The sequence below is a fragment of the Schistocerca americana genome, chromosome 2 (assembly GCF_021461395.2).
Source record: "Schistocerca americana isolate TAMUIC-IGC-003095 chromosome 2, iqSchAmer2.1, whole genome shotgun sequence".
In the NCBI taxonomy this organism is placed as follows: domain Eukaryota; kingdom Metazoa; phylum Arthropoda; class Insecta; order Orthoptera; family Acrididae; genus Schistocerca; species Schistocerca americana.
In genome coordinates, this window is record NC_060120.1 from 59,989,907 (window position 1) to 60,061,995 (window position 72,089).

At 41.6% G+C, this 72,089-nt stretch overlaps 1 protein-coding gene across 1 annotated transcript; it reads right to left on the reverse strand.

Moving 5' to 3' along the window:
• Positions 1 to 10,582: 10,582 nt before the first annotated feature.
• On the reverse strand, positions 10,583 to 58,957 carry LOC124595927. Its single transcript, XM_047134843.1, has 6 exons — positions 58,929 to 58,957; positions 45,971 to 46,119; positions 40,957 to 41,134; positions 36,011 to 36,205; positions 19,434 to 19,545; positions 10,583 to 10,852 (listed from the first exon to the last, which is right to left on the reverse strand). Exons 2-6 carry the CDS (start codon positions 46,107 to 46,109, stop codon positions 10,646 to 10,648), a joined length of 831 nt encoding a protein of 276 aa, XP_046990799.1. The 5' UTR covers positions 46,110 to 46,119; positions 58,929 to 58,957; the 3' UTR covers positions 10,583 to 10,645.
• Between the last annotated feature and the right edge of the window lie 13,132 nt (positions 58,958 to 72,089).

Here is a 72,089-nt window from a genome sequence, read left to right on the forward strand (position 1 = left end):
GCTATTGTAGTGTTGGGCAGCTGGATGTGAACAGCACGTAGCGTTGTGCAGTTGGAGGTGAGCCGCCAGCAGTGGTGGATATGGAGAGAGAGATGCCAGAGTTTTTAGCGTTGTGCAGTTGGAGGTGAGCCGCCAGCAGTGGTGGATGTGGAGAGAGAGATGCCAGAGTTTTGAGAGGTTACTATAAGCGGACGATCTGGACGTGTGTCCGCCAGAAACACAAGATGGTTGTCATGAATTGATAGATATGTATGATGACTTTTGAACATTGATAAGGTAAATACATTGTTTGTTCTCTATCAAAATCTTTCCTTTGCTAACTAGTTCTTGTCAGTCTTTCCCTAATGCTCTGGTTCTTTCAGATTATCCAAGTCCCATCACCTCAAATTCCCGCGTTTTTGCAGTTTCTTCAGTTTTAATCTACAGTTCATAACCAATAGCTTGTGGTCAGAGTCCACATCTGCCCCTGGAAATGTCTTATAATTTAAAACCTGGTTTCTAAATCTGTGTCTTTATCTGAAACCTTCCAGTGTCTCCAGGCCTCTTCCACGCATACAACTGTATTTCATGATTCTTGAACCAAGTGTTAGCTACGATTATGTGCTCTGTGCAAAATTCTACCTCTTTCATTCTTTACCCTCATTCCACTTCACATCATATTTCCGCAAAATACGACATATCTTGTTCATAATGTTCCCTACGTAAACCAAAAAGGCCGTAGACTCTGATGCCACGACAGTCACAAGGTGCGACATGGTCGCGAATTGTACAGTGACCTGAATATATAATAAATTTCCTTTAGTTCATGTCTAAGGTCACACAGATTTTTTGTCATCAGGCTATCTATTTCGGTCTATAACGACCATCGTCAGATCTATTTTATGAAAACGTGTCCTGGTATACTGTAGCCGTAGTGGCATCATCAAATGCTTAACACGAAATCAGCGCCAGCATCGTCAAATATACAAATTTCTTAGCAAATGCCTTTCCGAGATTGACCTCTGAAATACTCCTCTGTGATACAGACAAGAGAGAGATTGAGTCAATAATTAAATCACTGAAGCCTAAGGACTCTCATGGTTATGATGGAGTGTCTAGCAGAATATTAAAGTACTGTGCTGCACATGTTAGCCCTGTATTTAGCCGTATATGTAATTTTTTCCTTTAGGAATGGTCAGTTTCCTGACCGATTAAAGTACTCAGCAGTAAAAGCCGCTTTATAAAAAGGGAGAAAGGGATAATGTAGATGATTTTAGACCTATTTCTATCCCATCAGTGTTTGCAAAAGTTATGGAAAAGGCTGTGAATGTAAGGTTAATTGATCGTTTTATATCAGACGATTTGCTATCAAATGTACAGTTCGGCTTTAGAAATCGTTTGACAATTGAAAATGCTATATTCTCTTTTCTCTGTGAGGTACTGGATGGGCTAAACAAAAAGTTTCGAACGCTTGGCGTATTTTTTGATTTAACTAAGACATTTGACTGTGTTGATCGCACAATATTGCTCCAGAAGTTGGATCATTATGGAATAAGGGGAGTAGCTCACAATTGGTACGCCTCTTACTTTCGCAACAGGCAGCAAAACGTCATTATTCACAATGTTGATAACGGCTGTGATGTGGGATCTGAGTGGGGTACTGTCAAGTGGGGGGTGCCCCAGGGATCAGTATGGGGCCACTCCTATTCCTTATTTATATAAATGATATGCCCTATAGTATTATGGGTAACTCTAAAATATTTTTGTTTGCTGATGACACTATCTTGGTAGTAAAGGATGTTGTGTGCAACATTGACTCGGTTTCAAGTAGTGCAGTACATGACCGCAGTTCATGGCTTGTAGAAAATAAACTAACGTTAAATCACAGTAAGACTCAGTTTTTACAGTTTCTAATATACAATTCAACTAAACCTGACGTTTTAATCTCACAGAACAAGCATATGATTAGTGAAACGGAACAGTACAAATTTCTAGGTGGTCAGATAGATATTAAACTGTCGTGGAAAGCCCACGGTCAGAATCTTGTTGAAAGACTTAATACTGCCATTTTCACTATTCGAACAGTATCAAAAGTAAGTGATACTTCGACACGTAAATTAGTCTATTTTGCTTATTTTCATTCACTTATGTCGTATGGTATTATATTTTGGGGTAACTCTTCCCATTCCAGAAGGATATTTTTGGCTCAGAAACAGGCGGTTCGGGCAATGAGTGGTGTGAGTTCACGAACCTCTTGTCGATCTCTGTTCACGAGTCTGTGTATTTTGACATTGTCCTCTCAATATGTATATTTCTTACTGTCGTTTCTGGTTACCAATATTATTTTATTACCAAGAATAAGCAGCTTTCACTCGGTTAATACTCGGCAGAAATCAAACCTCCATTTGGATCGGACTTCCTTAACTCTTGTACAAAAAGGTGTGCAGTATACTGCTGCATCCATTTCCAATAAGCTGCCACTCGAATTCAAAAACCTTAGCAGTAATCCACGCGCTTTCAAATCGAAACTGATGAGTTTCCTCATTGGTCACTCCTTCTATTCTGTTGAGGAGTTCCTTGAAAAATTAAGCTGATTCTTATTGTATTGCTGATAGCGTTTATTTAAACTGATGGACTGACTTTTTTTCAGGTTCATGAACATTTACTTTTATCTGTTATTACTTTTATGTTGTAATTTTGTAACGCCGGAAATGCATATCCTCCTATTTCCATCTATTGCACTGCAAATATTTTTCCTTATTTTGTTACCTGAAGATATAACATTTCTGTGTCTTTGTATATTGTAATTGTTTTACTATTTGTATATATATGCATTTATGTCGATGTATAATTGGTTTGTTTTGTGATTATTATTTGTATTTATACGATGGGTCTGGCCTAGGGAAAACTATGCTATCGAACGAATACATCGATATGTCGTGTGGAGAACCAAAGTGTTTAGGATCTTTGGTAGTGTTAACTCTGTCGCGTGTAGCACGGGCAGAGGAGAGTCTGGTTGGGGTAGTGCAGTGGAGCAGGTGTGTTGTGTGACGCTTCCGCGAATTGCCGCACTTTCGGGGTTTGGCAGCATGTAATTGCGCTCGACTTGCTATGATAGTTTCTGACACGGTGTCGCGGACGGGAAGCATTAGCTGGCGCACATCAAGAGCCCGTTTCGCCTGGTGACCGTGCCGAGAAGGAGGCGCGCCAACATCCAGCTTCTGCAACAGCGACGGCCGACAATGAGTGACTGTTGCCACCTCCTCGATCGACTGCTTCAAACCTTCAATCAACCAACAAGGAAGACTGGAAGCACATAAAGTTATAGAACTGTATGGCAGACCTCAGCTTTTCAAACTGTTCCGTTTTCATAACTAAAATTACAGCAACTTAGCATGAACATTTGTTGCTCATTGTCCCAATTGCATTACCAAGCAAGGTCCCTTCCTTTTCCGGAATGAACCCGAGTGTCGTTGAAATTCAAACGCCAGCATTAAAGTAATATTATTCCATTTCACTGCTTTAATTTCAAAGTTCAGTTAAAGTATTCATAGCTGGCTACAATATTTAGATTACACAAGCACACATTATGAGTGCGAGTTTTGTTACCATATTTTAGCTTACCTGCGACTGCAGCTCAGCTTGGTACGTACTAAATTTTACTATTGTTAATTGTTCAGAATCATTTAATTCAAGTTCAAAGTTAAATCTCTTATTTCTAAATTGCGTAGATTCAAGTAGCTTTTGAAATGATTGTTGAGGTAGTCCAAGACTAACCGTATTTAAATGAATTTCGATGTGCTTCAGAAACAAAGCTCACTATTAATTTCAGTCACTAACTTAACTTTCAACTTTCCGGTTTTATTAATTCTTTTGCTAAATTAAGTCAGAGTGTAGCGAAATTTATTAATTCTGACAAACTTTCAGTTTTCACACTACACGTGTCAACCTTCAGTTGCCACACTTCTAGTGCTAATTATATGTGTAATAACCTTTCTTTTTCAGTTACTATAGTAATTGTCCATTGCTTTCCCAAATTTCCATTAGGTACACGCCGTTCAATTTTTCACTGTCATTAAGGTCGATAAGTGAGGGGGAGGTTACACGTGGCGACCTGGTGACAGGACAATCTTCAGATCTGAGGTTGTTCTGGGCACGAATTTTGTATGGTGCAAATCTCGTAACAAAGTATTGGTTACGAACAGGTCGTTACGTCAGCGAGATTAAGTAGTGGGAGGAATCCTAATTAGATTTGAGATTTGTCATTTATATTGAAAATTATTAAAATGAATGAAGGCAACAATTACCAAAATTTGGTAGACTTGGATACGGAACAATCGGTCGAACAGTGGGAAACGCGCACCGCGGTACCCATTGTTCAGGGGCAGGCGGCTAGCATGAAAGACGCGACCGCCGAAACGCAACGAAGAGCAGAAATGGAATTCCAAACTTTAGAAAATGTTTCGGAATCGGAAGTGAAAATCAAATCTGAACCCCTTGATGGCGAATACGGGGGGACAATTAAAGAGGAAGCCGCTACGGAAGTAAAACCGGTAGTTTCCGGGAATTTAACTGATTTATTGAATGTTTTGATTAACGTAATCAAGAGTCAATCGGCAGAAATTAAAGCTCAGGCTGCCAAGCAAGAAGCTCAGTCTGCCAAGGAAGAAGCTCAGTCTGAAAAAATTAAACGGAAGATAGACAATCAGAACAAAGCTATTAATGTTGTTAACAACAATGTGGGAGTTGTTAACACAAAAGTTGATAAAATCAAAGAAGGTATTGTTGTAATTAATACCGAAATCGGTAATCTTAAACAGGAAATGATAGGCGTTCAGGCGGAAATTACGAGCAAAAATACTCGTTTTAATTCCGAAATTAGCAGAATCGAGAAAAGTGTAGGAGAAGCAGTTGCTCCGATCATCGAGAATAAGGTGACGGAACAAATTCAGTTAGTGAAAAAAGAGGATCAACAGAAGGTGGAAACTTTAAAGGCTTTAGTGCCCGAAGTAGATATTAAAGTGAGGAAGCAGGCTAATACCTGCGAAGAGAAAAAGATGGAAGTGGAAACGCTTGCGACAACCACTTGCCAAGTAATTACGAGAGTGTCGGAATTAGAAAAGAATCTTGACGAAAAACAGAGCTATGTGCCAATCTGTGCACACAGTTCGGAATTGTTGACGAAAGAGGAGCGGTTCGACCCCTTGAAAAATGGCAGTATACACGCGACAGATTTCATTAAAAATTGTGAAAGAGTTTTACCCAGATCATGGACTAATGAGAGAAAAATTAATGCGGTTATTGATGTGTTGGCTGGTCATGCCAAGCGTTGGGGCTTAAACCTCAACCTTACGAACCTGACTTTTGACGAGTTTAAAAATTTGTTTCTGGCTGAATACTGGTCAGAGCAAAAACAACAAAGTGTCTGGCGCGAATTTGTCGTATCGAGGCCTTTCGATGCGAATTCGCGCGGCTCGATGAGGAAGTTTTGTGAGGGCTGGATCCGTAAGTTGGAATATTTGCGTGATAGCCGCACGGAATTCGAAATAGTCTGGGAACTCTACAAGAAGCTTCCAGATGATACAAAAAGCTGCGTAGGAAGCAATTACAGGACAATCAATGATTTCCTGGAAAGAGTTGAGCACGAGGACGGTTTGCGCAATAATCGCGACAGTGGTAGAGCCTGTGGTAACAACAACGGGTACCACAGCAACCACAACAATGATAGCTTTGGGAATAATGCATACTGCAATCTTGGCAGCAATAACAATAGTGGTTCGGGCCGTAATGACAATCGGTACAATGCAAATAATAACAGGAATGACGGAAACCAGTATCATACCAGCGTGATAAGGGCTTCGCAGAATAGTAATAACGCCGGAGGGTGTGATTAGCCGCCTCAGCAGCATCCGGGGAGCGTATTTGCAGGGACGAGACAGGGAAACCATTAGCCGCGCCGGTGAGGGGCCGACCGGGCATGGAGAAATTTTGGCGGCCCAGTAGCAGTAGAAAACCCAGGTGTCGTCGTTATGAAAATTCCGTGTGGAATAATCAACGGCGGGAGAGTGTGCCAGTGTTAGGAGAAAGGAGTGCGCCCACGAGTAGTACATCGGCTGTAGACACGGCAGCAGAAAATACATTCACTGCCAGTGAGAACAATTTAAGCAGTGTTCCGCAAATCGATTATAAAGTGGCAGCTGTAACATCCACAGCGGAACTGGAGATTGAGTTTAAGAATGATTCGCAAGTGTTGAGAGAAGATCAGATGTCGGATAAAACGTCCGTCATCGAGCGAGGGGATGCAGAGAGGGATGAGGTCTGGTTAAGGCAGTTCGGTCGCTTATACGACGAACTAAGAGATTATAGGGGCCTGTATGAGAGAAGTGTTTATGGGGAGCGCGTGCAGGATTTTCCGCGTCTCGTCCCGCAGGAAGATAGCGTTTGTGAAATGATAGAAAGTTCTGGCCCTAACCGACAGACTTTACCAGAAATAGTTGATGTTAATGGGGAGCACGAGCAAGATTCGTCGTGTTTCGTCCCGCAGTTCTGGCGCTAACCGGCAGACCTTACCGAAAGTTATAGTGGTAGAAGTAGCCGACCCATTCGACGCAGACCTCCAGTTTAAACATTGCGAGAGTGTTAAGGAGAAGGATTGCGAAAATTTTAGTGATAGCCGGACACGATTGGTAGAAAAGCACGTAGGTTACAGCGTGTATGAGGTTAGAGCTGACGTTATACGGTCAGACGGTAGCAGTGTGGGTTGCGCAGATCCAAAGGAAGTAATTTCAGATACTACTGGGCACATTCCTCCAGGTAGATTGGCAGACGATATCAGTCTGGCCAAAGAGGAATCAACGAAGGTGACAATTAGTAGCTTTTGAAATGATTGTTGAGGTAGCCCAAGACTAACCGTATTTTACTGAATTTCGATGTGCTTCAGAAACAAAGCTCACTATTAATTTCAGTCACTAACTTAACTTTCAATTTTCTGGTTTTATTAATTCTTTTGCTAAATTAAGTCAGAGTGTAGCGAAATTTATTAATTCTGACAAACTTTCAGTTTTCACACTACACGTGTCAACCTTCAGTTGCCACGCTTCTAGTGCTAATTATATGTGTAATAACCTTTCTTTTTCAGTTACTATAGTAATTGTCCTTAGGACTGGCGACCGTGGTTTCCCCCAAATCTCAAATATCTAATTACCGCTAGTTAATTGTTAACGTAACGACCGCACATTTACTTTCTTTATTAACTTTACCCCTTTTCAAAATTAATTTCCACCAGTTTCATTTGCATTTTTCCTTTCATTTAGATGTAACCCTTTCCTCCCTCTTTACCGACAGATTAACTTCGGTGACGATTGCTTTTCCCAAATTTCCATTAGGTACACGCGGTTTAATTTTTCACTGTCATTAAGGTCGATAAGTGAGGGCGGGGGGGGGGGGGGGGGGTTTACAAGTTCATGTACTGATGCGTTCCATGACCTTGGAGATTTGGTCCTCAATCTGGTCGTACGGAACTTGACGCGTAAATAAATAAATAAAAAATATATATAAATAAAAGTACGTACAAGAGTCATCTTTTCAGCAGCTCTGTTGTTCAGAACAACAGTGAACAGAAGTGCTGCTGCGAGATGACCCTTGTATATACTAGAGATTGAAAACTCCGCTGTAGTTGTAAGGTTCTTTTATTTAACACACGACAGGCTTCGGGCTCTTAAACGCTCGACTACAGGTGTCGTACTGAAAATAGCAAGAAGTGGGAGATGATTTTTACATGCTGTAATGCACATAGAAAAGAAAAACCCCTATAAGAATTAAAAAAAAGCATTGAAAAACTGCCGGCCGGTCTAGGTGTTGTGAAACCTAATCACCAATTCAAACTGTGAACGACCGGACTAGTGGCCTTGCGTTCTTCTTCCAGTCAGCAGATGGCAGCACCTTTGAGACCGTGGTTTACCAGCTTGCTTCCTCCTTCCCGTCCGATGCTCCACGCTCTGCGCTCCTTGGTAGCACACCGCGTCTTCCAATCGTCCACCACGGCGCTCAGGGTCACAGCACCAAGTGTAAGTGATAAGTGTCCTGGTACTCTTTGCACATTTCTTTGCCCGGCAGTCGTCGTTAGTACTGTCTGGTGTCACTTTGACCCTGACTTAGGTTTCACAGCACCTAGCCCTACCGGCAGTTTTTAAACGTTTCTAAATCTTTGGAAACGTCCCCTTAGAAAACTTTATGAATGACTGAGCTGATAAACCTCTTACATTAATTGATTTTCACACAGCTGAGCAGAACTGAACGTACTCAGACATTTCGCTCTTTACCTATTCTGATCAACACTAAACTGACACACAATATTTTTAGCACAACGCAATCCGACTTTCAATATCTCTACAAAAGAATGGCCCTGACTAACATTAAACTATACCTTTCACAAATCACTTACCTCACAAAAATCTTCGTTACTCAAACTACTGCAAAACAGCGAGCGCCAACACTGCCAGCTAAATAAAAGATTCTAACTACTGAAGGGACTAACTACTGATAGGCATAGTTAGCAAATGAAAGATTTTGATAAAGAACAAACAATGTATTTACCTTAATAGTGTTCAAAAGTCATTATATATATATATCAGTTCATGACACACAGTCTTACAAATTTACTGTCTCTGATGGACACACGTCCAGATCATCCGCTCTCAAAACTCCGCCATTTCTCTCCCCATATCCACCATTGCTGGCAGCTCACCTCCAACTGCGCAACGCTACGCGCTGTTCACATTTAACTGCCCACTACAATAGAGAATTTTTCAACAATGCAAACCAGACACAGACTGCACACAGCACAGCCAGTGATTTTCATACAGAGCGCTACTTGGCGTCACCAATATAAAAACCTAAACAGCCTACTTACACTTTTTATGGATTTTTGTTTTTATGAGCCGGCCGCGGTGGTCGTGCGGTTCTAGGCGCTGCAGTCCGGGACCGCGATGCTGCTACGGTCGCAGGTTCGAATCCTGCCTCCGGCATGGATGTGTGTGATGTCCTTAGGTTAGTTAGGTTTCAGTAGTTCTAAGTTCTAGGGGACTGATGACCTAAGATGTTAAGTCCCATAGTGCTCAGAGCCATTTGAACCATTTTGTTTTTATGTGTAGTGCAGCGTGTAAGATTTATCTCCCGTTTCTTGCTGTTTTCAGCACGAGACCTGGAGATGAGCGAATAAGAGCCCGAAACCGGTCGTGTGTTAAATAAACGAAGCTTACAACTGTAGCGGTATTTTCAATCTCTGCTATAATGCTCAGTTGCGGATGTTCCTACGACAAGATTGCTTGTGTATACTATTGTTTATATTTATTTTACGATACTGGCGCTGATTTTGTGTTTAGCATTTGACGATGTCACTATGGCTCCAGTATATTAGGACATTTTTTTTAAAAAAAGATTTTAAGATTGTTATTATAAACCGAAACACGCATTATCATCACCCACCTGTGTACATCTGGTCGACAGTGCGATGTACGTCTGATCTTCTTTCACTATAACCATTCTGACGACAGGTGAATCTGAGACGGGGTAACCCACCTGGAAAACTCTTAGGGTCCGAGATGACACGTAGAGCCGGATTGTGACAACTATCAGGTATACGTCAGTGTGAGTAGGCTCCCTATTAACGGCAGGTTCCAATGTACCACCAACCTTCCTCCTGACCAACGCATCAAGAAAGGGAAGGCAACAATCCTTTTCCATCCCCATCGTGAAACAAATGTTTCGATGAATTGAATTCAGGTATTCTAAAAAGTCGCTCAAATTCTCACTGTAATGGGGCCAAATAACAAAAGTATCATCTACATATCTGAAGAAATACGCACTACGACTTAATAACAGTTGGAGGGGCCTGCTTTTCTGAGATTTCTCACTTGGACCCTTAACTATAAGGGAGAACGTTTTAATGTTTTACCAGAGTGTCTGGCTCAACTTATTTTGCTGTAACTGATCAGCCAGCCTTACTTTCCTGCGATGTTTTCTAGCCTTTATTCTATTTCTGAGTTATAATTTTAATTCCGCGTTTACATACTGCAGGCTTTGTGGGTGGGTGGACCTGAATAGGTGAAAGCGAAAATGGTAGAGAGTGTGATTTTAAGTGAAAGTTTATTTTGTACACTTTTAGTTATAGCTTCTTCAGCCTCATTCCTCTCGAAGTTTTAGCAAGAGCGCTAATAACACAGCTTTCGAGAGCCCTAACTGCACACACACACACACACACACACACATACACGCGCGCGCGCGCGCGCACACACACACACACACAAGCACGCACGCGCGCATGTGAGCGCGCTCATAATGACCTGCTGTGCCACTGGATACTCCCTTTGTTGACTAAATTATATAACGTTATTTGAACACAGTCTGGCCGTCTCTTCAGTGGGGTTATTCCCGAAGTTACGAGCAGAGCAGTGATTAAGATGATCACCTTCACTGGTTAGCTGCACCAGAAAGAGAACTCATAAATCAAACGATGCACGGTAAGTCGCCCCAGGCCATCATGTCTAATGAGCACGGATGACGATAAAGTTTTAAGGTCTGTCGAGAAATAAGTTTGACACGATTGTAATAAAAAGTAATTATTTTATTTATAACAATGCTTTTGGAGTGGTCTGGAGATGGGTCTTTAGCAGAAGACTCCCACCACTATGCAGATGATGTCGTTCAAGGTATAGGCGGAAATTGCCTCATTAGCTGCGTCAACAATGACGGGCACGATGGCACCCAGGAGATTGTCCTTCTGGTTGTCGAGGATCTGCGGCACCAGGTCGCTGATGATCTCATTCGTCACGTCGCTCAGGTCTCCTCCACCTAGCAGACCCGTGAAGTTCGTCTGGAACAAGCGTATAAGGAAAGTCGTACTATTAGTCGTCACAAAGTGGTTCAAATGGCACTGAGCACTATGGGACTTAACATCTGAGGTCATCAGTCCCCTAGAACTTAGAACTACTTAAACCTAACTAATCTAAGGACATCACACACATCCATGCGCACGGCAGGATTCGAACCTGCGACCGTAGCGGTCGCGCGGTTCCAGACTGAAGCGCCTAGAACCTCTCGGCCACATCGGCCGGATTAGTCGACACAAGAAACTAACACACGTACATCACTTGCTTCCAAAATTTGTGTCGGACATTTTGCGTCCCTTAAAATCTAATTTACACCCTAATCCGCGTCGCTTGACGTGAACTTTACGTTTATCGTCAGCATCTACTTTATCCTCATGTTCGCGTGTCTGTAGGTCTAGCTAACTCAGATATGTGTTCCACACAGATTCCTTCCTTTCTGCTTTATACATAAGTAGGTTTGTTAGCAGTAATAATCCCACGTCTCTCTTCGTTTAGCAAAGTGTTTCTCATTAACTTCTTGCCTATTTCACCCCCACTTCGCTTGGTAACTATCAAATACGGAGTACAGTTCAAAATGTTCAAATGTGTGTGAAATTTTATGGGACTTAACTGCAAAGGTCATCAGTCCCCAAGCTTACACACTACTTAATCTAAATTATCCTAAGGACAAACACACACACCCATGCCCGAGGGAGGATTCGAACCTCCGCCGGGACCAACCGCACAGTCCAGGATGCAGCGCCTCAGACCGCTCGGCTAATCCCGCCCGGCACGGAGTACAGTGTTTGCAGGGAAGTGATGTGAATTCTCGAAAAGTCTTAAAATAACCAAGTATGTCAAACTATTTTAGCATTCTCTGTTGCTCTTTTTTGACAGGTCACATCAATTTTGCACAAAATACTGTACTGTAACTACCGAAGACGAATTGAATCGGACACTCCCAGTCTGTTTTGCAGATACGACGTCAAACCCTCCCTTTATCGCATGTTTCTGAGTTTATATTTCTTAATGCTTGATTCATGTTCGTGTTGTCTTCACTACTTCTATAATTCCTCACCGCGTCATTAACTGAGTTTTGTGCTCAATAGAATGGTCAAACAATTTCATAATTTCTAAATGTTACTTACCGTTTTATACCAACGTCACATTGCTGTAGAAAAATTTGGGAGTGGTGCAGCTCTCGCATTGAAAGGATATAGTTCATGACAGTCGCTCTTAACAGTAACACTTTCAAATTTTCGCACAAATACAACTGCAGGATATTCCTGAGCGACACAATTATAAGCAGGCATAACAGATTTGTGTACCTGGGGCTATTATTTATTTAGTAATTTTTTTCAGGCGGTAATAGTCATTTGTCTTATTGACGAAATGGTCCGGAAGTTTCATGGAGTAAGTTAAGAGTTTGTTCTTTACAACTTACACTCATAGATACTGCTTATTTTTAATGGATTAAATGATCTTTGGTACCCGAGACACACCAACGCCACAAAGAATATTGTATTCACTTTTCACGATGCTCCATCACAAAGTAATCCAAATGTGATGAAGATAATGATGATGGCCCAATACACACAATAAACTCTCGGGTGGGGTTGATATTAATCGATAATGGTCCAGGACATAGTAACCAATATGAGGCCATCGTAGCGACGGGGAATACACTATTAATAATATTACCTGTTTTACCGAGCCCATTATCCTATTCCTTCTTCTAATAAGTGTTTTCTTGGTATTCCTGTCCTCGCCGGTGCTGTAATAAAGGGCCTCTTCACTCCAAAGCTTATGAGTACACCTAATTTTCAACATCCTTCTACAACACATATGAAACGTTCGAGTTCTACTACTCTTTTCTGGTTTTCTTAGCGACCATAGTTTACATCTATACAATTATGTGCTGAAGTTATGCTCAGATTTTCCTTTGTCAAATGAAGACATAGTTATGGCACTACTACACTTCTTTTGTCAAAAAAGAGGTGTACGTATGGTTTTGCTAGATATTGCAGTGGTCGACTGACGGTTAGCTCAGCACCTGGATGTTTCAGTGAATTTGATCACAGCCATATCACCTCAGCCCTGATCATGCCACTTCTGTTGTTTTAATAGCTGACAAGCTAGTGACAATGCAACAGATAGTGACAACTCTGCTGGACAACTTCTAGAACCATCCCGTGCAAAATTAATTCTCTTCGCGCAAGACGTAGGGGGCAATAAAAACGCCAACGCAATGTTGAAGCACGAAGACTTGCACAGAATGGTGAATGGTAGATCACGTTTGCTCGTGCGGATTGCAGACGAGTCAGTGACAGTTCGATAGAGCTCATCCTGAAACACGTAATGTTTATACGACCTAAATTAGAGCTTCGATATGGCAGCAATGTTTTCCCATAATCTGAACTCGCATAAATCTGTAAATTATCACCTAGACACGTCAGTTATGTTCTGCAGCTCACTGGGGACTTGTAAGTGGTATCGTGCATCCCAGTGCTGGGAACAAGACACGAACCTGATCGCTTCTCCCTTTTATCGAAGAGTTTCTATGAACACTGTTAGGATATAATAATACAGGGCTATTACAAATGATTGAAGCGATTTCATAAATTCACTGTACCTCCATTCATTGACATATGGTCACGACACACTACAGATACGTAGAAAAACTCATATTTTGTTCGGCTGAAGCCGCACTTCAGGTTTCTGCCGCCAGAGCGCTCGACAGCGCAGTGAGACAAAATGGCCGAGAAAGCGTATGTCGCGCTTGAAATGCACTCACATCAGTCAGTCATAACAGTGCAACGACACTTCAGGACGAAGTTCAACAAAGATCCACCGACTGATAACTCCATTCGGCGATGGTATGCGCAGTTTAAAGCTTCTGGATGCCTCTGTAAGGGGAAATCAACGGGTCGGCCTGCAGTGAGCGAAGAAACGGTTGAACGCGTGCGGGCAAGTTTCACGCGTAGCCCGCGGAAGTCGACGAATAAAGCAAGCAGGGAGCTAAACGTACCACAGCCGACGGTTTGGAAAATCTTACGGAAAAGGCTAAAGCAGAAGCCTTACCGTTTACAATTGCTACAAGCCCTGACACCCGATGAAAAAGTCAAACGCTTTGAATTTTCGGCGCCATTGCAACAGCTCATGGAAGAGGATGCGTTCAGTGCGAAACTTGTTTTCAGTGATGAAGCAACATTTTTTCTTAATGGTGAAGTGAACAGACACAATGTGCGAATCTGGGTGGTAGAGAATCCTCACGCATTCGTGCAGCAAATTCGCAATTCACCAAAAGTTAATGTGTTTTGTACAATCTGACGGTTTAAAGTTTACGGCCCCTTTTTCTTCTGCGAAAAAAACGTTACAGGACACGTGTATCTGGACATGCTGGAAAATTGGCTCATGCCAACTGACAGCGCCGACTTCATCTTTCAACAGGATGGTGCTCCACCGCACTTCCATCACGATGTTCGGCATTTCTCAAACAGGAGATTGGAAAACCGATGGATCGGTCGTGGTGGAGATCATGATCAGCAATTCATGTCATGGCCTCCACGCTCTCTCGACTTAACCCCATGTGTTTTCTTTCTGTGGGGTTATGTGAAAGATTCAGCGTTTAAACCTCCTCTACCAAGAAACGTGCCAGAACTGCGAGCTCGCATCAACGATGCTTTCGAACTCATTGATGGGGACGTGCTGCGCCGAGTGTGGGAGAAACTTGATTATTGGCTTGATGTCTGCCGAATCACTAAAGGGGCACATATCGAACATTTGTGAATGCCTAAAAAAACTTTTTGAGTTTTTGTATGTGTGTGCAAAGCATTGTGAAAATATCTCAAATAATAAAGTTATTGTAGAGCTGTGAAATCGCTTCAATCATTTGTAATAACCCTGTATTAAACATTAAATTCTCCGCCGGTAAGCTGAATGAAATAATTCAGAACTAAGGCTTCCAAGGTTTATCACCGTTAGTACAAAAAAATTCCGACTGCCAGTTTCAGTCCAGCTCCTGTATCCCCGTTGTTATTTGCTAGAGACCTCAATGTTCGCTATGGCTGACTGAAGACGTTCTCTAAAAAAGCCGCGACTGCACTCATCTCAGGCTGGGTAGTCACAGTGAGGCAGGAACGAGGCCTCGACCTGAATCATTTTAGGCTTAAACTACTATTAGTGTGTGGCGTGTGCCAAGAGACTAACATCAAACTATGAAACGATCTTTTATGTCCATCGGTAGACAGAGTCACGCAAGAGCCGTCTTCTTAAACAGCAGTGCTTTTGTGATTCAGGAGTGGTCCTTACTTTTTGTGACTTGCAGCATATAATTTGAATCACATACGCTGCAGACTGCTGGGTCTAATTTCAAGTTCAACTCCACACTTGCTTGAAACCAGACTGACCTTGCTGGAGATTGCCTCAATGGGCGATAAATATTCCAACGGTCTCTTATTTTCATTCTACGATGGTTTCAATCAGCGTTTTCCACACGTGACGTGAATCTTTTCTACAAACCATAAAACCATTTTTCTGGGGATTCTAAATACCATATTTTAGTTCGTCCTGCTGTTTTAGTTTGTCTGACGTAAATATTGTTATTGCCCGATAAAACTGGTGGGGGTGGGGCGCAGGAGCGGCGCAGGAGGGGGCGTTCCGTTATTTAATTAAATCCTGTGAACTGATAAAAACGGAAATATCAGAGAAATTGTAATTTATATGGTGGGTTATTCCACGCTCCATTCGATAATGGAACAGAAAAGGAACCAAAATGGTAGTGGTAGCAGAAGTGCCCTCAGGTAGATGAAAATTATCCATTGAAATAATGTTATCCATAGCCCACAGTTACGAACTGAAGTATTCACCATAGGTGAACTACAATAACCAACCACTGCATTAATGAATATTTTTTGCTTTAGTACAGCACACAACGCACTTCAGACCATGTCGTGTGCAAGAGGAAGGTAAATGATGTAAGGATCAAAATGGACGTGACTGTGGGTTTAAGCAGGGGTGAGCCACTGGTGACTGGTGTTGGTCGGGCGTGTGGAAGAAATTTCTGGAAGAGCGAGCAAGGTACTCGCACTGTACTACGCCCGGGACCCATTTTCGGATATTTCCGCCACCGCTCGGCTCGCTATAGTAGAAATGTCTTACATAAGGGACTCTCGCCCGTTCAGTATGATTGTTGTTACGTCACTATAATGACCACCTGATGGCGAGTATTGTCGTACTGCCAACACAAGGAATACAGACGAACAATACTGGTGCCTATGAAAACATTATCAGCATGGCCAATACATTCTGAGTGTGTGAAGGCGAGTATCATCAGTTTGAGAATTGTCCAATCGGTTGTTGGCATTTTTCCAGTTTGGATTCTTTACTATATACGGCCGGTGTATGCTATCGTTCGGGCGCCTTAGAGTTTTAAACTTTTTAAAACGAAGACAGAAATAGTGGCTTAATTTATTTTCTGTGCAGAAACAACCCATGGCTATGCTGTCAGTCATCAAAAGTATTTTTTGGACAAATAATTAAATACGTTTGCTAATAGTGTTTGTGGTTACTAACACTCTAAATTTCAAACAGTTTGCCGAGCGGAGTGGCCGTGCGGTTAGAGGCGCCATGTCACGGATTGCGCGGACACTCCCGCCGGAGGTTCGAGTCCTCCCTCAGACATGGGTGTGTGTGTTGTTCTTAACGTAAGCTAGTTTAAGTAGTGTGTAAGTCTAGGGGCCGATGGCCTCAGCAGTTTGGCCCCTTAGGAATTTACACACACTTGAACATTTGGACAAACAGTTTTCTTCCTCGTAAAACATTAGTAAATAATTGTTGTCCGTTGTGGAAGCATTATAACACACAAACTGTTGAAGGTAAGTTCTAATGAATTAGCTGCAGCCAGTTGCCTTTACTGGCGTTTTTTATTCCATGATGAAATTTCAAGATACCTGAAATCCCATCTTCAGATGTGTACATTTATTTTCGGGGCGTGAACATTATTTCCTTGCCAACGGCGTTGCAAAATTTTACAATGAAAGTTTTTAAGATTGATATTGTAAAATGTTGTAAATATAGAAACAATGTTCACGACGCGTAAATAACCGGAAACTTCTGAAGATGGGGTGAACATAAAAAGAATGTATTCCTAAGAATGCACGTTTTGAGGCATAATTTGTTGGAGTGGTGTATCGGGAGAGGGGTGTCATTCCCATCGGTGCTTTACTCCATAGAGAGTAACATCACAGACGCTATAGATTTGACTTTATGCGCTAGGAGCGATGCTGTCGCATCGGACGACAAGACGGCCCGTGAGCTTAAGTAAGTACGTGAATCAGGTTCATGTGTGAAACTTATAGTCGATATCGACTATAACTATGTCATTTACCTTCTTTGCCTTCTTATTCTTAGTGTGATATCTGTATCATTATGTTCTATGGTTCAACCTCTACTTAAATGTTTGTTCATATTTTCTGCAAACTTATGTCACAAGAATTAATGTAAGCATGTAACTTTAAAAACTATGTTTTGTTAAAATTCTACTGTGTTAAAATAGTATTTGTTCATTTATTCGTTGGTTCGCGCGTAACGTACGTCGGTCTGTACTTACGTAAAACCTGGAGGGAAGTATGCACTACGAAACACGAAAGAAAGTGTAGAAGTGGTGACTGGCGGTAGAATGGTAAGGAATCTTTGTAGCACAAGAAAATCGGTGGCTAGCATTCAGACTGTTCGTATCTTGTACGCAGAAGGAGGCAAGGAAAGCAGAAAGATTAAATAATAAGGCCTCAGACGTGGAAATTTACTAGGTAGTAGTTCATGATATTTATTTGTTGCCTCTGAATCATAATAATCCGGTGCGAAGAAAATAACTTTCGGAGAAATTACGTTGTAAGAGCCGTGATTACGTTGGCCGCCTTTGTTTCAGCCACAGAAGATCGCCACAGCAATCACCTTTAGCTCAAGTAAAAGTTTAGTACTGTGTTTGTTTGCAAGGACCAGTAATTTGCTTAAGATGCAAATATTTAGCACCTTACTTTCAACTTTGTCTCAAGAACCTTGGATCACTCCTTAGTCATTTTACACAGACAGGATCCTTTTCCTAGTGCTTTAATACAGCCGACTGTCGTATTTTATTGAACTGCAGTGTAGTTATTGTTTTAATAGCACTATTAACTTTTGTGGAATAATATATTTCCTAAGTGTTCAGTTAGTTTTGTCTCTGAAATACACAGCGTGAGTTGCGTAGGTGGATAGTTAAAGTCTGGTAAAAGTGTGAATGCAAAGAAAATGATTAAATTACTTTGCTTAAGCTTCATGCTTGCTAAAATCTTAGTTTAATGTTAAATGTAACTGAATGAGATGGTGATAATTAAAAGTGATTATTGGACATTACAGTTTAATACGTGCTTCAAAGGCATGTAAAAGTGTCGTTTTATTAGTGTATTTATGTTTATATATGTGTCTTTATTATGATTTGCCAGAATCACTTGTTCTCACCCCAGACAAAAGTTTCTATGTCTCCCATGTTAAATGTTGAGCCAATAGAACCCTCATTATTACACTGAAAGTGTTTATGAAGTGCAGTAATAATTTTAAAAGATTTTGTGTTGTTGAAAGATTAACTGGCTGCAACTTGCTCAGACCCTAATAGATTGAAGACTCCCTTGTTTCACTTATGCTCTGCTTCATGCAAAGAAATATGGGCTCCCTTTGAATACATATAGTAATCGTATCAGTCAGTACAACAATTTAAAGATAAGTTTTTCAATAGCAAAGTGGTAAAATCTCCTCATGTTCAAATTAGTTGTGCTTCTCCCTTATTAGCTGATTTCGTGTAGTGAACGTAAGTTTTCTTGCTTTGAATACAGACGGTGTATGTTAGTGAGATGCAATTTGTTGCCAGAACAATCTGAGCTTTTATTTGTATTTCATGTTATTAGCTAATTTACCTAGACTTGCTAGACTGTGTTACTGTTTCCTGTCCTACTTGCAAAAATAGATTTTAGTTCCAAGTAAAGTCATACACAGTAGTTAATTTTCTTAATGGACCGTATAATCTCTTGGTACCACCTTCTGTAATTAGAATGGCGACCGTTTTTCTTTCCTCTAACTACAATTTACTTTATAACTATCGTAAGCTTTGCTTGAGTCCCATCAGCCCCGCTACTCATCTCTACCAAAAGTAATCGTTCAGGTAATGAAACTATGTCCGATGCCTTAACCATTAGCACACATTTTAAGTTACTTCCAAAGGATTAAAATTAACGGGACCCTCTCTTGTAGTGTTAGAGGGAATTGTTTTACTTGTCTTCGCGCGTAACGGGACTATCAGTGGCCAGTAGTGTTACATGCGCTTCACAAAAGGTTGTCTGTGACTGGTCTACAGGGACAGAAATGTATTTTTTAGTATAATAAAGTACAAGTATTTCTGATTGAAGCTGCTGGTTATTACAATTCCCATGTAAAGCTACACTGTCATTAACGAAATGAAACTAGAAATGTGGAGCTGCAGACAACACCTAGAAACTAGTAAGAAAAACAAGTAGATTTAACAGTGATGCAATTCACTGCATGTCAGCTTACCTGAACAATAGGAATGTCATAGTCGATGATGAGCTGGTCGATGTATGGAACGTTCTCTGAAGTCGACTTCAGAGCAATGTCGATGCTGAACGTAGAATTCTGCACAGATATGCTGCAAAAAATAAATGAGATACCATACATTTACTTGTATTTATAGGGTTGCTTTAGAGAAAGGTAGAAAAATTGTCCATTAATAGTACAAGATGATGCATAAAAAATTCTTCATAAGAAAGATCGAACTCGACAACGGGATTAGAATGGAATATGTTCCTCTGGTGCAAGGTTAATTAGCCGAAGACTTGATTCATGAATCGTGAGATACTGGATAAACTGTCAGAGCGCTCTTACTTATGATTTCTACATTTCGGATGCGACTCCTGTTCCCCAGTGACATTCTAATTGCACGCATGTGCTCTACGCGTTAGTGCCCAAATTTTATAATTCTGGATGTACTTCTTTCTCATATATTAGCACAGTGTACGAAAATCTGATTTTTTTTCAAATTAAACGCCTCCAACATTTTTCGTAACTGTTTAAGAGACGCTCTTGAAACCCAGTTGACTTGCCGCGTGAAATTTAGGATAAAACACGTCGAATCCGTTAGGTAGAAAATCCTATGTTCGGCTCGGGCGTGTCCATCTCGTGATGGTCGGACACGACGAATGGAGCTGTAGTGTCACAACGTTCATAGCTTCTCTTTACAACGAGACAGCCAAGGTAGCACTACGACTATATTTAGTCAAGTCATAGGCTGTTTCATCACTTCGACAGAAAAAGTTGTTTGTTCTGGTGCAACATTCTCCTGTAATCGCATCTAATAAGGAATGTTGGCTGTTAAACACTGACTTAGCAAATCTCACGGGATAGAGGGGCGCAGGTGGCACAGGTGTGTTGCATGCGCACTACATTTTCCCTGCGGCAGCTGCCGTTTTATAGGAAGCCTTCTCAGTAGTGGTTGTGCAAGTGATGTGTGTAACATGCCACGTCGTCGTGAGCCGACGCCGTTCGAATGGGGTATGCTGGTCGGTGACCGACAGCTGGGAAGTTCGATTTTGGTAGGGGTGCAGGAATTCGGGTTCACACGTTCAACCGTGTCAAGGATTTATCGTGAATGGTTGACGGAAGGTGTCACAGTCCGCAACAGACTTACAACCGGCCGTCCAGCCAACTTCGTGACAGGTGACATTTGAGACGGATTGTCAACAGTGGTAGAAGGACAACAGTGCAACAAATCAACAAATAAGGGATCATTTCAACACAGGGCGTGCTAGACACGTCTCCCAATGGACAATCCGCAGGAGCATGGGTTTCAACCTCATCAGGAACAACGGCTTGCATTTTGTAGCCAATCACAGGAATGGACAATGGGACAATGGCATAACGTGGTATGATCGGACTAATCACGATTAAACAGTACCATGCCAATGGAAGGCACCATATGTCGCACGTACCACATGAATCGATAGATCCCGTCTGCCAAGAAGGTGGTGTTCAAGGCGGTGGTGGAACGGGTTCCCTAGCTATTCTTGAAGAAACGTTAAATGGCCTGCAGTATGTTGAGCTGCTCAGGTACCATTTCCACCCATTCGTGGCCTTCCAAAACCCTGTCAGTAGTGCGGTGTTTCATGATGATAACGCGCTGCCACATCCTCCCACATGGCCTGGGAATGGTTCCAGGAACATGAGGAGAAAGCCCAAACAGTGAGCTGGCCTCGCTGGAGCTTAGATTTGAACCCCCCTGAGCGTATCTGGAATGACACAGAACACAGGCTCTGTGACTTGGATTCTGCATCCGCTAACAGACCAGAATTGGCTGCCTCTCTGCAAACGATTTGGAGTCAGCTGCTTCCAGAGAAGTACCATCGATTTGTAGACTCATTTCCATGGCGTCTCACTGCGGTCCGCAGGGCCAGAGGAGGCTCCACGTAATATTGAATGCCTATCCCATGACACGCCTAGACACCCGTGGTGTAAGGCGCCGGTACAGCGGCTCAGCGTGTTCGGTCAGAGAGCTAGTTGGCCTCTGTAATAAAAAACTGAGTGGAAGGATCAACAAACGAACTTGAACGGATGTTGAAGTGTTGACAGAAGAGCCAACACCGTGTTGCTAGAGGAGGCCGAAATGCACGCTTTTAAGCACACGCAGATTGGCGTGAGGTCTGGAACAAGGTAAAGTACGAGGCCTGTTCAGAAAGTAAGCTCCGATTGATTGCCAAATTGAAACCACAGTGAACATCAGAAATGTTTTACTTGTAACAATTAGCTACACCTTTCAGCTACTTCTCTACGTAGTCGCCGTTCTGACTTAGACTTTTGTCACAGCGTTGTACCAACTTTTCAATAGCCTCATCATAGAAGGCAGCCGCCAGTGCTTTCCGCCAATTCTCCACGCTGGCCTACACCTCGTTGTCTGTGTCAAAATGTTGTCTTCAAAGACAGCGGTTCATGTGACCAGAGATGAAACTCAGGGGGAGACAATTGCGGACTGTATTGTGGGTAATTTCACATTTCCATTTGAAAACGATGCAGGAGCATCTTCATTGCCCCTGCAGAATGCGGCTGAGAATTGTCTTGAAGAAGAAACAGCACGACAGTTATGTAATGTTAGCTGCATAGCTTCAGGCGAAATTTCTCACCAGGCCCTCGTACTTGGCGGCAGACACTATTTTCTAGACATCTTTATGCACTCACTGCGAGCTCAGAAATGAGAAGAGCGACGTGATGCTAACTGGGGTTATACTAGAATCACTACCCAACACATCTGTGCAAAGCTTTATCGGATTTTCATAGTCGTTTCCATTTCGCGACCGATCGGAGCTTACTTTCTGAACGCCCCTCGTAATTATCCTATAAAGAAAAGAACGTAGTTCTTGGAATACTTAACTTTAATCCACAGTTGGAGAACATCGCTCTTGTTTAGACATTAATATAATCTCAATACAACTGGTAATGGCGCCTTGCTAGGTCGTAGCAAATGACGTAGCTGAAGGCTATGCTAACTATCGTCTCGGCAAATGATAGCGTATTTGTCAGTGAACCTTTCCTAGCAAAGTCGGCTGTACAACTGGGGCGAGTGCTAGGACGTCTCTCTAGACCTGCCGTGTGGCGGCGCTCGGTCTGCAATCACTGACAGTGGCGACAGGCGGGTCCGACGTATACTAATGGACCGCGGCCGGTTTAAAGGCTACCACCTAGCAAGTGTGGTGTCTGGTGGTGACACCACAGATGTCATGTGACGTCCGCAACAACCAAACACAACGATTAAAAAAAAAAAGAAAGGGGCAGCGACTTTCAGACTTTCATTCGTAATAAAAAGTCCTCCGCCACCGCTTAAATTTTGATTAATAAACAGCAATGGCGGCAACAATCTTCCACCGTAAGAAGTCACACTCATTTAGCCAAGGGCCTTATCAAAGAGGACAGAGGAGCAGACAGAGGTTCAGGGCACTGTCCTGTCCTTGGGGTGGGAAACTGCCCCAAAAGGCGGAAGAATCAGCAGTGATCAACGGCATGAGGATGCAGAAAGCAATAAAAACCACTACATTAAAGACACATGACGTGTATCCACAGGAAATGTGGCCAGTAATTGGAGAAGTGTCATGATGATCTCTTCATTGGCAAAATATTCCAGAATAGTCCCCCATTCGGATCTCTGAGAGGGAACCGTGAAGGGGAAGGTGACGATGAGAAAAAGATTGAATAACCTACGAAAGGACAACGTTCTACGAGTCGGGGTCTGGAATACCAGAAGCTTGTATGTGTTAGGGAAGCTAGAAAATCTGAAAAGGGAAATGCAAAGAGTAAATCTAGATATAGTGGGGCTCATTGAAGATAAATGGAAAGAAGACAAGGATTTCTGATCAGTTAAGGATAGGGTAAAATCAACAGCAGCGGAAAATGGCAGAAAGGGAGTAAGAATCGTTATAAATAGGAAGGTAGGGCAGAGAGTGTGCTACAGTGAACAGTTCAGTGATAGGGTTATTCTTATCAGAATCGTCAGCAAACCGACAACGGTTAGTTCAGGTATAAATGCCGACATCGCAGGCTGTAAGATGAAGAGACAGAGAAAGTATATGAGGATATTGAGAGAGTAATACAATACGCAAAGGGAGATGAAAATCTAATAGTCATGGAGGACTGGAATGCAGTTGTGGGCGAAGGAGTAGAAGAAAAGTTTGCAGGAGAATATGGGCATGGGTCAAGGAAGGAGAAAGACTTATTGAGTTCTGTAATAAATTTCAGCTGGTAATAGCGAATATTCTGTTTAAGAATCACAAGAGGAGGAGGTATATTTGGAAAAGGTCGGGCTATACGGGAAGATATCATTCACATTACATCATGGTCAGACAGAGACTCAGAAATCAGATACTAGACTGTTAGGCGCACCCAGGAGCAGATGTAGCCTCAGATCACAAAGTAGTAGTGATGAAGAGTAGTCTGAAGTTGATGAGATTAGTATGGAAGAATGAATACGCGAAGATGTGAGATACAGAAGTACTATGGAATGACGATATGTGCTTGGAGTTCTCTAAGGCTGTAGATACAGCAATGAAGAACAGTCCCGTAAGCACTACAGTTCAAGAGGAATGGACATCTCTAAAATGGGCGACCACAGAAGCAGGAAAGAAAAACATAGGAACAAAGAAAGTAAGTGTAAAGAAACCATGGGTAACAGAAGAAATACTTCAGCTGATCGATGAAAGAAGGAAGTACAAAAATGTTCAGGGAAATAGAAGTCGCTGACGAATGCAACAAGTGGGAAGTGCAGAGAATCTAGGGCTAAATGTGAAGAACTCGAAAACGAATTGTTTGTCGGAAGGACTGACTCAGCGCGGTAGAAACAACGTTCGGGAGATTACAAGCGAGGGTGGTAACATTATAAGAATGCAACCGAAATTGCATTGTTAAATGCAGAGGGGAGAACGGATAGGTGGAAACAGTACATTGAAGGCCTCTATGCGGGGAAAGATCTGATGTGCTAGAAGAAGAAATAGGAGTCGATTTAGAAGAGATAGGGGACTCAGTATTAGAATTTAAGACAGCTTTTGAGGACGTAAGATCAAATAAGGCAGAGGGGGCTCGATAACATTCCATCATAATTGCTAAAATAGGGAAAGTGGCAACAAAATAACTATTCACGTTGGTGTGTAGAACGTATGAGTCTGGCCACATACCGTTTGAATTTTGGATAAATATAATCCACATCATTCCCAAGATTGCACGAGTTGAAAAGTGCGAGAATTATTTCACAATCACCAAGTTGATGAGAAAAATAATATAAGAAGAATGGCAAAGAAAATTGAGGATATGTTAGATGACGATCAGTTCGGATTTAGGAAAAGTAAAGGCACCAGAGAGGCAATTCTGACTTTACGGTTGATAATGGAAGCAAGACTAAAGAAAAATAAAGACATGATGATAGGATTTGTCGACCTAGAAAAATGGTTCAACAGTGTAAAAGTGGTGCAAGATGTTCAAAATTCTGGGAAAAATAGGGGTAAGCTATACGAGGAGATGGGTAATACCCAATATGTACAAGAGCGAAGAGGGAATAATAAGAGTGGACGACCAAGAATTGTAAAAGTAAAATCAAAGACCTCAACATTAGTATTAATAAGGGAGTTCCATTGTTAACCGCACAAGACAGGGCGGACAGATGGGAAAAGTGCATTTACTGGACTCTACGAGGAGTCTGCTGATACAATAGAACAAGAATACATTATTACAGTTATAGTTTCACAGAGTTTTGGAAGATTTGCGAAGAAACAAATCAGAACGTAAAGTTGAACCCCTAGAGAATTAATAAAATTGTTGATACAAAAAGCCAACAAAACTATTATTCAAGTAAGTGTGTAGAATCAGATTGGACTCATATCGCCGGACTTTCTGAAAACATCTTTCACAGAATCTTGAAGACAGTCGGCATAGTAGCTCATGTAAACAGTTTCCTAAGACGAATAACACATAGAGAACGTGAAAGAAAATTAGGCATCAGTCAGTTCGACTTTAGAACAAATAAGGACATCAGAAAGGCAGTTCCTTCATTGACCTTAACAATGGAGGCAAGAATTACGAAATGTCATGACAGTTTTATATCATTTTTCGACACAGAAAAAGCGTTTGACAATTGAAAATGATGCAGGACGTTCGTAATTCTCAGCGAAACTGATGTAAGGTTTAGGAGATGACGGGTAACATGCAGTTTGTTCAAATGGCTCTAAGCGCTATGGGACCTAACATCTGAGGTCATCAGTCCCCTAGACTTAGAACTACTTAAACCGAACTAACCTAAGGATGTCACACACAGCCATGCCAGAGGCAGGATTCGAACCTGCCACCGTAGCAGCAGCGCGGTTTCGGACTGAAGCGGCTAGAACCACTCGTCCACAGCGGCCGGCTGCAATATGGGCAAGAACCAACAGAGATGAACGTGAATGGAAGACCAAGAACGAATTTGCCAAAGCCATCAACATTGTGGGGTTATGTTCATCGAGGACTGCACCATTCGTCTAAGGCCTGATGTTTGTCGGGAAAACATGTTGAGACAGACAGCTAACAATATACGTCTCAGGCGTGCTGTCTCGCGGATTCGGTGAAGGAAATGGATCAGTCATATTTTGAGCCAGTATCATGTGTCTGGGAAACGCTACCTGCCATCATGTCTTGTGGCAATAGTGCAATGGTGTTGCGGCAGATTTTTTTTGTTCTTGGCTAGTGTGTAATCCCCTTATCGTGCTATACGGCAGAAGGATGTGAACACATTTTACAGAGAAGTAGATCGTGTGGTTCCGTAATTTCGGGGTGGACACAGTCCTCCCAGTTGGCCCAAAAAAGGCAGCGTTCATTTGTTTCGCATTCTGCTCTGGGTACCTATGAGCCATGGTGTGTAGGTATTGTCATATACAAACAGTAGGGAAAGACCGACGGCAATGTGTCGCAGGCCGGAGACGGACAAGGGACACCTAGAATTTTCTGCACTTTTTGTTGTTATTTTTAAAACCAGTTACATAACCTGTAAGCCATGCTTCATCTTGTACCGCGAAATACGTCTTCCACCATGGACCACGTGATATTTGTAGATGAACTGAGTTTCTTTGATATCTTAATAATCTCCCTTGTCTTCAAAATGGAAATTTGTGCTAGCTGGTAACAGCTTCTATTTTAAGATTTTTTAACTTGTAATTGGTTTTTGACAATACTTCCCCTTACTTTGATTTCACTTACTGATTATGGAGTATAGCAGGGTAACCTTCTAATCATAGACTGTTACACACGACAGCAACGAGAATTTATGGGCTGCAACACTTTTAAATTTGAAAAGAATATCTGTTCCTAGGCATACATTGTAGCTTCGAACCTACATTAACAGTTGGGAAAGCCTTAATTTTCCGGAGTGAATTTTGTAATTTAAGTAAAAGATTGCAGCACGCATAAACTGAATGCTATTATTTCGAAAAAGAATCAGGAAATATGTTATATTTCTGTTACACGGCTGGCTAGAGGCGAACGGTGAACAGTGGTCCACACAAGCCACATTGTCACGTTCAGCAGCGATAACTAAGCGCTGAGAGAATGCAGTTTTCTATTGTCTCCATTACGCAGATGGCTGTACATAACGATATCCTGTCAACAAAACTGAACTGAAAAAGATATTTATCAGTTAATGCAACCGAACGCATGAACTCTGTGACCAATGGAGTTGGTGCAAAACTTCTTTGAGCAGTTTCTATTTTTCGACTTCGCATCCGCAGAAGTGGTTCACTTCGTGTTTACACCCAGTGCAGTGATATGTACGAGAGGTTTACAGAAAGTAAGTTCCAATCGGTCGTGAAATGGAAACCTCAATGAAAATCCGAAGAAGCTTTGCACAGATATATTCGGTAGTGTCTTAAGTAGGGCTGTCGATCTTATCACGTTGGACTCTGAAGTTCTGAGCGGGCAGTGAGCACATGAAGATGCCTAGAACACGGTATCTATCGCCAAGGATGGGTGCCTGCCCAGAGATTTAGCCCGATTTCTTGCAACCCCACATATCGTAACTGTAGTATCAACGCTCGATACCACACTTGTTAGGAGTTGCAGATATCGACCGCGGTCCGTAATAGATATCGCTGGACCAGCAAGTCGCGACTAGCGCCGCTCTGCGGCTTGTGACAGGTATCTAGCGAGCTCTCGTCCACTCTTGTTCGGGACGTCAACTGGGAATGTAGGATAGCCTTCAGCTGATAGGAGGCAACCTCTAATAAGGTGCTTAGTCAAGTATGGCATAAGTAATGCCTCTCTAGATATGCTTGTAATTATATGTATGCAGCATTTGAAGAAGCCTGTAACACAAGTTAAGTACAAAATATATTATTTTTTACCAACGACTACTAATTATTTCAGTCTTTGCAGATACAGACTATGCAGCCAGCTCCTTACGGATTTCACTGCCAAACCTGCAATATATGTTCCTGTTTAGCATTGGCCACCTGTTATCATAACAACCGATGACGAGATTCATAACAGTAACTGCCATGTAATTCCTTCTTCATGACAATGCTCGTTTGCACTCTGCGGGGGCAATGAAGACGTCGCAGCGTTTTGGATGGGAAGTGTGTGATTGCCTACCAAGCCGGCCGAAGTGGCCGTGCGGTTAAAGGCGCTGCAGTCTGGAAACGCAAGACCGCTACGGCCGCAGGTTCGAATCCTGCCTCGAGCGTGGATGTTTGTGATGTCCTTAGGTTAGTTAGGTTTAACTAGTTCTAAGTTCTAGGGGACTAATGACTTCAGCAGTTGAGTCCCATAGTGCTCAGAGCCATTTTTGAATTGCCTACCAAACAAACCGGACATGTCTGCCTCTGATTTTCATATCTGGTCATATGAACCGCTGCCTATAAAGACAACATTTTGGCATAGATAACAAGCTGCAGACCAGTGTAGAGAATTGGCGGACAGGACATGCAACTGCTGTTACAACGCTACGACAGATGTCTAAGTCGGAGCTTCGAGTGTTTAGAGAAGTACTTGGAAGGTGTAGCTAACTTTGAAAACAAGGAATTTCTGTTTTTCACAGTGTTTTCCGTTTCGCTACCAATTGTAAATTGCTTCATCGGTTCACGGGCATTGCGTCGGATAATGTTGTGGAAGCAGCACAGTATTTCGACGAGACAGCTGCTCATCATCTTCAGGTGCTTACTGATGTGTTGCTGTTTTTTTTCCTTTATTGTAATTACATTGCCCTGACCAATACAACAGGGGAGGGCTGGCAGCGGCACAGTCCACTGCTCTTCAGCCAAAAGGCTTTAACAAAGATACAAGGGGAACTCTTACATAAAAAAATGGGAGTAAAAAGGGGGACATAAAAATACAGTAAATGGAGACGATGGGAGTTAAAATATACACTAATACGGGGACATTGGGAGACAATTAAATAGTGTCACAAAGTTAAAAGAACACAGCTGGCAATTCGTTGTGTACTTAAAACCACTGGAGTCAAACAAGTTAAAAGTTGACCACAGTATAAAAGTCACACAGAGCGAGACACTTAAAAAACATAACCATCAGAATAGGAAGAAATTACATGTGGTGTCCCACAAGGATCCATCTTATGGCCATTGCTTTTTCTTGTGTACATTAATGATCTCTCATCAGTTACACTGCCAGAAGCAGAGTTCGTTTTGTTTGCAGACGAGACAAGTATTGCAATAAATAGTATGTCGAGTGTAGTTCTAGAAAGATCTGGTAATGATATTTCCATGGATATTAATACATGGTTTAAAGCCAACTCACTTACATTAAACTTCGAAAAGACTCACTATATGCAATTCATAACCTGTAAGAGGTTTCCACCCAGCATATGCATAAAGTATGAAGAAGAGCAGATAGAAGAGGCTGACAGTCTTAAATTCCTGGGATTACAACTTGATAATAAATTCAGTTGGGAGGAGCTCACGACAGAACTGCAGAAGCGCCTTAACAAATCTGTATTTGCAATTCGAATGTTAGCAGACATAGGCGACATAAAAATGAAAAATCTTGCATACTTTGCCTACTTTCATTCCATAATGTCATATGGTATAATATTTTGGGGTAACTCTTCAAGTCAAATAAAAGTTTTCGGAGTCCAAAAGCGTGTAATACGTATTATTTATGGAGTAAATTCACGGACGTCCTGTAGAAACCTCTTCAAAGAACTGGGTATACTAACTACTGCCTCTCAGTATATTTACTCCTTAATGAAATTTGTCCTAAATAATATATCTCTTTTCCAACAAACAGCTCAGTTCATACATACAATACCAGGAACAAAAATGATCTGCACTAGGACTTACATGCACTTACTTTAGTTCAAAAAGGGGTCCACTATTCAGGAACACTCATCTTCGATAATTTGCCAGCAAACATAAAAAATTTAGTTACAAATAAAGATCAGTTTAAAAGGAGCCTGAAAGACTTACTAGTGGCCAACTCCTTCTACTCCATTGACGAATTGATTAATAGAAACAAATGATGTATTGTATATATTCATACTACTAGTATTGTCATTTCAGCTTAAGAAAATAAAATAAAATAAAATAAAGCTGACATGTTCCACATCCACGAGGATCTCCTCAGCATGGATCTATGGAACGAATAACTAATCTAATCTGGAAACGACGGAACACTCACAAAGAATAAAAACCGCTGGCAGGGACCTGTTGAAGGACTGTAGGTCCAAGAGGAGGAAACAAGGGGGGAGGGGGATGGGGGGGAGGGAGGAAGAGGAAAAGAGGGGAACAGGGGACACATCAAGAGGCTGGAGACGGGCAGGGTGGGGGATGCAGAGGGAAGACAAGGCAGGAGGGAGTGCAGAGACACTGAAGGGAGAACAGGAAAGACAGGGGGAGTAGGAGGGGAAAGCCACTCAGGAGAAGGGAGGGGGAGGAGAGGAAGCCCTGAGGAGGAGGAAGGAGGAAGGTGGGGTTAGAGTTGGTAGGAAGGGTAGACGTCAGGGCGAAGCTCGTCATCCGGGAGGGGTAGACGTTGGAAGTTGTGTTGGGAAAAGAGGTGACGTGTTGCTGCAATGGCTCGCCAATGTATTCGCTGACTTGCTAGAAAAGCGCAGGCGTCAAGGGTTGAGGCTGTAAAGTCATCGTAGACGAATCGTAGAGCACGACGACATCCAGTGCCCCCTGCCAAGCGAACGGGCAGCGGGCTTTTCATTCGCGACGCAGGATAAGCGCAGCAGCAAATAGCGTCCCAGCGCACCCGTGGGCAGTATTGGCGCCCAGTTTAAGCGTGCCGACGTTGATAAGCCTTCTGTGCTGACTCTGATTCGTTCGTTTGCGGCCGGCGATGTCTTAGTACAGCCACTGCTGAATCCCATGCTTAGCTGAGTTGAAATCCAGTGACTGCATTGGTCAGGTCGCTACTTACACGAGTTACGACAGCTTCTTTAATGAGTCCCAGTATGAGGAAGCGGCCGAAAAGATGTTTGGCTCTCCGTAGCTCATGCTGTGTCTCGTATCAAGACAGTGTTCGGCCAAAGCATATTTTTCTAGCTGACCCAGTCTAGTCTGACGTCTACACTAGTGGCCATCAAAATTGCTACACCAAGAAGAAATGCAGATGATAAACGGGTATTCATTGGACAAATATATTATACTAGAACAGACATGTGATTACATTTTCACGCAATTTGGGTGCATAGATCCAGATAAATCAGCACCCAGAACAACCACCTCTGGCCGTAATAACGGCCTTGATACGCGTGGGCATTGAGTCAAACACAGCTTGGATGGCGTGTACAGGTACAGCTGCCCATGCACCTTCAACGCGATACCACAGTTTATCAAGAGTAGTGACTGGCGTATTGTGACGAACGAGTTGCTCGGCCACCATTGACAAGACGTTTTCAGTTGGTGAGAGATCTGGAGTGCTGGCCAGGGCAGCAGTCGAACATTTTCTGTATCCAGAAAGGCACGTACAGGACTTGCAAAATGCGGTCATGCATTATCCTGCTGAAATAGGGTTTCGCAGGGATCGAATGAAGGGTAGAGCCATGGGTCGTAACACATCTGAAATGTAACGCCCATTGTTCAAAGTGTCGTCAATGCGAACAATAGGTGACCGAGACGTGTAACCAATAGCATCCCATACCATCACGCCGGGTGATACGCCAGTATAGCGACGACGGATACACGCTTCCAATGTGCGTTCACCGCGATGTTGTCAAACACGGATGCGACCATCATGATGCTGTAAACAGAACCTGGATTCATCCGAAAAAATGACGTTTTGCCATTCGCACACCCAGGTTCGTCGTTGAGTACACCATCGCAGGCGCTCCTGTCTGTGATGCAGCGTCAAGGGTAACCGCAGCCATGGTCTCCGAGCTGATAGTCCATGCTGCTGCAAACGTCGTCGAAGTGGTCGTGCAGATGGTTGTTGTCTTGCAAATGTCCGCATTTGTTGACTCAGGGATCGAGACGTGGGTGCACGATGCGTTACAGCCGTGCGGATAAGAGGCCTGTCATCTCGACTGCTAGTGATACGAGGCCGTTGGGATCAAGCACGGCGTTCCGTATTACCTTCCTGAACCCACCGATTCCATACTCTGCTAACAGTCATTGAATCTCGACCAACGTGAGCAGCAATGTCGAGATACGATAAACAGCAATCGCGATACAATCCGACCTTTTGCAAAGTCGGAAACGTGATGGTACGCATTTCTCCTCCTTAGACGAGCCATCACAATAACGTTTCACCAGGCAACGCCGGTCAACTGTATATGAGAAATCGGTTTGTAACTTTCCTTATGTCAGCACATTGTAGGTATTGACACCGGCGCCAACCTTGTGTGAATGTTCTGAAAAGCTGATCATTTGCATATCACAACATATTCTTCCTGTCGGTTAAATTTCGCGTCTGTAGCACGTCATCTTAGTGGTGTAGCAATTTAAATGGACAGTAGTGTATGTTCAGCACATTTATGCTTAACAGTGCGACACGTCTGGTCAATGCATGATTTCACACATTGGCACGGCATTTTATATCTCCCTGGCCTCCTTAGACCTAGGTTGTCATTAACAGAACCCAGCATAGTTTGCACTCGCGCTGGAGGGCGGAAGACACATTTTATTTGATGTTTTCTGAACAGCCCTCCAATCTTAAAGGACACGACACCAACATACTGTAGAATAACCATCCTCGGGGAGATCTCTGTTTCTTCTGGCAGTTCTTGAGCTTCAGTGCGTGCAGGTTTAAATGCGTTACGGATCTGTTTATCAGAGTACCCGTTTAGTACAAGCACAGAGCGAAGATGGCTAAGCTCTGCTGATAAGCTCCCTGTATCTCAGATACTTCTAGCCCTATGAGCGAGAGTCCGCAACACGCCACTGCGTTGAAATGGGCAATGTCAGCTCTTAGTTATAGGTCAGTGTGAGTCAGTTTGCGAAACTCACGGTGATCCAAGGAACCATCTTCTTTTCTGTGGACCAAGACATCAAGAAACGGGAAGTCTCCATTTTTCTTCACTTCCATAGTGTAGCAAATGCTGGGATGGAGGAAGTTAAGGTATTCCAGTAATGCAGGCAGAGTTGCTGATCCGTGTGGCCAAACTATGAAAGTGTCGTCCACATATCTCCAGAAACATTTAGGTTGCAACACCGCTGGCTGAAGCGCTTTTTCCTCGAAGTCTTCCATAAAAAGGTTAGCTAGTGGGGGATACAAAGGGCTACCGATAGCAACACCGTCAGTCTGCCCAAAATACTGTTCTTCAAATAAAAAGTAAGTCGAGTTAGGCATATGTTTGAATGGATGTAAGATGTCCTCTTCCAACTTAGCTCCTGCAAGTTGTAATGAATCAACCAAAGGTGCTCGTGTGAACAAAGAGACCACAATGAAACTCACTAATATGTCAGCTGGTTCCAGACGCAAAGTCTTCAGTCGTTGTATAAAATCTTCTTAGTTTCGAACGTGATGTTCACATTTTCTTAACAGTGGCCTTAGAAGAGAAGCCAGATGTTTAGCAGGTGATAAGTTGGGGTTCCTGTATTGCTCACGATGGGACGAAGAGGAATCCCTTCCTTATGAATCTTAGGCAGCCCATGAAGACGTGGTGGAACTGGCGCTTGTACTCTTAAGCTCTTTTCAAAATATTCAGGAAACTGGCTGGATTTGAGAAGCGTCAATTGGGTCGTTCTGGAGACGGCGATAAGCTGAGTCCTGCAGTGCGTCATCTTGCCGAAATAAGATGTTGCAGGCAAAAGAACAGTAGCGTTTCCCTTGTCAGCAGGTGAAGTGACTATTTCTGTGTGTCCTCTTAAGGAACGGAGACCTTTCCTTTCTTCAGTGTTGATGTTATGCTTCGGTACAGGCGTCATAGTTATGGCCACGCAAGCCTCTCGCTTTCAGCAGTCTCACTCGGAAGTTTCTCTAGCAAGTCAGCGTATAGGGCAGGGTGGTCCATTGAGAGTGACCGGGCCAAATATCTCACGAAATAAGCATCACACGAAAAAAACTACAACGAAGGAAACTCGACTAGCTTGAAGGGGGAAACCAGATGGCGCTATGGCTGGCCCGCTAGATGGCGCTACCAATAGGTGAAACGGATATCAACTGCGTTTTTTAAAATAGGAACCCCCATTTTTTATTACATATTCGTGTAGTACGTAAAGAAATATGAATGTTTTAGTTGGACAACTCTTTTCGCTTTGTGATAGATGGCGCTGTAATAGTCACAAACTTATAAGTACGTGGTATCACTTAACATTCCGCCAGAGCGGACGGTATTTGCTTCGTGATACATTACCCGTGTTAAAATGGACCGTTCACCAATTGCGGAAAAGGTCGATATCGTGTTGATGTATGGCTATTGTGATCAGAATGCCCAACGGGCATGTGCTATGTATGCTGCTCGGTATCCTGGACGACATCATCCAAGTGTCTGGACCGTTCGCCGGATAGTTACGTTATTTGAGGAAGCAGGAAGTGTTCAGTTACATGTGAAACGTCAACCACGAACTGCAACAAATGATGATGCCCAAGTAGGTGTTTTAGCTGCTGTTGCGGCTAATCCGCACATCAGTAGCAGATAAACTGCGCGAGAATCGGGAATTTCAAAAACGTCGGTGTTGAGAATGCTACATCAACATCGATTGCACCCGTATCATATTTCTTTGCACCAGGAATTGTATGGCGGCGACTTTGAACATCGTGTACAGTCCTGCCACTGGGCACAAGGGAAATCACGGGACGATGACAGATTTTTTGCACGCGTTCTATTTAGCGACGAAGGGTCATTCACCAACAACGGTAACGTAAACCGGCATAATATGCACTACTGGGCAACGGAAAATCCACGATGGCTGCGACAAGTGGAACATCAGCGACCTTGGCGGGTGAATGTATGGTGCTGCATTATGGGACGAAGGAAAATTGGCCCCCATTTTATCCTTGGCAATCTAAATGGTGCAATGTACGCTGATTTCCGACGTAATGTTCTACCGATGTTACTACAAGATGTTTCACTGCATGACAGAATGGCGATGTACTTTCAACGTAATGGATATCCGGCACATAGCTCGCGTGCGGTTGAAGCGGTTTTGAATAGCGTATTTCATGACAGGTGGATTGGTCGTCGAAGCACCATATCATGGCCCGCACGTTCACCGGGTCTGACGTAACCGGATTTCTTTCTGTGGGAGAATTCGAAGGATATTTGCTATCGTGATCCACCGACAACCCCTGACAACATGCGTCAGCGCACTGTCAATGCATGTGCAAACATTACGGAAGGCGAACTACTCGCTGTTGAGAGGAATGTCGTTACACGTATTGCCAAATGCACTGAGGCTGACGGACAATTTTTTGAGCATTTACTGCATTAATCTGGTATTTACAGGTAATCACGCTGTAACAGCATGCGTTCTCACAAATGATAAGTTTACGAAGGTACATGTATCACATTGGAACAACCGAAATAAAATGTTCAAACGTACCTGCGTTCTGTATTTTAATTTTAAAAACCTACCTGTTACCAACTGTTCGTCAAAAATTGTGAGCCATTTGTTTGTGACTACTACAGCGCTATCTATCACAAAGTGAAATAAGTGTTCCAACTAAAACATTCTTATTTCTTTACGTACTACACGAACATGTAATAAAAATGGGGGTTTCTATTTAAATAAATGCAGTTGATATCTCTTTGACCTATGGCAGCACCATCCAGCGGGCCATCCATAGCGCCATCTGGTTTCCCCCTTCAAGCTAGACAAGTTTCGTTCTTTGTAGTTTTTTCGTTTGGCGGTTATTTCGTGAGATATTTGGCCCGGTCTGGATCAGTGAACCACCCTGTATATTGGCGAGCCATTGCAACACCTCAGTAAGCACCTGAAGATGACGAGCAGCTGTCTCGTCGAAATACTGTGCAGGTTTCACAACATTTTCCGACGAGACGCCCCTTAAGCGATGAAGTATTTACTGCGTCGTGGAAGTCTTAAACAGCACAATTGGGACTTACTTTCTGGACAAACCTTGTAATTCCGGGTACAGGTAGAGGGGTAATAGGAGCGCCCAGCTGCCCGTGTTACAGACTGAGGGACTGTACGACTCACGTGAAGGGTCCCTGTCCGTAGACGAGCAGCAGACCGGACAGTAAGGCACCGTCCAGGTTGTACTCGCCGGACGCGAAGATCTCCTCGAAGTGGACTACGACGGACAGCTTGAAGCCGACGATGCTGAACGAGCCGCTGATAGTTTCGAAGGTGGACAGTTTGTCCACTCTGATGTTGGAGACGTTACCAGCCAGCCTGCACAAAAAGAGGTCATGACGTCATTAAAGAGGGTCGGGGCCTAGTGCGATTCTCTTAAGATTAATGTAGTTATGCTTGCGATGGAACGTTGTTCCGTTTACTATACAAGCTATTGGAAAATAAGAGTCACGCAAGTTTTTACGAGAGTTAGTCAATAAATAAATCGCAAACGCCAGAATACCATATATCGTTTTAAATTTGGCAGTTATACATATCTAGAAGGTAGTGGCATGTGTCACGTGAAAGGTAGCCTATACACAGTTCATGATTTGCGGTCAAACCAAGATGACAGGTGTGTTATGAATGTGTACCTGACTAGACTAATTCCCTCAGTATCAACCGACTTAATTCGACTAATGGAATGTAGTCGAAATAAGTCGGGTGATGCTGAGGGAATTAGATTAGGAAATGAGACACTTAAAGTAGTAAAGGAGTTCTGCTATTTGGGGAGCAAAATAACTGATCATGGTCGAAGTAGAGAGGATATAAAATGTAGACTGGCAATGGGAAGGAAAGCGTTTCTGAAGAAGAGAAATTTGTTAACATCAAGTGTAGATTTAAGTGTCAGGAAGTCGTTTCTGAAAGTATTTGTATGGAGTGTAGCCATGTATGGAAGTGAAACATGGACGATAAATAGTTTAGACAAGAAGAGAATAAAAGCTTTCGAAATGTGGTGCTACAGAAGAATGCTGAAGATTAGATGGGTAGATCACATAACTAATGAGGAGGTGTTGAATAGAATTGGGGAGAAGAGGAGTATGTGGCACAACTTGACAAAAAGAAGCGACCGGTTGGTAGGACATGTTCTGAGGCATCAAGGGATGACCCATTTAGTATTGGAGGGCAGCGTGGAGGGTAAAAATCGTAGAGGGAGACAAAGAGATGAATACACCAAGCAGATTCAGAAGGATGTAGGTTGCAGTAGGTACTGGGAGATGAAGAAGCTTGCACAGGATAGAGTAGCATGGAGAGCTGCATCAAACCAGTCTCAGGACTGAAGACCACAACAACAACAACAACCTGACTAGAACAACACTACGTTAGTCAGCCGAGGGACTGACTGTCCATGGAGAACGTTGTAATGGTTCTCTATTTACGTGACCATTACGGCACTCCAACTCCAGTTCTCGAAACCAGTAATATCGTACTACTTTTCTGCGAAGTAACAGACATATTTTCGTGACAATATTCACATTTGGTTTTATTAATGTATAGGTACTCCGATGTATCGATATATTACAGTGATATGGTTCATGTGTGTATTCATTTCTGTGAGACTGTCATAATCTTTGTCTTAATTGTAACCGCTTAGGCGCGAATGCGCACAGAACAGTCTTTGTTTCACTTTGGCAGAGGTTGTTATTTCGCTTAGTAAAAGAACAGTCAAGTCTTGTGTTTGGTTAAAATGGAAATTAAATATATGAAGATTGATACAGAACTGTTTTCTTGATGATGTGACAATTAAGAAAAAGTATATGTGAATGTACATGAAGTTTAATAAAAATGTGGATCGTCAGCTCCAAGTCAAAATTACTTCTACCATACCATTGTTCTGATCTGGGATTGTTTGGTCATTAAGAATTTCCTGAAAAACGCACTTGTTGGGTCTTCAAATATTGCTAAAATGCGGATCTGGACCTTCTAGCAGTCAAAGTGGAATCACCCCGAATCAACAAGATGAGGCATAACGATTTCGACGAAATCTACGTGGGAATCCATTCAAGATAAGTGCCAAATTAATGACTTTTTTACAGTGACCTCATTATTTCCAGTCTGACGATACCATCCACAGTCAATAACTTTGTTGTTGCCCGATAAAGCGAACATATGCTGCGTGCGCTACATTATTAATCTGATTTCTAACCTACCTTGCAAGTGGTGGTATTGTTAGAACGTCCATAGCAAAATTTGTCCCGCATACGGTTAGAACTGTATTTGATCGAAATCTGTGTTCAATCGCATACAGAAATTCAGCAAATGACGAAAAAAGACACCAAACACTATCGTGCTGGCCTTATCCAGCGTCCGCAGCTCGTGGTCGTGCGGTAGCGTTCTCGCTTCCCGCGCCCGGGTTCGATTCCCGGCGGGGTCAGGGATTTTCTCTGCTTCGTGATGACTGGGTGTTGTGTGACGTCCTTAGGTTAGTTAGGTTTAAGTAGTTCTAAGTTCTAGGGGACTAATGACCATAGATGTTAAGTCCCATAGTGCTCAGAGCCATTTGAACCATTTGAACCTTATCCAATTATGGCACATTGTTTCCGCGTCTAGGGGTATTTCGCTACCCGCAGGATACATCGCTCTTGTGGGTTGCAACAAGGTAAGGAACCAAATACTCTTGATGTATGCCAGAGGTCACTCGTTAGATGCGAACGCTGCCACAAGCAGTCTATGGTGCAAGCTTTTAACGCGTTGTCCAGCGAGGAGATAAGAGTTTAAGATTGCAAGGGGAATATTTTGAAAAGGAAAATAAATTTCAGGTTCGTACAACACGCGGCTCTGGACAGAGATCCCAGTTTGCGACTAATTTATTGACTCACATGGTTCAAATGGTTCAAATGGCTCTATGCACTATGGGACTTAACACCTGAGATCATCAGTCCCCTATACTTAGAACTACTTAAACCTAACTAACCTAAGAACATCACACACATCCATGCCCGAGGCAGGATTCGAACCTGCGACCGTAGCAGCATCGCGGTTCCAGACTGAAGCGCCTAGAACCACTCGACCACAGCGGCCGGCCATACTTATACCTTGTGTGGTGTAATTCCACGTGATTTGTTGTTGTCTTCCTCTGAATCGTGGTGGTAGAGATGTTTGGCTGCATCGTGTGGATAAATGTAATGAGTGTCTTGCAAATTAATGGCATATTTGAGTAGTAATGAAGACTGAAATAAAAGGAAGTTGTAAGAATAGAAAGAGCGCTGTCACACAGCGCTTTTCACTCACGACAACACGAAAAGGGCTGATGATATTAATGTACAATCCGACGGAGAAACAATTTCTAAGTGTTACATGCCCTCAGTCCAAGACATATCAGCTTAAATGCTAAGATTTTTTCAGAGACTAGGGATCGCAGGCCGCCACTTCTTCTCTTACAGCAAGACAGTTACCGTGATGAAAACTGTTTCCAAGGTTTAGACTAGAGTCAACTGAGTCACGCTCTATAGCATCGCTGCAGTTTAATATTTCAGCTACGAAAATAATTTGTCTTTGAGTAAGGAAATAAACAAGAACCTCTTCTACGACGTATAGACGTACGAGTTCTAAGCAGAAAATAACGTTCATTTTCATGTAGCATGGGAAGTAGTGGCATGAGACGAGAAGCCGCTGCATTGACTCAAGCTGTAGGTCTGTGTGCTTAGAGCTACGACAGCGAAAAGGGCACATTCAAAAATCCAGCCAAATGTTCAATCCATTAAGCGGTACAAATTTTAAGACCAAATAACATGAACTGAGGTGTTGCACTTCGAAAGAGGAAAGATAAATGTCCATGTTGATGCAGGTGTGGCCATCTGTTACAACCAAGCAGTACAGAAAAGTGACGAAAAAATAACCGTGAAAACTGGTATACTCGATATCTAAACTGTCGGGAAATTTTCCGCAGATTTCTCGGAGTGTTTTGCACGATATCATGAATTATCAACTAGACCTCTGGTCGTTGTGTTCCAAAAGTCAAGCGGAAAATACTGTGTAGAAGGAATTCGTCAGTTCGTTAAAAGATATGATAACGTATTACGGAAGAATTTGTTTATGTAGAGGAGTAGTACAGTCTCGTTTCAAGATTTTACTAATGAATTTCCTTCATATATTTCAATGTTTTACTTATTTTCAGATAGCTGTAGTGCCTGTTGTGACCTTATATCTCATTGTAGCCCTAGTTTGTAGATTCTGATCACAGATATCGTCTATTACTCTACTGTATAAAGTTCTGAAAGATCAGAATACTGTTAAGACTGAAGCCATACCCGCGTCCGGCCATCCTGATTTAGGTTTTCCGTGATTTCCCTAAATCGCTCCAGGCAAATGCCGGGATGGTTCCTTTAAAAGGGCACGGCCGACTTCCTTCCCCGTCCTTCCCTAATCCGATGAGACCGATGACCTCGCTGTCTGGTCTCCTTCCCCGAAACAACCAACCAACCAACTGAAGCCATATGGGTAAGGTTACTACTAACAGGTTCAGTGAGCCGACTGATGAATTGAACAGTTATTAAGTTATGCTGTTAATTCACTTTTCAGGTACAAGGCTTAAGAACAACAGAATTGCCAGAAGGAACTGGGCTTTAGACTTGCTCAAAGTTCGTTTAAATACAGTGGGTCCAAAATAGACTATGTACCACCGATGAGAATACAAACAAACCTTCACCGAGCGAGGTGGCGTAGTGGTTAGCACACTGGACTCCCATACGGGAGGACGACGGTTCAATCCCACTTCCGGCCATCCTGATTTAGGTTTTCTGTGATTTCCCTAAATCGCTCCAGGCAAATACCGGGATGGTTCCTTTGAAAGGCGACGGCCGACTTCCTTCCTCATCCTTTCCTAATCCAATGAGACCGATAACCTCACTGTCTGGTCTTCTCCTCCAAACAACCCAACTCAACAAATGAACCTTCATGAAAATTCAGTATGTATCCTCACACGCCTGCTGTCAAAACACAACGGTACTATCTATGTATACGTCATTTCAAGTTGTCTGTAGAGCTACATATTTCGTAACTTGTAGGTAGCAGTTTCATTACGAACGTACGCGATCATGTCGTTATCGACGTTGATGTTGATGGGCCCAGCAACCTCCAGCGGGTCCAGTGTTCTGTTACCAAGGAGTGCCATGGGTTCCCGCATCATCTGCTTCAGCTGCTCCAGGAATGCCTCGATCTGCTCTTCGTAGGCCATGGGGGTCAGTTCCGCGTCGCGGCGCACAATACCTGAAACGGAAGCCTGTTACTCCACTGGTTTCCAAGGAAATCAAAAATGTTTTCTCAATTTCTTCTCAATAAATTAGACTTATCTCTCATAGTCTGATAATGTGAGGTATATGGTGCACACTTAAGCGACATGAGCGTATTTGAACTTAACAATAATCCAGCCGAACAGTGGTAGGTGAAAAGTGTGACTGATGGTATCAAAATTATGTAAATACGGGACTTATTGGCGAATTTCGCTAGTGAATTTTTCTCGGGTTAGCACGTGAGTGGCAGTATTGCAATGAAGCAACGTTTCAACGAGTTTCGTACTCATCTTTAAAAGAAATATCGCTTTCCTGTGAAACGGAGATATCACATTCTACACTCTCTTGAGGACGATGACTGGAAAGCTGGTTGAAACGGCGCTTTAGGACAATGCTGCTACTCGGCTTCAGATTCCACGGATTCCCGTCACTGTTTCTGAAGATTACGAATAGAAAATGTACAGAAAGGTTTGAGATAAAGCTTCCACACAGATGAAAATCAAATGTTTCATCACTGATATTTTCCTATAAAGCAGGCAATGTTACAAAGAAGAAAATCATATACATAATACAGTGCAGCGTCAAGACGCAAAAACAAGAATCGAGAAGGCGAGTCTCTTGTGAATCAGTACCACATTTTCACTTCGTAGATGTATGTATTTCAAATAATTTGAAATGAAACTTGAGACCTGAAACTTAAACACTGTGTTTACTGTCAGTCCAACGAAATGGAACATGAGAAAATGTTTATTATTACAAGTTTTGGCTATTTGCATATTCTGCAAGTACTAAGACAATGCATATCTCAATTCAACCACGCAGCCAATAGGCTATCGGCGTTTGAAGCATTTATGTAAAGCGGAAAACTGACAAAACTGAAGCCAAAAGGAAGCTGACTTATACATCTCACAGTTGCCGTTTCATAATAAAGATATCTGAACTTCGGTTGCTTTCAATATGTGCACAAATTCATACTCATTCACCACACAAAACTCACTGCCTGACCAAAGGGTTAGCGTTGTGCATTTACCCGCATCTATTATCGACAGCTGTTCAGAATTAATTCTAAACTCTCGACATGGTGTTAAAACATAGTTAGAAATTATACAAGTTCATTACTAGCATCGAAGTTAGTACTACTTAGTAATTTTCTCAACACTTCTTAACATGGACGTGCAAACCAAAGTGTTCAGCTTGGTTTACACCGGAGCGAATAGAAGCGGACACAAGAAACGAGTATGCACCGAATATTCGCTAGTGTTCACTACCGTGGTCTAGAGGTAGCGTCTTGGTTAATAATTCTGATTAATAAACAGCATTTGGTGGCCGAAGACTTCCGGCATAAGAAGTGACCCTCGTTCTATCAACGGTCTTGTCAAGGAGGGCGGAGGAGGAGACAGAAGTTCAGGGGACTCTGTTGACCTTGGGTTGGGAAACTGTCCCTAAACGCGGAAGAATCAGCAATGATCAACGGCATGAAGATGCAGAAGGCAATGGAAATCACTACATTAAAGATACAGGTGGCCTATAATTGAAAAAGTGTCATGATGACATCTCCGTTGGCTAAAGATTCCGAAAAAGTCTCCCTTTCGGATCTCCGGAAGGGGACTGCCAAGAGGGAGGTGACCACGAGAAAAAAATTGAATTATCAACGAAAGGACAACGTTCTACGAGTCGGGGCATAGAATGTCAGAAGCTCGAATGTGACAGGGAAGCTAGAAAATCTGAAAAGCGAAATGCAACGGCTCTATCTAGATATGGCATGGGTCAGTGAAGTTAAATGGAAAGAAGAAATTGATTTCTGGTCAGATGAGTGTAGGCTAATATCAACACGAGCAGAAAATGGTGTAACAGTGTAGGATTCATTACGAATACGAAGGTAGGCCAGAGAGTGTTTTAGAGTGAAAAGTTCATGATACAGTTTTTCTTTTCAGAATCGACAGCAAACCAATACGGACAACGATAGTCGAGGTATGAATTCCGGCACCGCAAGATGAAGACGAACAGATAGGCAAAGTATATGAGAATATTGAAAGGATAATACAGTACATAAAGGGAGATGAAAATCTAATAGTCATGGGACACTGGTATGCAGTTGTAGGGGAAAGAATAGAAGGAAAGGTACAGGAGAGTACGGGTTTGGGACAAGAAATGAGAGATGAGAAAGACTAATTGAGTTCTGTAATATTTTTCAGCTAGTAATAGCGAATATTGTGTTCAAGAATCACAAGAGGAGGAGATATACTTGGAAAAGACCCGTTGATACGAGATTCCAGTTAGAATTCGAAAAAGAAATGAATGTCGGAAGGACTGACTCAGCATACCGGAAAGTCAAAACAGTCTTCGGTGACACAAAAAGCAGGGGTGGTAACATTAAGAGTGCAAAGGAAATTCCACTGTTAAATGTAGAGGAGAGAGGGGATAGATGGAAAGAGTACATTGAAGTCCTCTAAGAGGGTGGAGATTTGTCGTATGTGATAGAACAAGAAACAGGGTTCGATTTAGAAGAGATACGGGATCCAGTATTAGAATCAGAATTTAAGAGAGCTTTGGAGGACTTAAGATCTAATGAGGCAGAAGGGATAGATAACATGCCATTATAACTTCTAAAATCATTGGGAGAAATGGCAACGGAACGTCTATTTACGTTGGTGTGTAGAATGTATGTATATACCACCTGACTCGGAAAAACATCATGCACACAATTCCGAAGACTGAAAGAGTTGAAAAGAGCGAGAATTACCGCACAATCAACTTAACAGCTCATGCAACCAAGTTGCTGACCGCAATGATGTACAAAAGAATGGAAAAGGAATTTGAGGAAGTGCTCGATGACGACCAGTTTGGTTTTAGAAAAGGCAAAGGCAGGAGAGAGGCAATTCTGGCGTTGCGGTTGATAATAATGGAAGAAAGACTAAAGAAAAATTAAGACACGTTCATAGGATTTCTCGACCTGGAAAAAGCGTTCGAGAACGTAAAATGGTGCAAGATGTTCGAAATTATGAGAAAAATAGGGGTAAGCTATAGGGACAAACGGGTAATATACAATATGTACAAGAGCGAAGGGGGTATAATAAGGGTGGACGATCAAGAACGAAGCGCTCGGATTAAAATGTGTGTAAGACAGGGATGTAGTCTTTCCCCACTATTGTTCAATCTGTACATCGTAGAAGCAATTATGGAAGTTCAATAAAGCTTCAGGACTGAAATGAAAATTCAAAGTGAAAGGATGTCAATGATACTATTCGCTGATGATATTGCTGTCCTGAGTGAAAGTGAAGGAGAATTACATATCTGAATGGAATGAATCAAATTAGTACACGATATGGTCTGAGAGTAAGTCGAAGAAACACTGAAGTAATAAGAAGTAGCAGAAATGAGAACAGCGAGGAACTTAACATCAGGATTGATGGTCACGAAATATATGAAGTTAAGGAATTCTGCTATCTAGGCAGCTAAATAACCAATGACGGACGAAGCAAGGAGAACATCAAAAGCAGGCTAACCTGGCAAAAAGGGCATTTCTGGTCAAGGGAATTCTACTAGTAGTCCTTAATTTGAGGAAGAAATTTCTTAGATTGTACGTCTGGAGCACAGCATTGTGTGGTAGTGAAACACGAACTGTGGGAAAACCGGAACACAAGAGTATCGAAGCATTTGATATGTAGTGCTACAGGCGAATGTTTAAAATTAAGTGGATTGATAACGGAAAGAATGAGGAGGTTCAGCGCAGAATCGGAGAGGAAAGGAATGTATGGAAAACACTGACAAGGAGAAGGGACAGAATGTTAGGACATCTGTTAAGGGGGGTAGGACGTCAAACGGGCCGTTTGGAGCAGGAGAGGTGCCACAGGACATTTTAATTTCCACTGTCTATACTTTTACAAATAAATTCATAAAACTTTGTCAGCATGACCAGGAAGGATTCAGAATTCACGCTCATTGCAGTGGAAGTTCGAAAACATAACGAAGTAATTTTTTTACATGTGAAATTTCATCATTTTTTTCACTTACTAATGGCAGCATTTGTTGCTATAGGTACACTTTTCTTCATAAACAAGAGAGTTGGCTCGATGAATTTTGCACAGCATACAAACCATACTTAAAGGTGTGTGAAACTCTAGAATATTCCAAATCTATTAAAAACCGTGTTAAAAATTGAGGTAATTAACTACAAAATTTGTGTTTTTTCTAAACATGAAGTTTAAAATACAACAGATCATTCGCTTTTTCATAAATTAAATAAATTCTAGAGTTTCATACACCTGTATGTACGCTGTGCAAAATTCATGGAAGAATCTCTCTAACTTATGAAGAAAAGTGTACCCATAGCAACAAATGCAGCCATTAGTAAGTGAAAAAAAATGATGAAATTTCACACGTAAAAAAAATTATTTTGTTATGTTTTCGAACTTCCACTGCAATGGTTGTGAATCCTGAATCCTTCGTGGTGATGCTGACAAAGTTTTATGAATTTATTTGTAAAAGTATAGACACTGGAAATTAAAATGTCCTGTGATGCCTCTCCTGCTCCAAGTCGGCCCGTTTGACGTCCTACCACCCTTAAGGCATCGGGGAACGAGTTCCACGGTATTGGAGGGAGCTGTAGAGGGCAAAATCTGTAGAGGAAGACAGAGATTGGAATACATACAGCAAATAATTGAGGACGTAGGTGGCAGGTGCTACTCTGAGATGAAGAGGTTGACACAAGAGAGGTATTCTTGGCGGTCCGCATCAAACCAGTCAGAAGACTGATAACCATCCTCCCCCCCCCCCCCCACCCCCCATGTTAGTGCAGTTTGTGAGCGGGTACCTGTGTGATGGCCGTTGCTCCTCGCGGCACGCAGCTTGCTGACAGCGGCCTTCACTTTGCTCAGCCTGTCTTCGTCTATGTGGCCGGCCTGGGCGGCCGCAACCGCCAGCAGCAACATCACGAACGACAGCTTCCACATCTTGGCGCCGCTGCAGACAACGAAGAACACGGTGAATGAAGAAATATTGGTAGCAGCAGTGTTTGTAAAAAGCAGCAGAAGATATTGAAAGAGATAAAAAGTTAAATTAGCAGCAAGGAATCGTAGTTGCGTTATTCTGTTGGTCAGATCAAAAATGTTCAAATGGTTGTGAAATCTTATGGGACTTAACTGCTGAGGTTATCAGTCCCTAAGCCTACACACTACTTAACCTAAATTATCCTAAGGACAAACACACGGCGTGCGAACATTTGCCATGCTGGACATTTGCCACACCGGACATTTGCCACGATTTTACCTGCTCCGAAGGGTTGGGTCCCTTGCCTCCCCCTCCTCCTCCTCCTATATTATGTTTGCAGCTGTTCTCATTTTGAATTCTGGAATATTTACTTCGTGTTCTTTGGTGAAGGAATTTCAAAAAACTGCATTTAGTAACTCCACTTTAGTGGCACTGTCATCGGTAACATTACCGTCGATGTCGCGTAGTAAAGGTACTTACTGAGCCTTTCCGCTGGTTTACTTAACGTAGGACCAGAATCTCTTTGAATTATCCGCCGCATTTCTAGAGAGAGCTTCGTTGTGGAAATTATGAAATGCATGTCGCATTGAAATCGGCACCAAATTCCAAGCCTCACTAAAATTCGCCAGTCTTGGAGATTTTGCGTTCGTCTAAATTATACGTGCCTTTTTCTGTGCTCCAGCAGCAGCTTTCTGTCATGTTTTGTGTACCATGGGGGATCAGTTCCGTCTCTTATTAATTTATTTGGTATGAATATCTCGAGTGCTGTTGATACTATTTCTTTGAACTTAAACCACATATGGTCTTCACTTACATAGTTTGGAAGGATTGGAGACTGTCTCTTAGAAAGACGTCAACCGAATTTTTAGCTGCTTTTATAAATAGATATATTTCGCGTTTAGTTTTGGTGAATGTCTTTGTTACGGAATTGAGCCTCGCTACGACTGTGTGTTCACTAATCCCTATATGCGTCGTGATGCTGAGGATTATTTGTGGCTAAGAGGTCAAGTGTGTTTTCGTAACCATTTACAATTTGAATGGCCTCGTGAACTAATTGTTCAAAATAATTTTAAAAAAGCACTTATAACAATTACGGAAGTTGTTGTCCATCTAAAATAGGGTCTGAAAATGTATTTTTGTCAACATACTGAAGGTAGATCGAAGTCACTACCTACTATAATTGTATGAGTAGGGTACCTATTTGTGATGAGACTCAAGTTTTCTTTGAACTGTTCAGCAACTGTTTCATCTGAGACCGGGGGTCGTTAAAAGGAGCCAGTTATTAATTTATTCCGGTTGTCGAATATAACCGCTGCCCATACTAAGTCACAGGAACTATCTGCTTCAATGTCGCTTGTGAGCTGGAACACACATTACATTATTTTTCCTTAAGTTGTACTTTTTGTTTCTGTTGTACTGCAGATCATTAAAATTACGGCTTTTCCCTCAAAAACCTAGGATGCTTTCTCTGTGACCCTGGTTAGCAGAGCTAAACAATATAGAACAACAACCTACGTTACAAGCATTGCATTCTGTATTACTTCATTTCCTTATTTCTAACATTTTAAGATTGTACGTCGACTTTAAATGACATGTCAATCATAGATGTTCTTATCTCTATATAGTGAACGTATTTTCAGTCATGGTTTGAACATTGTCCCGCTACACTTTATTAACTAATGTTTCGCCGCAAGGGATATCGGATTTTAGAGAGTAAATTAATATGGAATATGTCGTTCTTCTTTTCAAACATTCACATACCCATTTCTTCGTTCCTTATTGTCTTTTGGGCATCCGGTTGTACTAATTAAAGTAGGCACAAATACAGAGATCAAAAAGAAATATTAGCGTACATTCGCATTTTCTTTACATCGTTCTTTCTTGTTGCTCCCATGGCGATGGACTGTTTCTATCGCAATGAGTAAGCGTGAAAGGAAGCTACCGTACAGACAGAGGGATCTGTATTTGTACTTGGCAGAACTAATTACACAGTGACATAACCGTTGGTATTGCTTTCGTTTCCCAAAAGTTATAAATATTTCGATTTCGGGAAAGAAGCTCTCTATTTCGCCAAGATGTCGAAGAAGGAGGTCCCTTGCGTACTGGTTGTATCGAGTAAGATGTGCAGACGGCGGCTGGAAAGCGAACAGAAGAAGTTCGAGGAAGGGCGTCCCTTACCTGAGGGATCGCTGCTCAAGCTACCTGGCGAAGGGGCAAGTGTGACAAATGTGCGGCGTGGCAAATGTCCGGCATTCCAAACACACACACCCATGCCCGAGGGAGGACTCGAACCTCCGCCGGGACCAGCCGCACAGTCCATGACTGCAGCGCCCTAGACCGCTCGGCTGATCCCACGCGGCTCTGTTGGTCAGGTGTTGGCGCATGATATGAAGTGTCTTCATAAAATAACCCGAATATTTGTTATTCGGAAAGAATTTTATTTATTTATAATATAAAATTAAGTCAGCTTCTTTTCCAATCCACGAAACACTTCAGGAAGTCGATCGCTGTGATAACTTTCAGCTCTCTCGACAATTTCTTTTCTGTCTGTTGTGTGTTTGTAAGACGACGGCCTTTATTTTTGGAAACATAAACAAAGTCGCTTGGGGGTCATGTCTGGCGAAGATGAAATCTGGGACACCGTTACAGTATTATGCGCAAGTGCATTACCGTGCTTCATAAGCTTCAAATTGTTTCGCGGATTGCCTTACGAAAACGACGTTCAACTTGTAAGGAAAGCCCATTAGTCGTTGGATCTTACGGCACGAACTCAAGGTGCGCTGCACCGTTAAAATCGAAGAAAACAGAGTATAGCCTCCACATCTGACTGCTCCGATGGAGCTTTCAGTGGTCTTGACTGCCTAAAATGCTTTCACTGTGACGATTAAGGCTTTGTTTCCGTGAAATATCAGTAAACTCTTGTTTCGTAACCTCTTATAATGCGTTTCAGAAGTTCTGCGTCGCTGACTTTTTGTAGCAATTCCTTTCTTCGAAATTCGACAATGTATGATAAATTTTGTCGTCACAGTGTCACACCCACAACAACCAGACACTTTTTTTTTCACTTTTTCCACTAGTTCATCGCTTGGGTGTGTGACGGTGCGCCCAGGGTCTCTTCATCTTCAACGTTTCAACGGCTGTTTCCGCAGCGCTTATGCCACTTGTAAGCCCTTATTTTATTCACTACACACTCAACAAAATCTGTATTTAACATTTGTAAAACCCTGTTTCACGTTATTCTGTTCTAACAGAAAAAATAAAGCAAATTCACTGACCTATTTATGCACAAAATAAACAATCGCCGATACTACAGCAACACTAGTATCCATTTTGACAGCAGACAACAGACTAAATATCAGATATGGCTAACACTATAAAGTTAATTTTCAGATAAATTTAGCGACACAACAAAGAGATAAATCACGCGAAGTCGACTAATAAACAAGCGAAATCATAAATTTTCCGTAACGTTGAGAACGCACCTCTTGCAGCAGAAAATACTGTGTGCAATACGATTATTTTCTTACACTACCTCATTTCTACATCTACATCTACATCCATACTCCGCAAGCCACCTGACGGTGTGTGGCGGAGGGTTCCTTGAGTACCTATATCGGTTCTACCTTGTATGCTTGGATAAAATGATTAAAATCTTTTCCTGCGACCTGAACTATTTCAGCTGAAGTGTTAGGTTGTCTAGACTGATGCTGGGCGTCGTAATGTTTGGATGAAAACAATTGATGTTGAGGTTTATCGACCAACTCACGACGACATTAGAGACGGCGCACAAACTAGGACTGGCGAAGGATGGAGAAGAGAATCGGCCGTGCCCTTTCGAAAAGAAACCGTCCAGACATCTGGGTTACGCGGTTCAGGGAAACCATCGGGTTTCTAGCTCTGGAGGGCTGGGCGGCGATGTGGACCGTCGGCTTACCGAATGCGAGTCCATTGCCCTACCATAATCGCACGTAATTTTAGTGTATCAAGTCGTAACGACGTACTTAAGATGTTCACATGGACACCGATCAAGTTACTGCAGCCGAAATTCACTTGAGGATGAAGTATTGCGCGTCACACCCATCTACAATGTTAATAAACTATACTGTGTCTCGATAAAATGGCCAGTCCTTTATTTCAGTCTTTAAATTTAGTGTTGATATGATAGTCCGGCTTTCAAAGTGCTCACTATCTGATCAATATCATCTGAACACTTATTACAGGAAGTTAATATGAGGTGTCTGCACCATTCGCCTTTATGACAAGTTGGACGCTGACGGTGAGGATGTGCGGAGGGGGCGAGAATTTTAGAGAGGTATTTGAATGTCTGTGGAGGAATGTCAGCCCATTCTTCATCAAGAGTCGAAACTAGAGAAGGTATTTTATTTATTTATTTATTGTTCCGTGGGACCAAATAAGGAGAAGTCTCCATGGTCATGGAACGAGTCAATACATGAAATTATAACACGATAGTAGAAAGAGATAAAATGAAATATAAGAAACATATTCAGGCGACAAATCGTAAGTTTAAATAAAGAAAATCAACAATGTAACACTGGAATTTGCTTAATTTTTTAGCTCTTCCAGGAGGTCCTCAAGAGAATAGAAGGAGTGAGCCATGAGGAAACTCTTCAGCTTAGACTTAAAAGCATTTGGGCTACTGCTAAGATTTTTGAGTTCCTGTGGTAGCTTATTGAAAATGGATGCAGCAGAATACTGCACTTCTTTCTGCACAAGAGTCAAGGAAGTGCATTCCACATGCAGATTTGATTTCTGCCTAGTATTAACTGAGTGAAAGCTGCTAACTCTTGTGAATAAGCTAATATTGCTAACAACAAACGACATAAAAGAAAATATATACTGTGAGGGCAATGTCAGAATTACCAGCCTATTGAATAGGGGTCGACAAGAGGTTCTTGAACTTACACCACGTATAGCTCGAACAGCCCGTTTTTGAGCCAAAAATACCGTTTTTGAATCAGAAGAATTACCCCAAAAAAAATACCATACGACATAAGCGTATGAAAATATGCGAAGTAGACTACTTTTCGTGTTGAACTGTCACTTATTTCAGATGCTGTTCTAATGGTAAATACAGCAGCATTTAGTTTCTGAACAAGATTCTGAACGTGGGCTTTCCACGACAGCTTACTACCTATCCGAACGCCTAGGAACTTGAACTGTTCCGTCTCGCTTATAATATGCCCATTCTGTCTGAGCAAAATATCGGTTCTTGTTGAATTGTGAGGTAGAAACTGTAAAAACTAAGTCTTACTGTGATTTAGCATCAAATTATTTTCCACAAGCCACGAACTTATTTCAAAATGGTTCAAATGGCTCTGAGCACTATGGGACTCAACTGCTGAGGTCATTAGTCCTCTAGAACTTAGAACTAGTTAAACCTAACTAACCTAAGGACATGACAAACATCCATGCCCGAGGCAGGATTCGAACCTGCGACCGTAGCGGTCTTGCGGTTCCAGACTGCAGCGCCTTTAACCGCACGGCCACTTCGGCCGGCTGAACTTATTTCATGAACTACATTATTTGATACTGTTTCAATATCGCACACAAGATCCTTCACTACCAAGCTGGTGTCATCAGCAAACAGAAATATTTTTGAATCACCTGTGATACTAGAAGGCATATCACTTATATAAATAAGAAACAGCAGCGGCCCCAGCACCGACCCTTGGGGAACGCCCCACTTAACAGTGCCCCATTGGGACTGAACATCACTACCACTCTCAATATTGCGGAGAATTACCTTCTGCTTTCTGTTCTTAAAGTAAGAGGCAAACCAATTGCAAGCTTCTCCACTTACTCCATAATGGTCCAACTTCTGCAGTAATATTTTGTGGTCAACACAGTCAAAAGCCTTCGTTAAATCAAAGAAAACACCTAGCGTTCGCAACCTTTTATTTAATCCGTCCAAAACCTCACAGAGAAAAGAGAATATAGCATTTTCAGTTGTTAAACCATTTCTAAAACCAAACTGTACATTTGACAGAAAATTATGTGAACTTACGTGCTCCAGTAACCTTGTATATACAACCTTCTCGATAACTTTACAAACACCGATGGCATAGAAATAGGTCTAAAATTGTCAACGTTATCCCTGTCTCCCTTTTTATAAAGTGGCTTCACTACCGAGTACTTTAATCGGTCAGGAAACCGACCACTCCTAATGGAAAAGTTACAGATATGGCTAAGTACTGGGCTAACACACATAGAACAATACTTCAGTATTCTGCTAGATACCCCGTCATATCCCTGAGACTTCTTGGTCTTTAGTGATCTAATTATTAACTAAATCTCCCTCTTGTCAGTATCATGGAGGAGCATTTCAGGTAACAGTCTCGGAACATCTTTTTCTAAGAGCGCTATATGATTCCCTGTTGGGACTAGGTGAACGCTGCAGTTTGGAGTGAACTCATAATAAAGATGTTCCGTTAGGTTCAGGTTGTGACTCTTGGCAGGTCAGTTCGTTTCTCGAATGTTTTTGTCCACAGACCACTGCCTGACGGACACTACTTTACGACGGCGTGCACTGTCATCGTGTTACACACAGCCATCGCCTCTGAATCGTTTCTCTACTGTACGCAGTACACAATGCCACAAAACGTGTTAATGTCCTTCTACGTTTACAGTTTTCATAAGCGCGATAAGGGAACATGTTTCCAGTCATTAAGTGCGATAAGGGAACGTGTTTGTCAGTCATTAGCTGTCCAATAGCGTCACTCTACACACCACCTCAAGCGTAACTTAGCGTTCACTACAGAAATGTGTGGCCTGTGAAGAGCTGCTCGATCACTGTACCCCACTCTGTCTAACTCCCACGCCACCATCATTGTGGTAGCAGGTCTGCTGGAAGCACTTTGTAGCTTGGAACACACGAGCGATCTCTTCCGCAGATTTCTAGCATTTTTTACAAACATCTTCTTCAGTGCCCGATGGTCCCTCTCCATCACTAGGTAAGGTCTCCCTGGTGATGGATTAGTTATCGTTATCAGTTAGTGTTTCACCTTCAAAATCACGTCAGCCGACAGTCAACATGAGCTGCTTTAGAAGTATTGAAATGTCACTGGTATATTTGTTACTTCCTTGACATCATCCAGTGACTAATCCAGCTGAGTTCTCTTGACTGTCCCATTCTCCTGTTACTGCTTCTCTACTCCCCGCCTCCTGTTACACTGGCGCTTCCGCCTCGAATGGCATTTTGTAGGCAATTCCGCCAACTACGTAAATAATGTATACGGACTAGTAGAGCTCTCACTAGTGTCAGATGATGCACTAAATACATAAAATAGTGTACAGAAAGAGAACGCTGCTCTAGTTATACATAATGTGATTGTCGTGCGTGTGAGGTGACTGCAAAATCTTAAATAGTTGTACTGTCCATCAGTGATAGTTTGATCCATGTCGGGCTATTACACTACTGGCCATGAAAATTGCTACACCGAGAAGAAATGCAGATGATAAGCGGGTATTCATTGGACAAACTAGAACTGACTTGTGATTACATTTTCGCGCAGTTTGGGTGCATAGATCCTGAGAAATCAGAACCAAGAACAACCACGTCTGGCCGTAATAACGGCCTTGATACGCCTGGGCATTGAGTCAAACAGAGCTTGGATGGCGTGTACAGGTGTAGCTACCCATGCAGCTTCAACACGATACAACAGTTCATCAAGAGTAGTGACTGGCGTATTGTGACGAGCCAGTCGGTCGGCCACCATTGACCAGACGTTTTCAATTGGTGAGAGTTCTGGAGAATGTGTTGACCAGGACAGCAGTCGAACATTTTCTGTATCCAGAAATGCCCATACAGGATCTGCAACATGCGGTCGTGCATTATCCTGCTGAAATGCAGCGTTTCGCAGGGATCGGATGAAGGGTAGAGCCATGGGTCGTAACACATTTGAAACGTAACGTCGGCTGTTCAAAGTGCCGTCAATACGAACAAGAGGTGACCGAGATGTGTAACCAGTGGCACCCCATACCATCACGCCGGGTGTTACCCCAGTATGGCGATGACGAATACACGGTTCCAATGTGCGTTCATCGCGATGTCACCAAACACGGGTGCGACCATCATGATGCTGTAAACAGAACCTGGATTCATCCGAAAAAATGTAGTTTTGCCATTAGTGCACCCAGGTTCGTCGTTGAGTACACCATCGCAGGCGCTCCTTTCTGTGATGCAGTGTCAAGGGCAACTGCAGCCATGGTCTCCGAGATGATAGTCCATGCTGCTGCAAACTTAGTCGAACTGTTCGTGCAGATGGTTGTTGTCTTGCAAACGTCCCCATCTGTTGACTCAGGCCGCACGATCCGTTACAGCCATGCGGATAAGATGCCTGTCATCTCGACTGCTAATGATACGAGGCCGTTGGGATCCAGCACGGCGTTCCGTATTTCCCTCCCGAACCCACCGATTCCATATTCTGCTAACAATCATTGGATCTCGACCAGCGCGAGCAGCAATGTCGCGATACGATAAACGATGGGAGCATCAACCGACAGCCTGCAATAACTGCAAATCGAGTGGTGGTGAGATGGGCTCAGTTAAAGTGTGTGACATGAAGAATAGGCACAGGATCTTCCAGAACAAAAGATTACACCGCGAAAATATTAGAGACGTTGGACTGGCTCCGACGAATGGACGGATGGTAACAGTTGAAATCCGGGCAGAAGCTACAGGCAGAGTGTTACCACAAACTGTCAAGAAGAGATTACTCGGCTTGCCATGCATTGTTTAGCACTGAAAGCATGTCGTTGACAACATAGAAGTGAGTGGAGTAGAGTCACTTGGGATAGCGAGTGACGTTCTGTTGTATCTCGCGACGAGTCCCACTTCTGTTTGTTGTAGTCAAATCTATCCCAACCTGTCTGTAGATGAAGTGGTGAAAGATCACAGGGAGCAACAATTCTGAGTGATACATACTGGGTGGCTATAATAAAAATGACGGTGTTTCGAGTGCTGCAGCGAGGGCAGTATACATTGTAGGACGCTGAAACGTTATAGGTATATTCATTAACTGGTGCACTCGCGAAGTATGCAAAAAAAAAAGTTTCACTTTTTGCCCCCAGGCGAAAATCTGAAGCTGTAACCAGTCAGAATGAAAAATGTTTCCAAATTTGACGTCACTATGTTGTTTGTCGCTTGGCAATACCTGTTGATTTCTTCTATGAAGCGACTGTTGGCGTAAGGGGTTAAGAGGGATGGAGGTTTCCGTTCCAAACGCAATAAGTATTGAGAAGAAAGACCGTACACTGCTCATAGAGTTGTCTCGTCAGAACGGCAGCAATAACAGCGCTGTATTGTTGAAATATCGCCGACAGCCACAGCTGCAAAGAGGCCTTATGTGAATAAAGGGGCTAAAGAATACGATCAAGAAATTTAAAGAAACAAGTAAGTTAGGTGGTGCAACATAGGGAGGGAGGCGGCCCATTCCCATAGTATTTGTTGATGAAGTTGCTGTAGCTATAGCCGACGGTGAAGCACATCAAAAAAATTCTACAGCCAGTGCTCGAGCTGTGTCACACGGTCTTCCTCTCCCCTGGTCAATAGTTACAACAAAGATTTTCGGTGCATTTTACACTGATATCCCTAAAAGATACAGAATACCGGTCAAATGCAGCCCCCAGAGAGGATGTGAAGCGTTGGATTTGCCATCCTCTTTTTGACACGCATCGAAATGGATGGCATGCGGCCGGGGAATACTCTTTAATGGAAAGAAACATTTTTCTCAGCACGGTACCGTGAACGCACAGAACTGTCGCATATGGAGCTCTCCGCCAAGTGTTGTACAGGAACATCCACTGCACTCAGCTTATGCGACTGCAAGTGAAGCTCCTTCATTCTCGGTCCGTTTTTCTTTGAGGAGATGTGTTCAGTGACATCAGCACGTTGTAAGGACTCCTTTGCAACAAATGATTCCAGCTCATAAAGAACGCAGTTGTGTCCACATCACTATTTTCATGTAAGATGGGGCGACAGCACATGTCTCTTGCCAAGTGACAGATTTGCTTCTAGAAACTTTCGGTAAAGACACCATCTCTATACAGTTTCAAGATGTGTCGTCTATGAGATCTCCCTACCTGAATTCACGTAACTTCTGGTTGTGGGGATATCTGAGAGATCGTGTCTATCAGGATGTATCCAGATTCTTCCTGCTCTGAAGGATAAATAGGACATCGCTCTGATTACATTCGATGCGCAGCGAGCAACTGTCGACCATGTTGTGTTACAGATGCAGTATGTTGCTGAGTCAGGAGACCATATTGAACACGTGTTGTAACTTGTGACCATAAACTAATGAATACTAACAAACGTCTTTTATTTTTATCATACACTACAAGCGCACTGATTAATGAAGATACCTACTAAGTTTCAGTGTCCTGTGATGTATACAACCCACACTGCAGCTATCGGGACACCATCGGTTCAATTATAATCTCCTGGTACTTTTCCAGCGGGTCAAAGATCACGGCAAGCAACGATTCTCAATGACACATACTCCTCCAGCTCTTAGAATCGAGGTGTGGATATTTATTGGATGTGACAACAGGATTGATTTGATAATTGTTGAGGGCTAAATGAATGCTCATATCCTTCATGACCAGGGTAACAAAGATAAACAAGATATGTAAGTCTGCAGGCTTTCGTGGCCGTTGTCACTGAAGTTAAAATCTTCTGGGTTATTAGGCCGCGTCATGTTTCTTCTAAAATGTCCGACGTTTCGACCCCTCTGCTGGGATCTTCCTCGGGATCTTTTGGTGTCCACTACTGCTACAACAGCCGGCCGCGGTGGTCTCGCGGTTCTAGGCGCGCAGTCCGGAACCGTGTGACTGCTACGGTCGCAGGTTCGAATCCTGCCTCGAGCATGGATGTGTGTGATGTCCTTAGGTTAGTTAGGTTTAAGTAGTTCTAAGTTCTAGGGGACCGATGACCACAGCTGTTAAGTCCCATAGTGCTCAGAGCCATTTGAACAATTTTTTGAACTGCTAGAACACTCAAACATTTTAGAAGAAACATGACACGGCCTAATAACCCAGAAGATTTTAACTCCATAAACAAGATAGTACACTATTGTCTATTACTGGCGACAAATCATTAGAAACTGTACCCATTTGGAGCCACCTAAATTGGAACGATCACATAGCACAAATGTAGGAAAATCAGGTGCCATGCTGGCATTCTTTGGAAGAAAGTTGTACTTCGCGTAACAACCACAACGAAAATATCCGAGAAATTAGAGCTAGTAAGATCATTCTACGCACAATTCCCGCAAGGAACAGGGGGGGGGGGGGGGGGGGAGGGTATCAGTTAGTGGTATCAGACGTACTCTCGGCTACGTGTCGTAAGGTGACTTTTGGGGTATAGATGTAGATACCACATCAAAGTTCACACCACTATCGCTTTAAGGAATTTACGGATTCTTGACTGGTCTCCCACTCTCTTGATAGCTCACCCACTGGGGAGACATACTCTTACACATCAGCCTTCACCCCGTAGTCTTTCTGAAATGACACGGCATGTTCTTCAGCCATGGCAAGAAATTCATGATGCTGATCTTCGGCGGGCGTTTGTTCCCATTCCATAACGAATACAAGAGCGTATTCGTTCTCATAGAGGTCACACACGCCATTGAGATATTGACAGACATCAGTTATGACTGAAATTAAAGTTTAATCATTTAATAAACGTTATGTAATGAACATGAGCACAAAGCGTCCGCCCCTGGTAGCTGAGTGGTCAGCACGACAGAATGTCAAGCCTAAGGTCACGGATTCGAGTCCTGGCTGGGTCGGAGATTATTCTCTGCTCAGGGACCGGGTGTTTTGTTGTCCTAATCATCATAATTCCGTCCCCATCGACGCGCGAGTCGCCGAAGTGGCGTCAAATCGAAAGACTTGCACCCGGCGAACGGTCTACCCGCTGGGAGGTCCTAGTCACACGACATTTATTTAGCACAAATTTGATAAATATCTGACTGGTGCTTCTTGGGGTAACACTCAGTTTCCATCTTTATAATAGTAGAATTGGGAACAAGCCCAAAACCATTTATGTCAGTCCGCCAGGAAACAGTGACGTAGTTTCATCGGTTTGTCTATTCTTGTTAAATGCTGTTATGTAAGACAGTCAAGCAATTGCACCACCGGTATTAAAGTAAAGAGAGTAATTTTCTTCAGTATCAACCGTTTTCTGTACCAGTGACCTGTGTTCCTCAGTGGATTTATTGCGCATCTCCAAATTTGCAGGTGCACTTTCCCATAACAAACGAAAACGCCACTAGACAGAATTACATTCGTTAATGGAAAAAGGGGGACGTTCATGATTTTAGTCCTCTCACTGAGCGGACACGGCTTATAGACGGTCAATACGGGAGGTATTGGTTTGGCATTTAAAACAAGGCCACAATTATAGGAGCAGTAGTCAGTCCAAGTATTGCACTTTTCGTGTTTTCGCGTAAAAATACAGGTCACTTCTGTACACATCTCTGGTTCTTAATTAGATATATCCCGGCGTCATTACTTACACTATTTCGTAAAGCTTCCACCTCTCTGACAGACACCGGTAAGTCGATTGCGAAAGGGGACAGCTTCTTAGAGACAATTGACGTACACTGATTCTTTAAAACAGGCTTATTAAAAATAGTGAGAAACAAAGAAACTTTGCTTGTTTGTTATTTTCCATCAACAATTACTGACGGTGGGCGTTAAGCGCTAATAATAAAAGGATGAATTAGAAACCGGATTCCAGCTGCCGTAGAGCTTACCTGATTTCGTTAATACTCGGAACGCTGAAGGCTGTCGTATTGTCATGTCGGCAAAATATATGGCCGATGATAACAAGCTACACGATAAGCGATAAGCTCTGATTGGGTGGACAAAACACTCAACGCGTAAAATTTCTGGTCTCTGGGGCAAATTCTCCAAGGTTATTGTTATCAGATTCTGTTCATATCAAATTAATGTTCACGGCAACAAACTTTAATGAGTTTTATAACTACACAGTCGTCCTGTTGGAACTATCTGTTGATACAAACGCCTTATTATCTCGTATCGTTACCTTTTGTTTCTCCAACAACGCAGAAAGCAGGTTGTTTGTTAAAAGCGTTTGCTATGATATGGTTGTCCATAGGAGGCTTCTGAAGTGAAGCTGAACTGTTTCCTTGCAATAGCTAGCAATCTTCGGGGAGACACTCGGAACATTGCGCAGCGAGCCAGAATGGACTTCAGTTATTGTGGTCCAAGGAGTCAGTCATGTAAGTGTCGGGAATAGTGTGAGGAAACATACAGCGTTGTCCGGCGTACTGGAGTGGAGTTAGTTTTGCTTTGCCTCTCATAGAGCTGGTTTATGCAATACTCACAGCGCAAGCTACGTGTTTCGCACCACCAATTTTTCCGACGGAAAGTTACCCGTTGTCAGTTTTGGAATGAAAATAAATACCGTTCAGGATTATTTACGAGTGGTTTGCAGTATTTTTAAAACTATCAAAGTAATAAATTGTGTATATTTTTCAACGTTTGAAGTCTACATTCGAAGTAATTCTGTCATATTAAATCATACTTTATGCAGTGACATTAAAGTGTTATATGCTTGTTCTGTTACACCGAATGTGCGGCGCAGTATTGTCTGCAGAGATTATTTACTTTACATTGCTGACAAACCTCACAGAAATTTGTGTGTTGACACTCCTGCTCAGCAATGGCTCAGCGAAGCAGTCACGCAACCAGAATATTTCCAGTGTCTGAGACCTTTCCCTTTTGAATGAAGGTTAATGAATAAAATCTAACTCACTTAGTGTTGCTTTTGCTACCCTGTTTTATGTTAGTTTCACGAATTTAGCCACATTCTACCCTCACGCTATGTTTGTCTATCATGTTTCAAAGCTTCTCGGTAAAATTTTCATGCATGCCGTACTGTTTAACCGTTTCAGACCTGCTAGTGTTATCATTGTCTCCCTACCAAATGTCGGAGCTTCCACTAGTTATGCTTTCTCAAATGTACCATTTCATCAAAGATTACTGATTACTGCCAGCCTTATCGAGTGAGGACTAGCGAGACGTGAGAGTGGAACAAGCAATATGTGCAGATGGGACATGAAATTTAATTGCTTCCTCAGCCATTACTCGTACTCCTCCCAAGTATCGGTTGGTACGATCTGCTGTACAAATAGAAAGGAATTCAAGAGTAATACCCCATCCCCCTCCCCCCTGTGGCTGATTAATAATATTACGGGTGTTGTTAATCGTTGCACCAATAGATAGGAATATTCTGCTCATGTAACATGTCAATGAAATTGTGCTCTGTCTTTTATCATCAGCTGCATTGCTAAAGCGTCTGATATTGTAATGTCACTGGAAGTAGGCCTTATTAAACGTTCACGTATTAAATATTTTATTCGTATTCTAGCACGAATGGAACTCTGCTACACGCTACAGCATCGAAAGTGTTAAATTTATTTGCTTAGTGTGCTAAAAATAAAATGGCTCTGAGCACTATGGGACTCAACTGCTGAGGTCATTAGTCCCCTAGAACTTAGAACTAGTTAAACCTAACTAACCTAAGGACATCACAAACATCCATGCCCGAGGCAGGATTCGAACCTGCGACCGTAGTGGTCTTGCGGTTCCAGACTGCAGCGCCTTTAACCGCACGGCCACTTCGGCCGGCTAGTGTGCTAAAAGTTTAACCCGTTTAGTGCTTCACTCAGAGCAATGAAGTGCAAATTAAAATTAAAATAAAAACACCACTCTCTAAAAGAGATATTTTCCTAGCTCTTAATTATATCCATTTCTTATTTCTGATTAATAATTTACATAATGTTAATAACCCAAGGAGTAAATAAAATTTGTATGTAATTCTAAAACCAATGCAGACTAGCTACTATAATTTTGTTTCACTCTCATACCTTCTAGGAAGTTTATGCAGTGTGATTTATATACTGCAACGACATTTTATTTGTTGTGCAAAACATTTTTGATTAATATAGTGAATTTGGATGATGTTTGTCAATAATATTTCATTGTTTTGTCAAACCTACTTATAAGTTATAAAATTTCTTATATCTGTTCTGACTCCCGCCTCCCCCCCCCCCCCCCCTCAACCTAGAATTACTGATTCAATTTAATTATCTAAGTTTTGTCTCCGGTAATTTTCAGGACATATATTTCGTCCTTCGTAACAGCACATTGAGCAAACAGGGTGAAAGTTCAGAAATGTTGGTTGATCAAAATAATAGTAAGTAGATGGTAAAATTCTTCTCCATTGTTTGGTTCACGTCTAGTGGTCTTTTTTCTCGCTTTCCTGTAGAATATTGACAAAATATTTGCATTTGCGGGAGTTGTCGTGTATGATCTTCTTGTATCAGTTCTAATCAAAACATTGAAAAAATTTAAGTTTTCGCTTTGTTGTTATTTTTGTGAAATCATTTTACAGATTTTAAATAACGCTTTTCCTTTGTGGTTCACAATTATAAAAACATACGTTTGAGCATTGTTATTTAGACATAATGGGCAACACTCACCCAACTTCGACTACATTTGAATATACACAACTTGTCTTGGAGAACTAGTGCACAACAACTAACTTAATTTACTCATTGATAGTCCATAGATCATTAAATACAAAGATAACAACAGATTGGTCAAAGATTATTAAATTCCTCCATGTGCACACATCTGTCTGACTCTTAAATTCGTCAAAACAGTTAAGATAATATTTATAAAAATATTTACAAAATTTATGACAATTAAGGAAGTGTATTGCTAAAATGTGTGTTAAAACATCTTGTATCGGAAATTACACTTGGTACATAGAACATGAGGTAGTCAGACAGTTTTCGTTACACAAGCCCACCAGTCAGAATGTGATCATGAAAATGATAACAGGTTGATGAAAACATAAAGGGAACTGGTTTGACTACAATGTTACACTTTCAATAGTACAAAATAGTATGTTTTATTTTTCTTCATGTAAGGCTCATTTGACTTCTTGACCATGGCATTGCGAGTTTTTCCTGCTGCAATTCTTTAGTATGACTGGTGGTATGACACATTCCCACAAGGCTTCACATTACATGTTTCTGGAGATAGCTACAACATATACACTGAAGCGCTAAAGAAACTCGTATAGGAATGCTTATTCAAATGCAGAGATATGTGAACAGGCAGAATACTGCACTGCGGTCGGCAACCCCTATATAAGCCGACAAGTGTCTGACACACTTATTAGATCGGTTACTGCTGCTACAATGACACGTTATCAAGATATAAGTGAGTTTAAACGTGGTGTTACAGTGGGTGCACGAGCAACGGGACACAGCATCTCCGAAGCAGCGATGAAGTGGGTATTTTCCGGTAGAATAACTTCACGAGTGTAGCGTGAATATCAGGAATCCGGTAAAACCTCAAATCTCCGACATCGCTGCGGCAGAAAACGATCCAGCAAGAACGGGAATAACGACGACTGAAGAGAATCGTTCAACGTCACCGAAGAGCAATCCTCCGCAAACTGCTGCCGATTTCAATGCCGGACCATAAACAAGTGTCAGCGTGCGAACCATTCAGCGAAACGTCATCGTTTAAGAGCCGAAGGACCACTCATGTGCCCTTGTTGACTACACGACAGAAAGCTTTACGCCTCGCCTGGGTCCGTCAACACAGAAATTGGACTGTTGATGACTGGAAACATGTTGCCTGGTCAGATGAGTCACGTTTCAAGTTGTATCAAGCTCATGGACGTGTACTGGCAAGGAGACAACCTCATGAATCCATGGTCCTTGAATGCCTAGCCGGCCGTGGTGGCCGTGCGGTTCTAGGCGCTGCAGTTCGAAATCGCAGGACTGCTACGGTCGCAGGTTCGAATCCTGCCTCGGGCATGGATGTGTGTGATGTCCTTAGGTTAGTTAGGTTTAAGTAGTTATAAGTTCTAGGGGACTGATGACCTAAGATGTTAAGTCCCATAGTGCTCAGAGCCAGTTGAACCATTTTTGAATGCCAGCAGGGAACTGTTCAAACTGGTGGAGAATCTGTGATGGCGTGGGCCTTGTGCATTTGGAGTGATATGGGACCGCTGACATGTCTAGGTAAGACTCTTACGAGTGACACATATGTAAGCATCCTGTTTGATCATCTGCATCCATCCATACCCATTGTTCATTACAACGGACTTGAGCAATTCCAGCAGGACAATGGGATCATCCACACGTCCAGAATTGCTACATAGTGGCTCTAGGAACACTATTCTGAGTTTAAACGCTTCCGCTGACCACAGAAATGAACATTATTGAGCACATCTGGGATGCCTTGCAACATGCTGTTCAGAAGAGATTTCCACCCCCTCGTACTTTTACGGATTTATAAACAGTCCTGCAAAATTCATGGTGTCAGTTCCCTGCAGCACTACTAGTCGAGTCCATGCCACGTCATTTTGAGGCACTTCTGCTTGCTCGCTTGGGCCATGCACGATATTAGGCAGGTGTACCAGTTTCTTTGGCTCTTCAGTGTACGGCACTTTGCCACTAACTGATGAGGACACAAGTGACATTACAAAAGTGTTTCAAAATGGGATGACAACGTGAGACACAGTGGATTGTAAAACATGAAGGAAATTGTCACAGAACTATGGATAGTACATCAATTACAATAATATAAAATTATATAGCATAAAACACATAATAAAATATTACAATAACAATTACTACCATAAAAAACGAGAAACTGTATCATACGTGTGTTTCATTAACTACTTGATTAAATGTTTTTTTATTGTAAGAAAAAACATATTCCCTTGTTAGTTTTGCTTCATTATTCAGTCTACCTTTTAAATTTAGTCAGCATGTGGACTAATAGTAACTACCTGGAACCTATTATTTGAGCTGGTCGGGAGAACAAAATGGTAAGCGCCAAAATAACAGTTTCGAGATACAGCGCAACTAAAGTTTCAATTGATCTGCAAATCTGAGATACAGTGCAACTAAAGTTTCAATTGATCTGCAAATCTGAATAATTTTTTTTGAACAGTCCTTTTACTCTGCAGTGATTCTAAAATCTATCTTCTACTATACAGACATAAATGAAACTCAGAACTGACTAAAACAAATGAAATATACAAAAATTATTACATTACCATACACCATTAACAACACATAGTGATAGAGCATTACATATTAAATTTTACAGTAAGTCTTCAACACTTTACTGAAACTGCAAAATCATTCATGACTCTCATTACTAATATCTTTTTCATATAAACCTGCAGCTTTAGTGACAGGAAAAATCCATTATGGACAGGAGGTATGTAATTTAGGAACGACAGGACGTCAGCAACTTTCTTCTTTTCAGTAAGCCTTTGCCCATTGTATTTAAGTCGAAGCGTAGGAACTGGTCCTTGCCTTCCACATTTCCTGAAGTATATTTCATGCCAAATGTCATGACAAAATGTCTTGCTGATGAATAAAGATGATGGATACTCGGAGGTCACCTTCCACCTACATATTTTCCTTAGGTTGACATCTCAATCTTCAACTGTCTTCTTTCTGAAGACAAAGGCTTCTTTAGAGTGTCGTATTTGATAGAAATCCTCTCTTTTCATATTATGTACAAGCCTACTTCTTGATGATCTCGCACCACTGATCTGGACTGTACACATCTTCTACTTGTCGGCGAACGTAATTTTCAATTGTACTTCAGGAACATAATGGTATGTACATGCACTTACCATTATGTTCGTGAAATGTACTAAAGACAGTATATTTACAAAATAACATACCTCTGAGGCATCTGAATCGTTAATAATGTATTCTGGATCCCTCTCGAAGATATTAGTATCATTGGAAATATATTCCTCGTCTTCTGCCATGTTCACTGTTGCCATAATCTCAGAGATGTTTGTACTTGCCGCCATTCTCTCTGTCACTTACCATTATGTTTCCGCAACAGATGGGCAGTGGCGCTTACCATTAAGCTCCTTCCTGACATCTGTTGAGTGTATTTGGAACTACTAGTAAGTTTACTGCATTGTGCATCCCACAGGTGGTGTCATTAGCCATCTACTGCAAAATACACGGCGATGGCACTTACCATTGTGTTCCCCCGAGCAGCTCATTTTTATTCTTCAACTCATCGTTTTCTTCAAGAGAATTTTATTAACACTTGTATTTTTAAGTCTGACCTCTCTTTCTTTGTTGTAACTATATATTGTACCGTGATGGAAAACCAGTTTTTCATACTTTACTTAAGCTTCATTCTCTTCGCCACAAAACTACTCCCTATTCATCACACATTATCTCATCTCATAAAGACATCATCAGCCTTCTGAATACCTCAATACAATTTTTCTTCACTATAATACTCCAGTATATGATCTTTATCTACAATTCAGGCTAATAACATATTTCTTACTTTTTCCACATTACAGTAAACCCATTAATTAACAACAAGTTATTCAAGTTTCCTCAGAAGTTTTAGTCTCACTTTACTCTAGAGTATACACAGGTTTGAAAAATATTACTTTCTTTTCCATTACATTGTCTCTGCGTCTCCTCCTCCCAAGTGTATTTAGTTACAAGTTCATTGCCATACAGAATGACCTCTCTGCTGACTGATGAAACTGCCAGTTTTACCGTAAGCAGCTGTTCCTTATATTTATTCCTTACCGTGAAACCTGATTTTTGCAGGCGTTTTCCAGTGTATTAAATATCATACTGAGTGCATGGAACGAATGTGTGTCATTTACAACAATATTAAAGTGAAAGCATGTTATGTTGTAGGGCCTACATAATAAGACAAATAATGTATTTTTCATTACTTATGAATAAAAGGGATTGTGTTTTGTCAGAACATTAGTTAAACAAGAGAAAACACAACAATCAAAATATCATAACATTATAGTAAGTGAAATATAAAAGAAATGGCTTTTCGTTAATAGCCCACCAAAAGTGTAGTAGTGAAGACAAACTTAATAACTAGTTACATGGCGCTGGGAGTTTCTCAGATATTCAAAATGTTCATTCAACATTATTTACCAATATACACGAAAAAGAAATATGTACATAACTAACAATAAATGTTTTCACAAATGAGATAGAAATTGTATTACTAAACAATGAAAATCCTTTCAAATAGGTAAATGTCTATACAAGTGGTGGTGGTTAGTGTTTAACATCCCGTCGACAATGAGGTCATTAGAGATGGAGCGCAAGCTCAGGTTAGGGAAGGATTGGGAAGGAAATCGGCCGTGCCCTTTCAAAGGAACCATCCCGGCATTTGCCTGAAACAATTTAGGGAAATCACGGAAAACCTAAATCAGGATGGCCGGAGACGGGATTGAACCGTCGTCCTCCCGAATGCGAGTCCAGTGTGCTAACCACTGCGCCACCGCGCACGGTCTATACAAGTACATGGTGTTCAGTGTATAGTGTAAGTTACCTGTTTTGAGATCAGATGCATAAATGATAAAAACTTGCTCAGGGCCCAATTCAGAGACTTCTTAAGAGTATTTGCATGAACTAGCATATATGTTCAGAAAATAGTTCTGAGGCTTTGAAGGTTTCTTCAGGTACAGACTAGCAAAACCAGTTAGTAAAGAACAATAAAGAGAATTTGCTCCAAGGAGACATCTGAGACTTTTTGATTTGTGGCACTAGGCTCATGCAATAATATCTGAGACTTTAAATGGTGATATTGTGCATTGAAAACTAATATACATTCATAACGATTATCATTAACATATTCATTTCAATTTAAAGATAGGTTCTCAGCATTTCAGTCTGAGACGAGCTACTTTATCATCATAGAGAAGAAATGTCCAACGTTTCATTTTGCAAAAAAGTTTATTTATGAGCATGGTACATGTCACAGTTCAAAGCATAGGTTAGAGCTTTGTATCACAGTCGGTGAATTATGTACTATGCAGCATTTTGTATCCAAACATTATCCATATAAACATGTGTTACTTTATAATTGGTATTTTTAAGAAGAAAAGATAGGATTTAAAGTAGAAGAAAACATTGATAGGTTCAAAGATAGTAGGAGAAGCTGTAGTACTGAAAACAACCAGGAAACAGTACTACAGCAGCTAAGTCCCTTGTGCTCACCAAGCACGTAATGTACAAAGAAGTGTACATTCCCCTGAGGTCTAAAATTGTGACTTCAAGACAACTTATTTCCATATACTTCAGTATAAATATAGTTGAATATGATCTCAGTTCATACAAAGAAGTGTACATCCCCCTGAGGTCTAAAATTGTGACTTCAAGACAACTTATTTCCATATACTTCAGTATAAATATAGTTGAATATGATCTCAGTTCATACAAAGTTTCTAGTTTAGGATTTAAATTTCTATTTACCCATGAAAAACCTTTTTTTTTTGCTGAAAAAGTTCATTATGTAACACAAGACTCCAAATAAACGACTTCTTTTATTTGTTAAGTTTTAACGAGGTAATATTCCTCAACCAAAGAACTTTCTAGATTTCAGATAAACAGTATGCAACAGACTGCAAATTTTCAACAATTTTCAATGGACCAATGTATATGCGAAAGAATCTCTTTCCTTCTGCTGCTAATATTTTGGATCTTATATGTGATTTTACAAGTACATAATCCCCAGACTTAAATAATGTTTCTTTTAAATTACTGTCACGTCTCCTTTTTCGTTCATCTTGCTGTTTCTTCATGTTTTCTGTGACAGTCTCCTCTCTTACCAGTGTAGACAAAATTGTACAGGGTGGGTATTTAATCAAATCTGATAGAATGTTTGCAGCTATCTTACGAAACATAATCTCAAAAGATGTAAATCCAGGAGAACTGTGTTATAAACTATTCATGATGTCTCCAAAATAAGTAATGCGTTCAAATCAAGTAGGGTGCTTGTGACTTCAATGTTTACAACATAGGTGACCGATCTCTTACATGTATCTTCCTGCAGGGGTTGTTGACAGATTATTCACTGAAATCACAATGTGTCTATTTGTTATTCTTTCAACAAGTGCATTCCAGTTTTTGGATATGAAGTGTGATCCATTATCTGATGGAATGGCTTTTGCTTTTCCTACATTTTTAAAGTAATCCATCTCAGCCTTAGAAACAACCTTTTACTTTTGGCATTTCCGACAGGATACAATTTTATAAATTTGGAGAAAATGTCAATCATAGCAAAAATTTAACTGTGACCCCCTCTACTCTTTGACAATGAACCATAGAAGTCGATGGCTAACAGGTCGATAAGTTTTTCAGGACTAATGTTCAGCATTTCACCTTGAGAAGTCCTAATACTTACATTTACTTTTTGAAATCTATCGTAGGATGACGACTTGTTCCTTACTTTTTTAGCAGTATTGTAAAAATAAACAATGACTTGTAACTTTTGAATGCATTTCTGAATGTCATAGTGTCCATAGGATTGATGAGTGTACCTGATTAATTTTTCAGCTTCCCCCTCCAACTGAATTCCAGTTATCAATGTCAGAATCTGTCCTCCTACCAATGTTACTTTACGTATTTTGCAAAATTTATCCTGGTTTTCATAGCCTGTCTTACCTAAACAGCTTTTGACCAACCTCCAGTTTGGATCATGATTTTGATTTGTTGTGATTCTGTCACACATAAGTGTAATGTCTTTCACACCACAAACATCCTTGATATATCTCGTCTTAAATTTCTTTTCCTCTTCCTGATCCAGTAATTTATTAATCCCACATAAGGATAATCTAGATAAATCGTCTACAACAACATAGTCAGTAGCTTTGGTGTATTCTACTTCATGATCAAATTGCTGTGAAAACATACCCAACCTTTCGAGTCTTTAACGTGTAATCTGTGCTCTTGGATATAACTTAATGAATACTTCGTGATATCAGTATATTTAGATTTTATGACATAACACATAATATCGAAACTTGTCAAATGGTCAGTGAATAGCCAATAGCTCTTTTTCAGTAATGGTGTTAGATTTTTCATGTTTTAGTAACATTCCGCTTCCAAAAGCAATTGGACAACGTGTAATTTTACCATCAATTTCCTTTTCCTGACAGAACTCGACACCTAGTCCATAATTACTGGTGACAGTGTATTAGCAGAAGGCAAACTGAAATCAGGTCTGTGTGATAAGCGTTGGTTGTTCAACTCTTTCTTAATACATTCAAAATCTTTCTCACATTCATCACTCCAATTCCACACAGTATTCCTCTTAAGTAAATTTCTCGAACATAGTGCATTCAGCCTTTCAACTACTAACAAATTTTCGACAGACTCCACGTAAACCAAAAAAGACTTAAACTGCTTTCTGTTACATGATGCTGGATATTTGGAAATGAATTGTATTTTCTCATGGTCAACAAGAATCCCATCTTTAGTAATAACATGACCGAAAAATTTAAGTTCTGGTACAGCAAATTTACATTTCTTTAATTTAAGTGTCATTGCCCTTTGTCTAAGTTTATTGCATACTTCTTTCAAAAGTTGAAAGTGTTCATTCTAATCTTCTCCAGTTACTAAAATGTCATCTGCATAGATTGTCACTTGTGATACACTTTTTCTACCAAGTGCTTGATTCAAAGCACTAATAAATTCAGCAACTGATGAAATCAAACCAAATGGTAGAACACAATATTGATAATAACGGTCACTGTATAAAAAGGCAAATAGTTTACTAAAGTCAAATTGAGGCTTGGCATAAAATATATGTTCCTAAATTTGTGTAAGTCTCATCAGTGTTTAAAGGGTGGTCTGCTCCTCTGTGTAAAAAATTGTTTAACTGTCTGGAATTCAATCTCTTCACGTAAATACAACAAGTTGGTTATTGTAAGAACTAGTACTTCTTTGAATAACATTGCATACTTTCATTTTATGTAATTTCCTCTCCGCTGCTGGTCTTCTGGCAACTGGTGCAGTATAAGGTTTGTAAAACATGGTTCATGAAATTTGAGCTGTAGACAATTTTTAGGGCTACAAATTGACCACAAATTAAATTGGAAAACTCACGCTCTAGACTTAATGGAATGCCTTAGTTCAGCTGGATTTTCAGTACCCATGATAGCAGAAATAGGTGATTTAAAAATGAAAAAGTTAGTTTATTTGGCCTACTTCCATTAACTAATGAGTTATAGAATCATCTTTTGGGGAAACTCCTCTCACAAAGGTAATATTTTCAAAATTCAGAAATGAATCATTAGATTTATACCTGGTGTCAGTATTAGATCATCATGCAGAGACCTCTCTAAGAAAGTTGGTATTTTAACTACTACTTCTCAGTAAATATACTCATTGATGTCCTTTGTCATTTCCAATATGTCTCTTTTTACACAAAATAGTGCAAAACATGATTATAATACCAGAACCAAAAACAATCTTGTGAGGACTATAAAAGCTTAATGTTAGTACAAAAAGGAGACAAAATCATGGGCACTCATACATTCAATAACTTACCACAGCATATCAAAGATCTTGTAAGTGATAAAGATCGGTTTCAGAGTGAGTTAAAGAACTTCCTGTTGGCCAACTTCTTCTGCTCCATAGATGAATATCTTTACAAAAATTATAGCCCATAAATCCGTCTGCATTAGAATTGTACAATATCCATGTATCTCAGTAAAAAATACAAAAAAAACTTTGACTCATTCCACATCCTGGAGACTCCTCTCCAAGGGATCCATGGAAAACGATAAAAAAAGCACTCCGTCTTCAGGCCACAAGTGGATCATCGGGACCATCCGACCGCCGTGTCATCCTCAGTTGAGGATGCAGATAGGAGGGACATGTGGTCAGCACACCGCTCTCCTGGTCGTTACGATGGTTTTCTTTGATCGGAGCCGCAACTATTCGGTCGAGTAGCTCCTCAATTGGCATCATGAGGCTGAGTGCACCCCAAAAAATGGCAACAGCACATGTTGACCCATCCAGGTGCCGGGAACCGGTGTATCCACTGCGGCAAGGTCGTTGCATGGAAAACGATAAATGTAATGTAATGTAAAATGAGGTTTCAACTATACAGTACACTGGTAAGCTTTCACTATTCCCAGCGCATTACTAAAGACATTACTGCACTCCCAAAGTAATGTTCTTGATGTTTACTGAGCCTACTAGCTTCTCCTGCTTTAGTGTTAACAAGTTCTTCACGTGTTTATTTAATTTTTTATAAAAATGTGTGAAATCTTATGGGACTTAACTGCTAAGGTCATCAGTCCCTAGATTTTTTATACTTTAGTTGCTACATTACCTTTACTGTTAGTTTTATTTAGGGTTTATGATTTTTCTAGTACTTTATATTTTCCTTTGTTGTTTGATTTTGGTTCTTACTATTTTATATTTTACGTTTTTATGATTTTAGCTATGCCTCATTTTTGTCTATAGCAAGAGTGTCATGGTTCATACCTCCTCCTTCTATCAAAACTGCATGTTATTAACTTTTCTCCTACTGATGAAATCTGGCTTGAGAAAATCGGTTACAGCGCAGCTTCCATCTGGTCTTACAATTCAAAGTTTCTGTTCTTCCAAATCAAAACCTACACTAACTTCTCCTATCCAGTTTAGCCTCAGTATAAAATCCTCTGAAAGTTATGCAATTATAGGACATTCTTCAGTAAGGAGTACTCCTTCAGTACTAAAAGTATCCACAGCCTAATTCTTTACTATTTCACTGTGTCTATCTGTGGCTCCTCTGATTTTAACTCCAGTTACTGTTAGGTCAGCGTAATTACTTCCTCCCTTTATTGTCTTGCTTAAGGTCTCAGATATTCTTGACACCTGGCTCCCTGCCTTCCCACAATCCCACCTTTACATTAATGAAAGGACTACAAATTGCATCAAAATCACTGTGGTCAACATATTCATATAACAAATCATTTTTAATTTCTTTGAGACTGTGACCTATGGTTTATATCTTACTTGTACTGGCCTCATCTGGATTACAAAGTTTCAACACACCAACAG

What these genes read in the sequence shown, in the direction of transcription:
- LOC124595927 (XM_047134843.1), bottom strand. Translation starts at nt 46,109, where the DNA reads ATGTGGAAGCTGTCGTTCGTGATGTTGCTGCTGGCGGTTGCGGCCGCC. An exon ending in GTCGATAACGACATGATCGC is followed by an intron (nt 36,206 to 40,956) that starts GTACGTTCGTAA and finishes CTTTTTGTGCAG; the next exon opens with GCTGGCTGGTAACGTCTCCA. An exon ending in ATGACATTCCTATTGTTCAG is followed by an intron (nt 10,853 to 19,433) that starts GTAAGCTGACAT and finishes CGCTTGTTCCAG; the next exon opens with ACGAACTTCACGGGTCTGCT.